Consider the following 69874-nt stretch of genomic DNA (forward strand, 5'->3'; position numbering starts at 1 on the left):
AGTTTGTTTTGTTTTCCCCCTCTTTCTTTAGTGTTTTTTTTAACGTCTTTTTATTTATTTTTTTTTGGGGGGGGGGTAAATTTCATCTTTGGTAACATTGTTTAACTAAACATTCATGCCAATGAGGCTAAATTAAATTAAATGAAACGAGAGAGAAAGAGAGAGAGCAATGACGTAATGAAGTTACAGTCTGACAGGAAACCACAATTCCCAGGATGCACTTGAAATTACCGTGGCCACTGGACGGGGGAAGGGAAGCTGAGATTGGAGGGAGAAACAGTCAGAAACTGAGGTACTTTTGAAATACTTCATATCGCATAATATAGTCGCATAGACCACAGCAGGCAATGTTTTGTAGCGTTTTTAATATGACTTAATGACAAAAGCAGATTAGTCCGTTGGGTGCTGTCGGATTTGGGCAGAGACTCTATGCCCGTTACAGTTCAATAGAGCTACAGCTAGCCCGTTAGTTAGCCTGACAGCTGGCTTTTCTTGTATTAGCTTGGTCTCAACTACTTAATTGCACTTGATATTCATGACACAAATCGTCTAGCTATTTTGGCGCATGTGTTGGGTGTTTTGCATGCAATATATGGCTGGTGTTACATTATGGGATTGAGAAGGAGCTGTAGCTGCGTCTTTGTGCCTGCGGGGTTGCTAGCTGACATATCGCTAGCTTGTTGGTTGCTAGAGATATTGTTGGCTAGCTGACGTTGGTCTGCTACTGTAGCTGTGCAGCGGCGATTTATACATTTACAGTAGACAACTGTCAGCTGACAAAGATGGACTTCATATAAATGCTGTGGTTTTGTCATGACAGTGGGGTGCTTGTGCTCTGCAGTTCTTGACTTTGACATTTCTAGTGTAATGAATTTTAGGCGTTTTGATCTGGCTGTGTTTCAGACAGTGGTGGAGGAAGTGTTCACGCTGTAAAAATACTTATTTTATATTTATTAAATGTTACGTGAAGCTACCAAAGTATAAAAAATATAAAGTACCCAGAAAAAGCTAACCCCGTGAATCCTATACTAATTGAATTATTGTGTGTAATGGGCAATTGTTTTACCATTTTATGTACTGTTGGATAGTTTAACAACTATAACAATGCATCAAACTACACAAGTTCATTATATATTATGTAAGCTAAATCTTAATTTGTAAATTAGCTAGTATAGCTGTCAAGTAAATGTAGGGGAGTAAAAAGTGAATTGTAGAAGTATAAAGTACTATGGCTCAAGTAAAGTTCATCAGACTCGTAGTTAAGTACAGCACTATATAATATGATATGATATGCAATGCAGCTAATTGTATTTTGACATGGTTAAATCTGTTTCTTATGGTCATAATTTGCTCCACATTTTTTATGTTGTGTGCATCGCCTAAGCAATATTTGATTTGTGTGTGGCTGATTGACGGACATTTATTAACTTTGCGTAGTTTAATCATTCTTTTTCTTTTAGTTTTCAGATATTGTGTACATATGACAGCCCCTCCTGAGGACTCTGGCCACACAAAAACTCTATCCATGACCCACATCTCACTGGACACCTGCACATCTAACTTTGGACATGTGCTGCTGTTTCATGTGAGGCTGAAGACCTAACACAGCTTTGGTGCAAGTAAAGTAAACTGCAGCTTGCAGACGTGCGTACTGGATTTGTCTTCAGTGCCAAAGTTATGAAGTGTCTCGGACGGGGAGAGCCCAGCCCTGAAAAGCAATGTCATTATCCAGCTTCTGTGTATTTCTGATGGGGTTGAGGAGTGAACCCACTGGCCAAGCAGATCTGTGGAGGAGAGGAAGGGGGCAGGGTTCCAGGAAACTTGTCTATTGATGGATAGCCATTTCCTCCTGTCAGCTCTTGTAGACTGATACCTGCCCATTCCCCTCAGTGTACACACTCAAGGTTAGACTTTGGAGTGGCTAATAAAACCAAGCTGCCATCACACGCACAATCATCGCTGGCAGACAGAAAAAGAGGATATGATGTGCTCAACATGGATTTCTTCTGCCAGTGACAGTTTAGTGAAATCATACTGGTGACTGTGGACGTTGCGTTCTCTGTGTATATGAGGCGAAAAGGAGAAAAGCATAGATACTTGCAGTCACTACAAATGTGCACTACAGAAACCATGGTGGTCCTTGAATCAGCTCCTCAGCCCATCTCAGTCCATGACTTTAGAAGCCTTTAGAGGCCGGGATCAGGAACACGCTCGCCAGCCCACACACTCATATGCAATGGAAGAAGACATTGATGTCACCCACACTGAGGTAATATTATTAAGTTTTTAATCATTTAATCTCATTCCAGTGTTTGCGTTTACTCAACTTAACACCATTAAAGCAGAAAGCAACACCTGCTGTGTTTGACAACAAAATGGAAGTAGGTGCTGTCTTACCGCTGTTGCCTTGCGATATTGATGTAGTCACCCTGAGGGATAAATGTTCCCTTCCTGTTCCAAACTGTTGTATAATGTTAAACAATTAAGAACTCATTTGTTTAAGCAGGTCTGTCACATGGGTTTAACATCAACAACGTTTAAGGTCAACAGTTGTCTCTCTGCTTTAGCTGTAATCTTGGTTCTGGCGTGCATTGCATGTTGCCATGCAATGCAGCTGACAGAGCATTTCTCTTATCCCCAGCTTGGTTTTCTAGCCGTAATATTACTTGTTGTTCCCTGGCCACTATCCTTGTGTATTGCTTCTTTTGTAAACACTCTTAGGCTGCAGTGTAACAGGGCAGGGACAGTTTCCCTCAAAGGAAGTGCTCTATTAAATTACCAAACTCTTAATACGCAAGTATCCTTGAAAGACAGATGAAGTGTGCAACTTCTGAGACATGTCTGACATTTTATTTGGCTTGTTGTTTTAGGGTGTATTTTTCACATGTTAGTTTTAGATATCAGAACTACCAACAAATTAGAACATAAAGCATTAAGCATACATTGATAATGAATTGCCTGTCTTAAAAGCAGTGAAAGCTGCACTACTTTTACATTGTGTATCAGAAATCAAAATTAGAATCAGAAATACTTTATTGATCCCCAAGGGGAAAAAAAAGGCCAATTCACAACCATACCAAAACTCTCAACTTGCAAGATTAGAGAGTGTAGTTTAAATTACTTATAGACCATAAATTCACACACAGGAGAAAAAACATAAAATAAAATAATAAATTCAGAAAGATGACGAACGGGAGCAACTGCAACAGGTTGCATGCGGCTGGCGCATGCGCACTAAACCCAATGTCTGCTGTCTCTGCTCTGTGTTGCTGCTCTCCTGTTAGGGCCTGAATGGTTTGTCTCTTGAATCTAAACCATTAGACGATATCACCAATGGACACTCCAACCATAAGCCTGTGAGTCCAACTCAAAATCCCTTCTCATTGATCCATTGCAATTTTTTCCTTGCAAGTTTTTTATGTAGAAATTGCCTGTTTAAACCTTTTTCTTCTCAGGTCATGAATGGACTGATAATTAGTCATAATGTCAAAGACCACACGAACGGCAGCGCACCACTCAGATCCCTGCCGGTAACTAAATTTCATACTAAGGATCGTACTTCAACCAGTATGGCCCTTAAATGTAAAGTAATCCATTATTTGGTAATTGTCCAGATTTCAGCACTGAAGCAGAATGGTCTTCTGCAGACCCTGGCAGCCGGAGGGGACCAACCTAAGCCTGCAGGTAACGCACACTCTCTCCTTTTGTCTTACATCCTCTTCCCACAGGAATTTGAGTGTATCCTAGATACCAGGCAGCCATTGCAGGTAAAACCTCCCTCAGGAGTGTAGGTTGCCTGCTTGGAAGAAGCACAGGGTCCCAGTGGCACTTTGAGTGGTGTAGGTCTGTTAGAAAGGAAGGATTTATAACTGATGAAGGAGAATGAACACCATGGGTGTCAGCCATTGCACCATAGCCCATTGGCTGAGGAGATACTCATCCACTATCAGTGCTAAAGTTTTAGTTTCATGTGCCAAACTTGGGTGTATTAGTTTTTTCTTACCTTATTTTTTTTAAATTCTACAGAGGAAAATGAGGAGTTGGAAAAGGCCAGAGAGGAGTGGGAGGCTCTGGAGAACGCCCAACCAGGTCAGATGCATGTTTGCCTCACGATGAGTTTGATGAATTTTTTTGTTGTTAATTTGCTGTTCTAACATTTTATGAAATATCCCCCAGCTCTCACTGAGGACTCAATCCCGACCCCGCTCATCTCCTTCAATGAAGCCCTGCAGTACTTCCAGACGACAGACCTCGGGGACTTGCTGGTAAGAATTCTCAAATAATTGCTGTTATTTTAATAATGGCCAACTCTGGAACTGCTGGAAGCATTTTATTGTTAAATAGATTCAGGAAGTTGAGTAAACAGCAGGCAGCAGCAAAAAACAAACTACGCAGCAAAGAAGAGCAAATCAGAAACATTTGAAATTTGAAATGAAGGCACTGGTGTCATATTGTATTATATTAAAACAAATTTTATTTGCAGCTCTTACTGTAATTTTAAAGTGGCATTGTTTTTTTTGTACACACCTCCATCTGTAGAAGAACATCCAGCCAACCATTCGCAGGACAGGTCTGGCTGCGATCACACACTTTCTCTTCGGACCTCCACGGCTGCACAGGGAACTCCTGGAGGAGAGGGATCTGGTCTTTGCCATCGCACAGTGTGAGTGTGTGTTAGCTGGGACTGTTTGTGTAATCTTGCCGCTAGGCATCAAACTCACAAGTGTTTCTAATAAATCACTGATTTTCACTGTTACTTATTTCTGTGTGTGTGTGTGTGTGTGTGTGTGTTTATAGGCCATGTGGACAACAGCCAAACAGTCCACATGCGTGTCCTCCAGACCATTTATAAGAGGCTGATTGGCAGCCGGCTGGACTGTCCTCGCTATGGGGCGCACTGGGAAAACATCGGTTTTCAGGGTAAGGCACATTTACACCTCTTCTCTATAAATACATGGTATAAAAATTTCACATCAAGATTATAATGACCAAAATGATCACGGTATCATTATGATCTCTGTATTGGTAAAATGTGCTGAAAATGTAAAAAAAAATCATCAAGTTTTCTGTAGAAAGTCACAAAATTAGCAGCACTGTGAACATTTTGTTTGCATAAACATTAAAATAATATCAGCCAGTATCTTATATGAACATATAAAACCATAATGTGCATTATGTGACCCCATGAACATTTTACATAAATACAGAGGAGTCGTGTAGGAGTCAGCAGTGTTTCTCCTGTTGAAACACTTTTACAACCAATGTCGGGTTTTATATGAATAAGATCGGTTGGATGACTAAACTAAGTAACATGTTATCATGTGCACTGAGCGAATAGTCTGCAGACACATGACGTAAACAGCAGCAGAACAACAAGTAGTGTTTTTACAAGAGTAGGTAACACTAAGAGCTTCAGTTTACAAACTGTTAGAAAGTTAGACAGACAAACCATGAAATGTTCCCTCTAGGACTGTAAATAATGATTATTTTTCAAATCGATTAATCTAACGTTTATTTTTTTGATTAGTCGATTAATCTAACGACTAAATTTGTGTATTCTAAAGAAAAAAAATGTAACATAACAATTTATCCATAATAAATATCAAAAATACGTCTAATCAATAAATCAACATTTTATTCAATCATTCTGATCAAGCACATTAGAATAATGACAACAGCAGCATCTTAAAATGAAAACAACTGAAAAGATTTACAGACACAGATTGTCTGTAATGTTACTTTCAGCTATTTTCTCGCTCATACATGGCCATTAAATAATTTTAACGGACTGTCCTCGTGCTGATAATGTGCCATGCTTGTGTGGAGACAAAAAGTAAACAGGATTTGCAGTGCTAGACAAAGTGCACCAGGATACTTTCACTTCAATGGTTCATGGACAGCAATTGCACTGCAGTGAAGTCATTTCCAATTCACAGAGAGCTCACAGAGCCGCATGTTGTTGAGTGCCTGTCTAAAATACTCCCAAACTTTAGACGGTCGAAGGCGCGGCTTTGTATCTGCAGTTTGTCCGGAGGAATCCCTGCTTGCACCGGATGCAGCAACTCTTCGACGCACGTAATGCGAATCGACGTATTTACGCTATGTCAATGAATTGCCCCAGCCCTAGTTCCCTCATTCTGAAGTCCACACATCATGCAAAAGTCAATGTAATGCGCATTATTTTAAGTATTAAATCTTTCTTTCTTTCTTTCTGCATTAATTAATTGAAAGGCCTCGTTCTAAGGCCTCTGTGTTAAAGAGTGACGCTATGATAAGTATTTTTGAAAATAATCCCAAATTATTGACATTATTCATTTCAAACAAGGAAACAATGTGACACTCTGTGTTGGTTTGTTTTCTTCACTGCAGGTACTGATCCAGCCACTGACCTTCGTGGCTCTGGTTTCTTGGGACTGATGCACACTCTGTACTTTGTGATGGACCCAGAGACTTTACCGTTGGCCAGAGACATCTACAAGTTATCACAACACCCTACCCAGGTATCACCGGGTCATAAAAGAAAATATAAAGGCATTCATGTTTTTATTTATTGGAGATGTGTTTTTTGTTTGTTTTATTTGGACACTAATACTTTAAGAGATGCTGAAGCCCCTCCCTCTCCAGGCGTGCTGCTTTGTAGCTGACCCCAACCTTTGTCCTCCCCCACAGAAGGAACTAGAGCGAAAACGATAACTTCCCCTCAGGGATCAATAAAGTGTTCTCTAAGACAAGAATGTTTCAGGACTTGCTCTTGTAGCCTTTGTAGGTATTCCTTATGGAACTAAATGTCCTTGTGTATTTTGTCTGGTTTAGAACTTTCCATTTTGTGTGATGTCAATCAACATGACCCGCATCGCTCTGCAAGTGCTCCGAGAGGAAGCCTTGTCGAAGTGAGTCTCTGGTTCCCGGTTCTTGTTTTACCGCATCTACTGTAATACGTGTCTATTCGTCACACAGTATCTCTCAACACGACTGCTCCTCTCTGTCTTCGGTCATACCAGGGAGTGCAATCGTCGCCAGCAAGTGGTTGGTGTGCTGAATGAGTTCTACGTTGCCACGTATCTTCACCTGTACCAACTGTGGAAGACCCAACAGAAGACCATCGCAGACTCTGGCTTTGTACTAAAAGGTAAAGAAAAGGACACTTTGAAATCAAGACAAAAAGAAATGTGTGGAATGAGAAAGATGATTCTGCTGTATTTATTAAAATTTTCTTTTAACAACTGTCTATGGATACAAAAATCCATTAATTTTTGTATGTTAATCAGGCTGAAAGTTAGATGAAAAGATAGATACCACTCTCATCTGTTTGTTAGATATGAAGCTTCAGTCGATACCCAGTTAGCTTAGCTTAGCACAATGGAGAAAACAGCTAGCCTGGCTCTGTCCGAAGGTAACAAAATCTGCCTAAAAAACAATAGAAATAATAGGTTCAAGTCACTCACCTATCAAAAAGGAGTCCAGTACATAAACCCTGGTAAAACCACAACCTGTCATATTAAATAGATGAGACATAACATGTTAATTAATGAGCTTTAGAGGTGCTGGTTTTTGTTACTATTTGACAGAGCTGGGCTAGCTGTTGGCTGAGCCAAGTTGAGCTAACCGGCTGCTGGCTTTGGCTTTGGCTTCATATTTTATGGAAATATGTCTTTTCTCACCTAACTCTAAGCAAGAAAGCTAATAATTGTATTTTTCAAAATGTCGAACTCTTCCTTTTAAACTGGTGTCACAGGCCTATGAGTCAAACTCAACATTCAGATTGCAGAAACGCTGTTGAACACAGATTGTCATCCCTGCATGAGTCCTACAGTTTCTATGTTTTCTAACCCTTCAGAAGTGGAGCTGTTTGCCAAAAAGAACCCCAAGCAGATGCTGCGCCGACTAGAGGTCTTCCTGAAAGAGAGGCGGGCAGGTGGAATCCCCCGTGGGACATCGCCAGACCCTCAGGCCCAACAGCCCTCGCCCAGTCTGGGGGAACGAGTGGCCAGAGCTGGGACGGGACAGGGAGGCAAGGGAAAGGAGATGCACTTCACGGGAGTGTGTGATCTACCGCCAGACATGGAGGGAGAGGCCAGACTCATCTAAGCTAGACTCTGTGTGAGTGTTTGTGTGTGTGTGTGTGCGCGCGAGCAATCCTGTTTGTGAGAAAATCTATTATGGTATGTATGTGTGAGTGGCTTACTCTGAGCTAGAATCCTACAAGACCCTGATCTAGGACCTGCTATCTGAACCCATTCAAACACTTCCACTCCTTCCACTGATGCTGGAGTGCTGCACTTTCATCAGATTAAGCTTGGGGGTCTTATAGAGTTATATTTGATTTTTCTTATTCATTTTTTATTTATTTATTTTTTAACAGAGAACATAGTCAAATATAAAGAGCTGATACAGGTCAGAAACACAAAATGTCACAAAAATAACAAGAAAGTGAATGTTTGCATGTTTCTGTGGATTTAGTAGCCAAATCAATAGCTGCCAAATTCTTGTGGATAAGCTCTACCTGCCTAGAAGTCCAAAACGTGTGTCCTTAGCATCTCTTAGTCACGGTATGTTAGTATTGTAAAGGGGGGAGCACGGCACGGAGCGTCTTTTTAAAAGGCTCGGCGTTCTCTTTCGCTCCAAGATACAGCTCCATCACACGAGCACGCTAACAGCTCATAATGCAAGCTAAGGGCAGCATTGTTAGGCCTATTGTTAAGCGCTCTGTTAACTTTATGGCGATAAGCAAACAGAAGCAGGTTTTCTCTCAACGTGAGTGGAGAGCGGCAGATTGAAAAACTGGAAGAGGTGACAGAATCTTTGGAGCGGGGAACAGAAATTAATAGGAGATGCTGTTCTCAAATATCGTACACGATATACTTTGAAGTCAGCTTGCTTTAACGGTCTGATCGCTTTGCATTGTACATTAGAGCGTGAATGAAATATACGTCATGTGAAAGATGTACAGTAATGGACACTCAGTCCAGATAGTTGCTGGTGTACTCGTGGTTTCTGTTGCAAGGGGTCTGATAGACTAGGTCCAGAGCTCCAACTTAATGTGGGGAAATATATTTTAAATAATTTAAGAAATAATTATATTAGTCTTTTCTGAAGGGACAGCTATTGTAACTTCACAGTTATGTATAAAAGCACTTCAGAAGTTTGTTATTAAACTGATGGCTAAGTGACCGTGAGAAGGATATCAACTTTTCGTGGTTAAAGCCAAGGAGACACTTCATAACAGTCTGTGCGCTTGGCTTGGTCCCAGTTAAAGTCGAAGGTCTGGTATGAGCTTTCTCTACATTCCGTTATAAAGCATGTGATTGTCTTTTTATTTCTTTTTCTTTTTTTTGACCAGTTAAGAATTGGGGTGTGTGTGTGTGTGTGTGTGTGTGTGTGTGTGTGTGTGTGTGTGTGTGTGTGTGTGTGTGTGTGTGTGTGTGTGTGTGTGAGAGAGATAAATGAAATGAATGAGCTGATATTGATGAAGGGTGCCTCTCCCAGGAGATGTATGGTACAGTATGCAATCCCAGCTCTTACTCAATGATAATCAAAACGATAGTGCTGTGTGACGATAGAAATCGTTCCTAACTTCAGGGTTTGTGCGCTTGTGCAAGCGAATGTGTTCGTATGGACTGTGTATATGTGTGTGTCGTATGACAGGAACTGACTACAGATGGGGTGCTTTCCTCTGCACACAATAAGCCAGCTTTACTAAGTACTTGATCCATCAAGCTGCAAAGACGGTACATTTGTCATTTTAAAAATGGTACATAACATTTTTGAGGACATGGTTTATCCTGAAAGGTATGCTTTTTAAAAAAAGCAGATGTTGGTTCTGGACACGGCTGGTTTCAGCAGCTCTGTAGCCTGGAATGGGTAGAGCTCCTCAGCAAAGCTGGTCCCTTCTTTGTGCTAATGTGAAACCATCTCCCATCGTTGTAGTCTCAATCTGTAGCATGTTCAGGTAGCACTAGTACTGTAGCATCCTATAGCCTCCTCCTCTTCGTAAAGCTTGTTGATGTCATGTCTCAGTTACAGTCCGTAGTGTCAATGAGTGCGCAAACTGTTACTACTATAGCACATTTATTTCATTAACTCTCCTTCAGTAGACACACATTTAGGTGGCGCTGCGTATGTTTTGGCAAGATGTCAGATAGGCTTGACATGTTATTGAGCTCAACCTTGTCTTCTTAGAAGGTCAAAAAATGGTGCCTACATTCAGTGGAGCCATATGGGGGTAGAGTGCTGGTTGGTCCTTGCTTCCTTTTTTTTGCTTGTCTTTCATTTGAGGCACTGTGCCACAGTAGACTTCCTCCACTCACGTAACGCAGTAAACAGAGTTGATGTGACCCCCTAAAATGCTCCAAGGCCTAATGGATATATACATAAAATTACACAGGCATGTACATTTTCTGTGTCAACATCTACTCACATAGTTGTACTTTGCCATCTCCCGTTTTCCACCATATGACTTCAAAAATGAGCTGATGTCGTTTAGCCAGTTGTTTGCGAGTGTTTTGATTGAACAGGAAATTTTGCACTGTTGTAGATATTTGATAGTGTGTGAGACGTATGCAAGAGGAAACGGGCCATCTTCAATAGCCATAATGTTCATTATCGCCCACCTCACTGAAACAGGCTTCGTGGATTCCGATTCCCCTCCTCGCTCTAAACTATTGCACCACGGATATGATCTCTCTCTGATTTAGTTTTATTAAATTTTAAACTGAGGAGCAGTACAGCGTATGTAAATCAGGAAGTTTGTATATAGAGAATTAATGATTGTAACTGTATGATTGTCTGTAGGGCATTATACTGAAACACATTGCTTACCTCAAGACTTGAGACAAATCTCTCCTTTCTTTCTTCTGATGTTTGGCCTTCTCAGTCAGACTCTATCTTTTTTTTTTTTTAATGTTCCCTTGTACCTAGGCCTTCTCTCATACCAATTGGACATGTTATATGATGTATATTCAACACCTGAAGCACTACATAATAGCAAACTAACACAAAAGCTGGTCAATGTTATGTGTATTCTATTTAAAGACACATTTATAGACACTATATAGGCCCACACAAGCTCTAATGCACATCTGCAAAAAAAAAAAAAATCCTTTTTAAAACAATCTATAATTGGCTGATGTTTACCATGTTTGAAATAAGCTGGTTTTGTTGTGGCTTCAGTGATAGTACAGTATAACTTTGCTGTGTTTAAGTGTTTGATGTCAGGAAAACACTCAGTCCACCAATCCAGTCTTTACAACTACAGTCAGAAACAAACCGTTCAATATATGATTGTAAAGATATAGGCTTGATTAGCAGTCATAATACGGTGTATGCTTTGACCTTGGTATATATTCAGTATCCAATCAAGGCCTGATTTATCGTCTCATATTACCAAAAGTTATATTTTCAGCAGTTGTAATTGATCATATTCTAATGCGTTGATCATTGTTTGGAATCTCCTCCATTGTGAAACCAGAACCAAGAGGAGAAAAAATAAACGGGTTCTTGCAGGATGTCGGATGCTCTGAGAGGTGTGTTATGAAGTTCTGCTTCCTGGTGCAGCAGCTCGGCAAATACAATCACTTCTCAAGACCCTGCGCTTTATATGAAGGTGTTTTACTGTTGCCGTCGTCGTCATGTCCCTGAGAGCATTTTATGACTGTACCTTGATTGTAGAAGCCCTATTTTATACTGAGAGTTATTTCAGAATACAGTATGTGCTGTTGTACATTAAATGTATTGTATGGAGAAAGCTAAATAAATGCTGTTTAAAAACAAATGTATTTTGTCTGTGGAATCACTGAATTGTATACATATACACATTTTCATAATATATTTTCCCCCTATTAGTATACAACAGATCAACAAATGTATCTTGCTGTATTTTACTAACACGAAATTATACAAAACTTCCCGGAAAGAGTTCCAAAGATTTAAAACTTGTTAGTACAGTACACTTAGAAGTCAAGGGTTTTAGTACGAATACTGACATTTGTGAGTACTTGAAAATTGCGTAGAATTGGGACACAGCTATGTTTTGTTTTGTAGTGGGCCTTCCAGCTTTTCTGTAGCTTTTCTGTAATTCAGCCACCAGAGTGCACACTTTGACAGATCCACAACTAAGAGGTCTAAAGCTGTAAGAGAACATACTAAAGTCTACAGGTGCTACATTATTCACAGGCATGTACACAAACAATCAGCAAACTACATATTACAATACACTTCCAATTAGCTGTCAGTGTCAGTCTCTGTAAACTGCTCTGAAATTTAAACCTAATCCTTATTTATTCTCCCTTTGGTTGTTTAGTTTTAAGTGAACTTCCTCTGGTGCTTCATCATTAGGGCGGAGCACAAATATTGGCAGGCTGTGTAAACACTGTTAAATGTCTCAGCCACAGTCCAAGGTATTTCAGTCTGCGCTTCACCTTTCATCAGGGAAACAAATGTCAGTGAAGCTCTATTAAACATAAGCTGTAGTAAATGTGCTTCCCTTGTGTTGCCATAATACACGGCCACTGCAGTACAATGTTGAAACATTTGCAGCCGATCAGAGTGGATTTTGGTCCTGGATCAATAAAGTTAGGATGCCTCCAAAGGAATCTTGGGGCTGCACGCTTCTACATCTGTGCTTAATCAGACTTGTGGCTCTACTCCAATGGTGCCAGATGACTTGGCTGTGGTGGACCTGCTGAATCACAGCGCACACAGGATGGAAAAACGTTTCAGCCAACCTTTTATCACTAATCTGAGTCAAAATCACAGTCCCAAAAGCCATTTTTCATATCTACTAATAATTTGCTTGTGCTTGTATTGGCATTCTTTACCATGAACGTGGCTTCAGTGGCGAGCAAAGGACAAATACAAGATACAATTTCAATTATGTCACTCAGGAGTCCATTAAATGATTAATAATCTGATACGCAGACATCAGTTACATGCCTGATGTTCTGCTAGAGGGTTTAGGTATCCACGTGCCCAGTGAAAATGAAGAGAGAAAAGAGCAGGATGGAGTTTTATAAATCTGTTTCCATTCGTACCTAGTGAGCCTGCTGGAAAACAGCACTTTTTTCTCACTCTTACTCTCCCTCGCCTTCCCTCCCCCAACTCTCTTCCTCTCTCCCTCTCTCTGATGTCATTGTTTCCTGCCCACTAGATGCTGACGCTCAGCTCAAGGCTGTGCACAGACCCTGAACTTACTTTACACTGCTCAGCTGATGTTGACCTATAGCAATTTACAGATGCAAGTAAAAGTGATGTCAGATATTTTAAAACCCAAGTTTGTAGTTTGGTTTCTGTTGTGAGTGCAAAGTGTGGCCAGAGTGAACAGTTGTCCTATGTAAGTTAATTTAAGGCCACAAGTGCTCACGATTACGGCCCATATTCCCTTTGTGATTATCATCCATGGTGTTTTTTCTGTCAGCAAAAACGTTACGCTCAGTCTTTTTGGAAGAAAGTCACCACCACTCACTCTGATATGCTGTCTGAACTGTAATCACCATTTGAGTGAATGAAAGGTCACTTTACCCTACCTTGGTATTTTATTTTGTGTTTAGTTGTAGCCTACACACTCCCATTCTTGTGTACAATGACAGAAGAAGTATTCAGATCCTTGTACCAGCAGCACCAAGCAGTAAACACACTTATACTTATATACACTTGGTGGAATGTATGTCTACTGTACTTAAGCACACATTTTTGACACTTTATACTTCTACTCCAGTACAAGTCAGATGGAAGTATTGTACTTTTTTACACCACTACATGTACAGTATGTATCTATAGTTAAACTATAAACTAGTAACAACTTTACACACATGAAATATGATCATCTTATACAATGTGAGGCCATTTTACAGATTAAACTAACAGCAGGCCTGTATAAAGTATCTGAAATTAGCTTTATCTCCACACACAATAGTAAAATGCTAACACATAAATGTGAAAAAAATCTAATAATATATATAAATGAATAATATATAACACTGACAGACTATTTGTATAGTATATTTTTCTAATACCACTACAGAACTTTTACTTTACACAGTGGCATTGCTACTTTTCCTTCAATAAAGAATCAGAATACTTCTTCCACCACTGTGTGTTATATATTATTACTGAGTTATTAAAACAAGACTGTACCATTTTACGTAATACACATTAAGGCCTCTTACTCTCTGCTATGACCAGTAGCTAATGGTGGCTAATCTTAGCTAATGTTAGGAAGCTGTAGATAGATAGGTGTTGTTGTAACTGCCATTACTGAGTCAGTTCACTGACTTTATGAACCTTCTCTTCTTGTGCTACTTTTACACTTTGCATTTACCATTATCTCACAATTGCTGTTCAGCAAAAGTTAGAATGACTTTAAAATGCTGCTAGCAACCATAGATACAAGAACAAGTAGGCTTTAGCTTAACATTCTACTACCATCCTACTTTATTTATTTTCAGTTATTTGACCTAATATTTGCTAACTCACCATATACCTCTTGGGTATTTTAATCTGTAGAAGTGTATCATATTTTTAAGAGGATCATATACAGTATGTCATGTAAAATAATCTGTAAATTAACTATTAACTATAGCTGTCAAGTAAATTAAGAGTAACCATATTATTTGCCTATGTGGTGAAGTATAAATGGCCGTAAATGGAAATACTCAAGAAATTTATGTATGTTGTTACAGCATTTGAGGAAATGTATCTAAAATACATTCCTGTACTGCTTGTGTGTAATATAAAGACTCAACCCTCCAGTTTAGGAACACAACCCCCCATCACTGGGAAAGAGATGTTGCTGCTCTGACTTTCTTCTAATCCATGTCTCATGAGTAAATAATTTAAGTGATTCACATATTGTTTTCCATGCTTTCATTTGGCTTTTATTATTGAATGCATCACCTGTACAGATTTGTCTGTATTGTGAACTAAAAAACAGAAAAGGAATTTTCCAGCTTGCTCCCCTGTGCATGTCTGTATCCTTGCCAGTTGAAAAGACCTCTGCTCAACCTTACTGTACTTTGAATTATCTGCTGCATTCTTCGCAGTCTTAGTCATATCCTCCATGATTGCATGTTGCAATACAGTTTTCTTAAAATCAAATTCTTTACTGTTTTATTCAATGTTCTTCCTATGAACCAAGTTACTTTAGCAGGTGAGTGTTTCCATGCGCTTGGGTTTTTGTGCCTCTGTATGTGTCTATGGCTTGATAAAAAGTCAGTGGATTGTACAGTGGTTTGATTACACTGCTTTTTTCTAACAGCAGGCCTTTCTGGATAATGAATTTGACTGAGCTAGTTTTTCATCAGGATCAGATGTTGTGTGGCTCCCCAACAATCATCTGGACCGGACTGATATGTTCTCATTACTCTGTGTTTCCAGCATACTGTGCCTTACCTCTGCTCTTCCAATGAGGCTGCAATTGACGATGGAGTTTTTTGGGAAACTGGGGTAAAAACTTGAGGTCAGTTTGTTGCATTTTGTAAGAATGTCTGCATATGCGAGGTAACATGCTAACGTTTATCTTATTTAATTTAGTTTTAATGCTGATGAATGTGTTTAGAATATAAAATGTGATAAAGCACAAACTTGTTGAGAATTTGGGCACTTCACTAAAAATACTAATAATTTCTGTCTAACATCTTCACCTGGAGTTACATTTCAGGCCGAATATGGATCTGCCGTCTTCCTCACTGAGAATAAACAGCTCTGGGTTTGCAGGATGACTAGAAGATATACCTTGACTAGACTGGTGTGACAAATATACTACACGTCCGGCATTTGAAGGTCCTGACTGGCTCTCTGAACAGTGAACAGGAGGAGGAGGATGGGGGGAAGGGCAAAGAAAACACCAAATCTTTAAAGGTTATACTTCTGTCATCTGCTCAAACAATTCTCCCGTCCTGTGCTTGCACTTCTCCATGGCCCCCTTGCGACTACTGTAACCTTTTCTCCAAAAAGGAGAGAGTGAGCTACGCAAAACACTGGGGAAAAAATGACTGAGCACTGCAGAGAGAGAGAGAGACAGAGAAAGCAAAATCCATTCCCAACCCAAACAAGTTCTGGACTGAAAGAAAATTTATGTTATACTCCTGTTTTCATTTTCTTTGAATTCCTCTCTCTGATGATTAGTGGTGTTTGGTTTTGTTAACACACACACACACACACACATAATCCCTATCCTCCCCCTTTTTCGCCTTTCTCCTCCTCCTCTTGTTGTGGAATTCAATGTCCTAGGAGTCACTCCTCTCTCCTGCTGCTCTCTTTTGAGTCTGCAATGTCAGAGCTCTCCACAGAGGAATTCAACAGGAGCTGCAGATGAAAAAGAGTGAACTTCTCTCTTTAACCCAGGAGGTGCCCTGTAGTCTGAGGCCTCACCCGCCCTCCCTCATCCTCCTGCCCCCGTCTCCTGTCTGAGACCTGCACCTGTTCTGACTCGTCAGGTGAAGAGGATTCTCTGGCCTTACACTGTTTTTTCAGCTGACCATAGCTTTGGGGCAATTAGGGACCCAGTCTATTCATTTGTCTAGATTGCTGCTTTGCTCTGTATCTCTCTCTCTGTCTCTCCCCTATAACCCACCTCCCTTCCCTCCCTGCCTATCCTTACCCCCCTCCCACTCCATCTCCTGTCTAGCCTAGTCTGAGCCTGCTTGACACTTTGGCTGTGGGTACGTGTGGAGCTGCAGAAATTTCCCTGCTGGAGTAAAAGTGTGGGATCACATTGCAAGAACACAAAGAATTCTTCTGGTGGATAGGCGAGGTTGGATTGAGCACTGGACGGCAGGGATAGAAAAGTAAAAACTCCAAACCAAAGGATTTTGCAGTTGGAAGAGCAGCAGGTATGATAAGCCAGACTGTGGTTGTGTCTGTGACTCTGCTGGCCCTGTGCTGCCTGCTGTTCCCCAGAGGAGGGGAGAGTGCTGGGGGGATAGTTTCTCTGCGAGACGAGTCCCTGGATGACCCAGAAAATGAGCAAGAGCTTGCAGTGGACCCACACCCACTGGGAAGCAGCAACAAGGACAAGAGAGACACAGAGGAGGCTGCACAGGCAGGTGAGTGGAAAACATTCTACTTTTAACTAAAAAAATTGTTACATGTTACAGTGACAAGACGTCAAAGCTGTGTTTGGTCTGAGCTCCAGTATGACAGGGAAGAGCAAACACAGAACCATTCAGTCTCTTGACAGCTCCAATAGGTATGAGAAAGTCCAGGTGCTCACATGTTCACTACTCCTTCTCCACAGCATGCACGCATTCATTTATTTGGCTCACACTAAGCAAGAGAAGAAGACACTGAGTCAAACATCTTGCAGGCACATTTTTATGACACTGGCCTTTTCCACTGCCTCTGCTGCTGTAACCCTGCATGATTAATGCTGTCTCTGGTTCACAGTCACGCCGGAAGAACGGATATTGAAGACTGTTTTGCGATCAACCTCTTTTCTGGAGCTCTCTAACTAAGCTTCAAATGTAATACACCTCAGTCAGTCCACACTAGCTCTTTAGTGAGTCTCACAGATGGGTTTATGCTTTAATGGTAAGATGTAGCCGAGGTGATTGTGATACATTTATTGAGTATCTGGATGGATTTCGTGTCATTAAAACTGAGCTGTGGTTAATGGAGCACAACTAATGGAAAGAGAGAGAAGTGTTTTCCATGAAAGTGACCTCAGAACTTCAGACAACCTCAGAGGGAAATACTGATGGACCTCAAACAACCACTGAAATGCGTCTGGCTGTCTGGATTTTCCCTGGCAGCATTACATTGTTTGACATTGCAGGAAACAAATAATTGCCTCCTTTAACTCCCACATCACACATAAATGATACAAACAAAAATAAAAACCAGAATTATATAAACTTTAAATTTTACGTCAGCACTCAATTTGAATATGTTTCCATTGATTAATAATTTGGCATATGATTGGTAGTTTGACCCGCTAAGAAATTGTTGGTTTTTATCATTTAAAGAAATGACAGCTGAACATTTTAAACTCAGTTCAGGAGATAGATTGGGCCGGTGATAGCGGACTTTAGAGAATTTAGAAAGAATATGATGACCTCTTTCCTCTCTTCTTTTTCTTGTCTATCTAGCTATTTTGGGCAGGGTGAGGAGAGCACCAGACGAAGGCAAAAAGAAGAAGAAGGACAAGAAGAAGAACAAAGAGCCTAAGGACCCCAATGCCACCAAAAAACCCAAAACTGACAAGAAGGCAAAGAAGAAGGACAGGCAAACAACAACCACAACTCTACCACCAACCACAACAGGTGAGGCCAGACAGAGCAGTCAGTCAAGTTGGTTCTTGAATGACTTTGACTTGAATGAATGTTGTTGACCTTGTGTCTGTCTGCCTCCTCTAGCGATCCCGACTGAACCACCCACTGAACCTGAGCCATACACAGACTATCCCTATCCTGATGTTGGTGAGTGACACACATTTTGGGACTGCATAGCAATTAATGGGGTGGGCGTGGTCTTATTTTTCAGTTTCAGAGACCCTTAACACTTAACAGCATTATTAATGTTTTACTTGGACCATTTCCTGTCATTTTAGAGAAAAAATGAAATATACTACTGGTTTGGTACAACTTTTTTCCTCCATTAATAACTACAAAGTAAGCAGAGTGCAAAGACCTTAAAGGGGAACTCCACCCATTTTAAACATCAAAGTCTGTTTACAGGTCTTGTGGAGTACTAACACATATGAGAAGATGTTGTATAAAGCTTTTTGTGTCTCCAGAGGGAGCAGCGCAAAGTCTGATAAATTGCCTCAAGTGATGTCACTTGAGGTTGGGGCTGAAGACCACAAGTTTGAAAATGATCTGGTGGTGTGGACCTCTGTAGCCCGCTCCTCAACTCTGCTCAGTGTCAGCTAGACCCCTCTTGTATGACTACTGGATTCCTTATTTTAAATAAATACTAAAAGGGAATGCGGAAATATAAATTTGAATTAATAAAATAAATAAAAAGGCCCATCTCAACTTTTCCCTGGGCAAAAAGAATAAAAACAGAACACCCCCCCCCCCTCCTTTTCTGACCTCCCCTCCCCCCTAATAATTTGTGTACAGTCCCTTAGGATTTATAGACATTGTATGGGAGGTAACGCTGGACTCCTCCAATTTCCTCTTGTGCTCACACCACCATTATCCCATCTACAGGAAACAGTATCTACAATTGAAATTAGTAGGCTTTTAAACTATAATTCAGCTGTCATATTCATACTTTCCTGAAAACCTGTATTGAAACGCAATTTTGCTCCAACAAACACATGAAAGAACAACCATATTTTATTCCTGCTTGCTTCCATCTGCTTCCAATAACAGTTGCTGTATCATATTTCTAAGAAAGTGGTACTTTGTCATTTTGCATGTTTCAGTCACACAAGCAGCATTAAATAAAAGTATCTGTAGAACTAAACAACAGAACCATACAAAATATTTTAGACATCTAAGCCCACCATCAGCCAGCCTTTCCATCTGTTTCTCTATCAGACAATGATTACTGGAAACCAGACGAGGACTACTGGGATGCCGAGCCCACACCGTCCAGGCCTCTGCCCGAAACTTTGAGCACATATATCCCATACAAATACTTGGAGCCAGAGGAGGAAGTCCCAGCTTCTCCAGTAACAGACGTCTACTATGACTACTGGAAACCAGCGGAGAAAGAGCCGTCCACTCCAGTGCCTGACATCGACGACGACTACTGGACACCAGATGAGAAAGAACCATACATTCCCGTGACTGATAACTATGATAGCAATTGGAAAGAGATGGACCCGACGCCTCCTGCCCCTGAGGTTGATGGGAAGGCTGGGACAGACGACCCTGATTACTGGGACTCCACATGTATGTCTGACACATTACAGCTTTGTTTTAATTGAGGATGTTTGTGGGATGACAGTTTATCAAACTTGAAACAAAGATGAGATGGAACTATAATGATAGTTTCTAATTATCATTGGGATTTATTGCTTTTTAAATAACGGTTGAGTCAACAGCTATTCAGTTTAGAAGCTAACAATGTTTCATAACAACTTAATTTTATGTGCTCAGCAAAAGATCAGTTGGACATTTATGGCTCCACAACTGAAAAACACAAGTTCACAGAACTTTTTCACACGTTGTAATGAATCACAACTAAAGTTGAAGTTATCATGACTCACTCACACTTGCAGAAGCAAGAGCCTGGCTTCGTTTGGTGACACAACTGAATGTTTTAGGTTAAATAGTCTGAACAAGTGGAAATTCAGAATATAGACGGACATTTTTACAGTGAAAAGAATTCAGAGTCAAGTCTCATGATGGTGAATCCACTGAAACAATATTTTGACAAAGGAACACTTAAACTAGGCAAGGATAATACAGTTTCATGTGTCTGTTACAACAGAGGAATATTCATCGACATCCAATAGCTGATATTTAATACAATATCTTCCAAATTACATACTCTTTTCAAATAAAACTGAATAACTAATTATCCTTTAAGATCTAATTTACAGACTTCATGCTGAAATCTTTCATGATCATTGCCATCTGTTCCAGCCTCTGTCCACCTGAATTCAGCAGTGACTGAACTAGTTTTTCATCAGGATCAGATGTTGTGTGGCTCCCCAACAATCATCTGGACCGGACTGATATGTTCTCATTACTCTGTGTTTCCAGCATACTGTGCCTTACCTCTGCTCTTCCAACATTTCCACTGATTCACTCACACTCGCCCCGTCCTGCCTTTTCTGTTACTTTCTAAATAATCTATCTGTTTGACCTTTTTACATTTTTTATGTGTCATTGCATGTGTTATTTTTCCACTCCTGCAGTCGAGACGCCAGATAATCTTCCATTCCCTGATGGTGAAGAGGTCAGCCCTGAAATCAGAGTAGAAACTCTACCAGGTAACGGCTGTCACTCAAACTCGTTAGAAATCCAATTAACATCCATCACTCAATATGTCCACTTTTCAATTAGGCAGTACGAATTAGTAAGAAATCTCTCTAGACTTGTGATGCACATGAAACGTCCATTCCATCTGTGCCTTTGGGTTGGGAACTGAAAAATCATGAGCAATTCAACACATGGGAATAACATTAGAGTGAGTCTGTGAGCTAACCTGCCCTACTTTTCAGACAGGAGTGGGTGGGTTTGCTTGGTTCCAGAGACAAACCTTCCCTTTGCTTTGTTGTGGACTAAACAAAAAGCCCTGTCATCAGATCACGACTCCGTTATGATTCTTGTAAATGTAAATTAAAGATTTAACAACTCAATTACATGGTAGGCGTCGCTGTGGCATGCAAGTAGAGAGCTGTTGTTGTGGTTGAGTAAATCAGGGCTGTACTAACTTGTAAAACTTTGCAGATTAAACAGATTAAACAGATTAATCTCATAAAATCTCACTTGTAATGCAGCGGTGCATCTGAGGGATTGAACAATTCGCCTGACTTGATGTTTGGTCTTTTTTTACATAGAGGAGCCCACAGCCACTCCTCCCCATGAGGGGACGTGGTATGATGATTACGACGAATACGGTAATAATGAGTATGCACACGCACGCACACGCACACACACACACACACACACACACACACACACACACACACAACTGAAACATATCCATACACAAATGTTTTATATTAGATTCAGTAGGAAAGCTGCAGTGAGATTTCCTGCCAATTTATAACTGATCCTTTATGCCCTTTTTACTGTTTATTGTTCCTGATGGCTTGCAAAAGCCCCAGAAAAACTTGTATGCACTGCTGTACATGGGGCTGGTGTATTTTTGGGTATTTCAATAAAATTACCCTTGATTTTCTTATTTTCCACAGGGAGGAAAGAAGATGAGACGGATGACAAATGGATAGAGAAGGAGAGAGAGAGAGCGGCAAAAGAAAGAGAGAGGGAAGAGAGAGGTAAGACAACCCCAGATCTGCATCTTTTTTTTTAGCTTGCATAACACCACTCTGCACAGTCATGTCAGACTACATACAACATGGCCTGTGACCTAAGTTCAAAAGTACCAACAGCTCTAAGGTGTTCAGTCCCTTGGATCACATTTCTGTTATAAGAGAATGCAAATGTGAGTTTCCACCATGCTAATGTCATCGGGCCTTTGGTACTTCCTTTAACTTGCACGGCAGCATCACGAGTTCATCCTTCCAGAACAAAATGGAGATTATCCATCTCTTCTGAGCTGGACTGAAGCAATGAGAGTGGGAGTGGGAGGTTAACTGAGAATGATCGCATGCAACAGATTAGTGTGAGTGACAAAGAAAGGAGACAACAAGGGAGAATTGGCAGGCGGAGGATGTTGTAACACAGGGCTCATCACATTCAGCTCTTTTTCGCTACGTGTCCACCGTGTGTAGAGAGGTTAGCTGGTGGTTAAGGCGAGCCTGGCGTTTTATGACATAGAACACTGCCAGGACTGGTGTCACTAGGGCACTTCCTGTGTGGACGGTTCACTGCTATCTGGGTTTAAGGTGAAAAGCATTTTCAGCTTGGCATTGGCTCAGACGTTACTGAGGCGAGAAGCACTCATCTGTAACGCAGAGGCACAAAAGCAGATGTGTGTCTGCACCTACACACATGAGTGTGTGTCAGTGGGTGCATGTGTTTGTCCGCTTGTGCATGTGTGTACGATAGATAAGTGAGCCAACAGCATGTTTCACATTCCCATTGTCAGTAAATCTTACAGCAGCCATACTACCAACTACAGTACAGTTACTACAGTCTGGGTGGCATTAGCTCAGTCCCGGTCCTGAACCCCTAACTGCTTCCCGGGCGGGGCACAATGGATGCCCACTACTCCTAATTAGGATGGGTTAAATACAGAGTAGGAATTCCGCATGCATTGTGCTGTGTGTATAAAATTGTATGTGGCTAGTAGAGTTGATAAAGTTGATTTTAAAGTATGTCAGTGTCCTACACAGTTCAGTGTGTTAAAATATGAATAATGATAGATGGGATTCAGCAGTTCTTCAACAATAAACTCTCATGGTCCAAATGATCCAAGTTTGAGCAGAGTACACTTGGACTTGGAGGGAAATCACAACATCTGGGTTGTTTTTTCACCATACTCCAGCCCTCCAGGTTCTCTTGGGGGGTTTTGGCACATAAAATGTGCAAAATAATGATCAGTTCCTAGATAATTTCTGGGCACATGGAAAGAGAGATAATATTCAGCCAAGACAGCACAATTTATTTGGCATTCAGACTGTTTTTCTGACCCCTGCCAGAGAGAGCGCAGAAGCTGAAAGAGGCAGAGGAGCGGGCCAGGAACAGACCACGCGTCTTCAAAGAGCCAAAGAGTAAGTCAACGTTTGTTCAAGTCTGGAAATCACTGCATAAACTTTGGTAATACACTTAATTTGATTTTCTCCAATGTGCGTCTTTGTTTGTGGCAGAGTGTCCTCCCCTGGGGATGGAGTCTCATAAGATCGATCCAGACCAGCTTTCAGCCTCCTCTGTGTCTCAGTATAAATTTGCACCTCAGAGGGCGCGCCTCAACATGCAGGTACACAACAATCAGAGCAGGACTGCTGTGGTCTGACAGCTTACATACACTACAGCCATTACTTACATACTGCCAGGCCTTGAAGCAAACACCAGCTACCAGGCATGTTGGAAAATACTGTTATTGTTGAGTCTGTCGCTTTCATCGTTACAGCCTTTCTAGCAGCTAAGAGATTAAGTCAGCTGATACATTTTTCTGCTTTCCACTGCTGAGTTATCACGGCATCTGAGTCAAATGACTTGCATGTCAGTGCACAATAAGCTGATATTTGCTTTGAATTTGCACACATGTAAATGTGTGAGCTCAAAATGTCCCCAAGTCCAAGGACCCAGCAGCATGTGTTCTGACCTCTGTGGTTCCCAGGGCTCAGATGATGAAGATAACATGAGAGGTGGAGCCTGGTGTGCAAACTCAGACGACAGGGTCCACTGGTTTGAGATAGATGCTCGCAGGGAGACAGAGTTCACAGGAGTCATAACACAAGGACGAGACTCCTTGAATGAGTAAGACACAAACATACCCAAACAAATACACTGCATTTTCCAATTGAAAATTCAACATTTTGCCCACATATTGTCTCGTTTCAGGAATGACTATGTGTCGTCCTACTTCCTGGCTTTCAGCAATGATAGCAGAGAATGGACCACCATCCATGATGGATACTCTGACTGGGTGAGTTCACCTAAAATCATGTCACTTCCTTAGGCGCCATGTATGGTGTGTCCTTCCTCTTTTCCCTGACTCACATTTCTCCCTTTCGTCATTCCTCCAGTTGTTCTTTGGAAACAGCGATAAGGACACTCCAGTGATGAATCAGCTGGCAGAGCCTGTGCTCGCTCGCTACATCCGAATCATCCCTCAGAGCTGGAACGGCTCTCTGTGTATGAGGCTGGAGGTCCTAGGCTGCCCCCTGCCTGGTGAGCCTCAAACATATTAACATGTACACACCCTAAAACACACAAAATGACTAATATATTTTGTTATATATTGTTTCACAGATCCAGCTGATCAGTACCGGCAAAATGAAGTGGCTCCAGTCGATTACTTGGAATTCAAACATCACAGCTACTCAGAGATGGTTGCAGTGAGTATCCTAACATGCGGCCCTCTGCATGTCAGCTGGCTTTTTGAATTCCACAGGAGATCCTCAGTTATCTTCCCAAAGACTAAAACTAAAACAATTAAACCTCGAACCAGGAGGATAACAAGACCTTTCCACACTAACGCAACGTTCATTGCTCAACAGCACCCACACTTTTCAGAACTTATAAGAGCATTATTGATAAAATTTTAGTGCTTTCTCAGTGACATAAATACATCAGACTGAGCTATTGTTAACTGAATAAGATGGAGGGATGTTTACCTGCTGTGACATGTGAAATTGTTTCATAAATAATGTGTAAATGTAATGTTGTACAATACTTTGCGCACTGACTGTTTCACGTGTCTCAGCTCATGAAGTCGGTGAACGATGAGTGTCCCAACATCATCAGCATCTACAGCCTGGGTCGCAGCTCCAAGGGACTGGAAATCATGGCCATGGTCATCTCTGGCAACCCCACAGAGCATGAAATAGGTGGGAATATTGTATTTCACTGTGCTATCAATAGCAAAATAAAACTCCTAAAAGCACGTTTTCATTCCAAAAAAATGCAAACCAGATGTTTTCTCAAAAAATGTTCCAACTGTCTGAAATAGTGCTTGGTTGAGATTAAAACCTGCCAACTCTTGGGTCTCGATGACACCAGTGATGATTGCTGTAAATCCTAATAAACACCACGTGGAAGTCAGCAGATTATGGTTAAGATACCAACAACTACAGCCTTGTCTCGTTGTCTCTGCAGGTGAGCCAGAGTTGCGCTTCACGGCAGGTCTCCATGGAAATGAAGCAGTGGGTCGGGAGATGCTCCTGCTTCTCATGCAGTACCTGTGCAAAGAGTACAAAGACAGAAACCCCAGAGTCCAGCAGCTGGTAGATGGAATACGCATCCACCTGGTGCCCTCGCTCAACCCTGACGGACACGAGAAGGCTTTTGCGGTGGTCAGTGATTACAATAATTAAACATTAAATCTTTCTACTTAACTGGAAAACAATACAGAAAAAAGAGAGATGTGAGTGATTCATGCTGTGGTGGTGTGTTAGTGGTCAGGTGTGACATGGCTCCATGTGTCACTTGTGCAAATACTCCCCCCCGCAGGGATCAGAGCTGAGTGGATGGACCACTGGACACTTCACTGAGGATGGTTTTGACATCTTCCAGAATTTCCCCGACCTGAACAATATCCTGTGGGATGCTGAAGATAGGGGAATGGTGCCCAAACTCACCCCCAATCACCATGTACCCATACCAGACAACTTAGAGTCCAACAGCTCGGTAAGGAGGATAGATCTGCTGTGTCCTACAACCAGTTAATCATATATGTTGAGGAAAACAGACCTACAGTTAAGGGTTGTTTAGGGCAACTGGTCACCAATTAACAAAAATCTAAATACACTTAATATACACTAGTTGTATCTTAATTATATCTCTGTACAATCTTAAAAAGGAGGAATTGGCCTACTTGATTCACAAAAACGAGGATTTGCTCTGCTTACATGAGTTTTCCCTCCACTATGTGTGTAATCCTGATTTTCCTGTTTTTGTTCCAGATTGCTGTGGAAACCAGGGCCATAATCACCTGGATGAAAAGCCATCCATTTGTGTTGGGTGCGAACTTCCAGGGCGGGGAGTCAATTGTGGCATATCCTTATGACAGCTTACGTCTCAACAAACCTACCGAGAGCCAGAAGCGCCACAGCCGCAAGAAGAGACAGTATGACTCGTTCTCTCCTTTTCCCCACTGTGTTCTCTAGTTGCTTTCTTGCTTTACACTCATACTTATTTCCTCAACTCTCATTTTTCCTCCTCTTTCCTCCGCGAGGAAGGCTCTCCGTGAAGCACTCACACTTACTATCAGGTTAAATAACTACAGTCATTTCTTACAGGTATGACGAAGAAGGTTTTGACGTGACAGAGTGGGGAAGGGGCTACCAAGAGGAGCCAGAGGAAGAGTGGAGAGGAAGGGGACACGCAGAGCCAGAGGAAGAGTGGAGAGGAAGGGGATACGCAGAGCCAGAGGAGGAGTGGAGGGGCCACGGCTATGACCACGGTTACGACCATGGCTACGACCATGGCTACGACCAAAGTTACAACCAAGGTTATGCACACAGAGAGGAGGAAGAGGATGATAGAGGAAGAAGCACTGGCTACCAGTACGCTGAGCCAGAGGACGAGCCTCGAGTGATAGCGGATGAGTCCCTCTTCAGGTGGCTGGCTGTCTCTTACGCCTCCACACACCTCACCATGACACACAACTACCACGGCTCTTGTCACGGAGACACTACTACAGGGGGGCATGGCCTCGTCAACCGGGCCAAATGGAAGCCAATCACAGGAAGTAAGTAGAGGCCAGTAGGTTTATCACTGGTTTAAGATTCAGTTAAGGAAATGGCTTATTGATCATCAGAGCTGTCAACATTAACCTATTACTACACATGCTCTTGACGCACACTGTTGACTTTTTTTTCCTTATGTGTGTGTCATGTTTTTACGTGATGTTTGTCTGATTGTTGTTTTGATGTGTTTAGATTGTATATTCTAATATAATAGATATTTTACTAAATGTATCTTAATTTTTTAGTGCTATGTACTATGTAATCTTTTTTAGGGTGACTCTTACCATCTGTCTAGGGACTGAAGATGAAAAATAGCCGTTAGGCTAATTCTTGCATATTGACAGAAATGTTTATGAATATGCACTGTCCCTGTAATAAATAAATAGAATAGAATAGAATCACATGTTTTGCAGTTATTTTAACTTATAACACACCCTGGTGGACAATATGTGCTGTGCAGGCTCTGAGGTTAGTGTTTGTGCATGTGCATACCCACTCTAGGTATGAATGATTTCAGCTACCTGCACACCAACTGTTTTGAGTTGTCCATATTCTTGGGGTGTGATAAGTTCCCTCATCAGAGTGAGTTGGCATATGAGTGGGAGAAGAACAGGGAAGCGATGCTCATCTTCATGGAGCAGGTCAGTCTCACACACTCATGCTCACATGTGATATACAGTATACCAGCTGCTTTAGCCTCTGTACTCTAACCCGACTGACTTTTCCTTTAGCAACACCACCAGGTAGACATTTTTTGAATTTAGTCAATTCTCTCAACAACTGTTGGATTGGTACAAACATGAATGGTCCCCAAAGGATGAATTGACTTTGGTGATCCTCTGACTTTCCATCTAGTGCCATCATCAGCTCGAAATGTTACTGTCTCCACTGCCCTGGTTTATGACTAAATACCTGCAAAACAAATGACACTCCCATCAGCCTCAGCTGTACTTTGTGTTTAGTGCCAATTAGCACATTAAACGTTAAAATGCTAACATGCTAAACTAAGGTGGTGAACATAGTTATGGTCAAACATCAACAGCAGGGATGAGCAAAGACACATCAAAATGTATTTTAAAATAAGATACCAAATACCCTAACTTTAAGTGTATCAAAATAGACAGCCATGCCATATGTCAAAATAAACTACTGTAGTTTTGTATTTCAAAAATCCTAAATACTTTTCCAAGGTATCATGAAATACATCACGCAAACATTCTCTCGGCCTATTTAATCTATCCCTTCACTAGTTCACTAGTTCTGACTTAGCTTCACTAGTTCACTGACTTAGCTGATTAAGTGGATGTTTGAGAGCAACGGCTTTTCTCTGCCTAATGCGTCATCTGGGAAATCTGACATATACAACCAGTTAACAGATCAGATACTGATATATCCCTGTGATCACTCAGATGAAGGTTAGTTTTAAAGTCACTGACAGTTTAATGTTTAAGTAACAGTTTGCTAATGACTGATAATTGTATCCTTATTTGATGTTTCCTGATGAAGGGCCTACACTGCATCATCTAAGCTACAACAAACACGAGAAGTGGAGGGTTGACAACCTGCTGTTTAATGGCACCAACGTTATTTATGACAATAAGGCAAACGTGTGCTTTTAACAAGTTAGACCATTTTGTGGCATTTTTTTCATGCACAATCCACGAAAACATAACATAGGCTGAAAGAAGGAAGCTAACGTTAACTGTCAAGGCTACTGTGAAATAGTAAGCTAGAAGATTACATAAATTGGTAAAACAATTTAGCCTAGCCTACTAAAACAAACACCAAAACATAACAGGAACTGTTAAGAATTGTAGAAATTTATGCTACAAATCGATGGAAAAGTGGTAACCTAGACTTCTCACCTTGACATTCTCCATCAGGTGTGGATCAATTTTCCGTTCTGACCTCAACATGACAAATTACTGAGTAGGCACCAATCAGAAGCAGCATTTTTATGATGTCATATCGTAGACTTCTCAGTAGTATTATTGCAGGAGCCATTTATGTTACTTTGCATTAGTATTTTGGACACTGGGTGACAGTCATTAGATGCACAAGGTTGTATATAAGTGGCATAGGTGACAGGAAGTGGGGGGCCCAGGTAGGGGGAGCACACACAGTTCTCACCAGACCACAGATTAGAACAGAACAGAATACACGCAACTGGAAACAGTAGAATGGGAAACCAACTGGTATGTTCATTTATTTGTACAACTATTTACCAAAAACAGGTACATCAAAATGGTACTCAATGGTTGTTAACAAGAGAACTTGCAACTAATTATGTTCCCCTACTCCTTAAACTATTCCCTGCTCTATCTAGGTGCATCGAGGCATCAGGGGCATTGTGAAGGACCAGCAGGGGAACCCCATTGCAAATGCCACTGTGTCTGTAGAGGGGATAAACCACGATGTCACTACAGGTCTGGTGAAAGACTTCCTCTCTTCCCCTCTTGAGTCTTATATGTTATAATTTGTTTTAACTCAGGTGCTTTGAAACAAAATATAGCACCCTCTGGACTTAAAACAAAACCTCTGCCCACTCTTTGTCATTGTAGCACCAACAGGGGACTTCTGGCGGCTCCTTAACCCAGGGGAGTACCGTGTAACAGCTCGAGCTGAGGGCTTCTCATCCGTCACCAAACTCTGTGTGGTGGGTTACCAGCCAGGAGCAACCGCCTGCAGCTTCAACCTGGCAAAGTCCAACTGGGACCGCATTAAACAGGTAAGGCACTACCATCTTGAACTGAACACGCCCTCATTACATGTCTAGTACTTAAATGCAATATTTAATTGCAATATAAATGTAATATTTATGAGGCTCTATTTACAGAAATGCAATATAATATACATTACTTTGTTTTCAGGGGTGTATAAAGACCTTACATAATGAAACGTTATGTTTTTATTACCTTAGAATCAGTCATTTCTATCTACATACACGAGGGCCGCCATGTTTCTACAGTAGCCCAGACAGACAAACTACTCTACAGAGCGTGTTTTGAGCAAGTAATGTTAGTAGTAGTCAACTGTTTTATTAGAATTAAGAAAAAAAGAGAAATTTGGACAAATGAAGGACCACATGTATTATTTAGCACAAGAGCCGACAGAGCGTGTCGGCCACCGTAGCTTCTCCTGAGCGCTTGGAAAGCAAGTGGTGAGCGGTGCATTCAAGTGTAGATGGGACATAAAGAAGTATACAGAACTTTGATTCGTGCAAAATCACATATTGCATATAAATATTTTGCAAACATGTAATTTGTAATATGGTTATAACGGTTATTTTGCTGTCCACGTAGAGTTAACTAGATGTCTGTGTTTTGTTTACATGCTCTGATAATGCTAATCCAACACATCTTTGTAGTAGCGTCCATGTTGCGTCCAAAATCAACTTAACAACTCTGTAAATGGTACCGTCCGAGGAGCACATGAATGCAACCGTGAGCTGCTGGTTGCAATTCCCAACCCTCACCACTAGATGCCACTAAACCTTTAATGAAGTGTGTTTCTCAATTTCCCTGCAGATCATGGCCCTTCACGGCAACAAGCCAATTCGACTCAGCTACAGCAACACCAGAGTACAGAACCCTGTAGTTTCTAACAGTAACAGGCGTGTGGTTGATGGCAACAATAACTATTCACATAATTCACGACTCAGAGATGAAAGACAGAAGCGCAAGTTAGACAAGTTAGCTCGTCTTTGTCGCCTTCAGCGCTTTCAACACCTTCGACAGTGTTTAAGATTTAAGACGACGACAACATTACCCCCAACAACCACAGTTCCCACAACGCTACCCCCAACAACCACAGTTCCCACAACGCCAGAGACCACCACATTCTGGTATGACTCGTGGAACATAGGGGAGGGAGAGTCGACGCCTGGCGGTTTCACAGACTCCATGCTGGATTATAACTACGAATACAAGATTGATGACTTTTGAACTAAACACACGATTCAGTAAACATGCAACCATCCTCCCATTCTTGTAGTTCTCATTGCCATGTTGTACTTTGAGCAGGTTGATAAAGAATCAAATGAAGAATCCCATCTTTGTATGGCATATATAGAATATTCACTATATTGATATAATATGTATCTATTACTTAACAAACTGACCCTGTTTGACAGTTCACCCTGCATTTTTCTGACTTGTTATAGGCTTTTTTATGAATGCTTTTTGCTTCATGAAAAGGTTTTTATTGTAGACGCACATTAACAACAGTCATGATTTTTTTTTTTTTTTTTTTTTTTTGAAAACACTTCCAACATACACCTTACTTCAGTGACTTTAAAACTAACCTTCATCTGAGTGATCACAGGGATATATCAATATCTGATCTGTTAACTGGTTGTATATGTCAGATTTCCCAGAGTTGTATTATGTACACTCGTCTCCACCCATGGCAGAAATGTTTTTACATTATGAACAGTCACTAAAGGTTTAAAATGCATTTGTTCAAAGTTGGAAACAGAGTCACAAGGAAAGAGTCTTCTGTCATGTTTCCTCAGACACAGCTGGGTTATTTTTCAAATAAAGGCTTGTTACTACACAACACTTGTCTTCTCTTTTTTTAGCACCACGGTAAACGCTGATTTCTGGTTAACAGGAGTTCATTGACCTTTACGATACTGAACAGCATCAGGGACTGTAATTCTTGGCCCAACGTTGATGTGATTAGTTTGTGGTCAGGAGAAATCAGTCTGAATATGCGTCAATAGTGTCCAAGAAGTGTCATCATGTACTGTATGTGGATATGGACCCTCAGTGGCTGATGTTCATCTCACTTTCCTCATCGTCGTCAGCGGAGAAGGCAGAGAAGCTGACTGGCTCACATTCAAGAGTACGTAAATTAACCAGGCATGCTATTTGGGTGCTGCTGAACTCTGGAATAGTAACCAAAAGGACTTCTTGGCCATCGGGACCTGGCAGGAAGAGAAGCAGAAGAAATATGTGAGCACATTAGTTAGAGGCAAAACAGTTAAAATGGAATAATATGGCCAAAATAATGTAAATGTCTCATTTATTTGGAGTCTCAAGAAAGAGCATAGCAATCATCAGTGATGTTTCTTATGTGTACATGTACACACCACACACTGACCTTTGATGAGCTTGGACTCAAAGGTTGGGGCATTGCCACTGAAGTAAACGTGGGGACACTCTTCCAAGATGAAAGGGTCTTTTTGGTAAAATGGGAAACAACCTGACACAAAATGTACACAGAACAGTAAATTATTTCAACCAATATCAGCCAGAAGGTTTGTGTTTTATTCTGCATCAACCTGTCTGACTAACCTAGAGTATCAGGTGCCGTAGGGGCCAGGTGTCGGAGTCGTAGCGTTTCCTCCAGTATTTCCAGGTGACTGTCCAAGCTGCTGTACTTCTGAATATCACAGACATTCTGGCCTGATGTGCCCAGGAACCTTGATGGAAACGCAAATACTGGACCTTAAACATCTGCAGATACAAGGCTAAATGCAAGATGGAGGACAGTGACTGTGACTGGCATTGCTTACCTCACGCCATCAATGTTAGCCATGTATGGATTGGAGGCCAACTGTAAGGTGGGGTACGCAGAGGACAAGGGGAACATACAGCGGTGGAGAGGCTGCTGTGGGAGGGTGTAGTTGGTGGGGTCATACTGGCCCGGCATTACATCTACTGGAACAGATGCCTACAACAGCAGGAGGCAATATTATTAGTTCATAATGATTTTCTATATACACTTGTGTTGAGTCATCGCCATCTTTGGTCACACGCATTAATTCATTCTAATGCTTATGATCTAGGAACTTTCTCAGTATACACTTCGTTTTCTCAACACCAATGTTATGCTACTGCTGACATGAGCAGCAGATAAATACTGTAATAGGTGTGAGTGATTAAAATCCACTCTCACTCTAAATTTAATTCTATATTGATGTATCACGACTGAGTATATTTTCTGGAAAAATCAAATAAAAAACTTTTTATGGATGTATAATCAGGCAGGAATAATAGAACCAGGGATTAAGATTAAGATTAAGAAGCCACTACAGTGTTAACATGGCATAATCTCTGGCGGTATGCAAGTATATATCAACTCATTGTATATGTTGTCATATTGCACAAAATAAAAACAAAACAAAAAGAAATAACATATGCATGCATAGAGGGGGAGGCAGACTCACCACCAGCTGAAGCAGCAACTCATCCAGCAGACGAATGGCCTCCACGCTGCCGGCCTGAGTCTTCTTGGTGAGGTACTTGGGCTTGACACACCAGGAAAGAAAAACAGGTATTTGAAAGTCTTTTACAAGTGCGCCTTTTGCTTATTTTCTCAAGGCGTAAAACAAACAAACAAACAAAAAAAAGAGATATACCCTCAGTGGCCACTTTCTTAGGTACACCTTTCTAGTACTGGGTTGGACCCCCTGTTGCCTTCAGAACTGCCTTAATTCTTTGTGGCATACTTTCAACAAGGTGTTGGAAACATTCCTCAGAGACTTTTGTCCATATTGACATGATAGCATCACGCAGTTGCTGCAGATTTGTTGGCTGCACATCCATGATGTGAATCTCCCGTTCCACCACATCCCAAAGGTGCTCTACTGGATTGAGATCTGGTGACTGTGGAGGCAACTGGTTCTAAAGCTGATGATACACAGACCAACTTTTAGAGCAATCGCGCAGGGCAACGTTGCCATCAATGGTAATGAGTAAAGATTACTACCGTAATCCCTTTCTCCCACCACCCGTCCCGCACCGCCGCTATCCGTTCAAAACATAGTCGGACTTGCCACTAGCAAGATTGCCCAACAACATTGCTCAAAAAGTTGCCCCGTGTATCATCAGCTTAAGGGGCCCAAAGCGTGCCAAGAAAGTATCCCCCACACCATTACACCACCAGGATGGATCCATGCTTTCATGTTGTTTATGCCAAATTCTGACCCTACCATCTGAATGTCGCAGCTGAAATCAAGACTCATCAGACCAGGTAACGTTTTTCCAGTCTTCTATTGTCCAGTTTTGGTGAGCCTGTGCGAATTGCAGCCTCAGTTTCCTGTTCTTAGTTGACAGGAGTGGCACCTGGTGTGGTCTTCTGCTGCTGTAGCCCATCTGCTTCAAGGTTCAACATGTTGTGCGTTCAGAGATGGTGTTCTCCATACCTTGGGAGTTTCTGTCATCTTGATCCCGTCTGCCCATTCTCCTCTCACCTCTGACATCAACGAGGCATCTTTGTCCGCACAACTGCCGCTCACTGGACATTTTCTCTTTTTCGTAACATTCTCTGTAAACCCTAGAGATGGTTGTGTGTGAAAATCCCAGTAGATCAGCAGTTTCTGAAATACTCAGACCAGCCTGTCTGGCACCAACAACAATGCCACGTTCAAAGTCACTTAAATCCCCTTTCTTCCCCATTCTGATGATCGGTTAGAACTTCAGCAAGTTGTCTTCACCACATCTACATGCCTAAATGCATTGGGTTGCTGCCATGTGATTGGCTAATTAGTTATTCATTATAACAATCAAATGAACAGGTGTACCTAATAAAGTGGCCAGTGAGTGTTTGTCAGGTTTAAACCACTTCCAGGTACCTTCGTTGATGCGTCCTTGTCCTGGGTGCTTTGGCTCAGGAGGTTTCCAGCCAGCAGGACCCTGGAAATTGTTGCTGCCCCACTCTGCTCCCTCTGGTCTCCGAGTTGACCTGTTACCATGTCAACCAGCAGCTGTAGCCCCAGCATGCTGTCGGCGTGACTACTGCCGAGACCAAGTCCCGAGGTCAGGAGCACAAACCTGGATGGCGACACACAACAGCATTAGGACCTTATCATAAAAGGCTGAAACCTAAGCTTTGTACGTTTGTTTACCTGTCAGAGCTGAGTACGGGTCTTGTTGTCTGCAGAGGAAGGTCAGCCATGCAAAACTCCTCAACTGTGAACTTCCCATCATTCCTTTCGGCTCCATATATTGCAATAACACTACCTGAAAAAGAAAGAGAAGGGACATACAAGAGACAAGCTGTAATGAGTGTAGGCATGGACCGGTTTCAAATTATGATAACTTTAAATATCACGGTTTCACAGTATTGCGTTAACAGCTCTAAAATATGTTATTTTTAAATGTCTGGGTTGTTTTCCACCCTACACACACAAGGAAGGGCCGCGGTACTCTCTACACTGCACGCAACCTGCGAGATTCCTGCACCTTCTGTCTTCTGACAACACATTAAAAACAGCTCATAGCGCAGCAATAGTATAACGTAAGATTTTAGTGGTTTTGAAACCTTGACTTTTTCATACCGCGGGATACCTTGAAACCAGTAACTGGCCCATGCCTTATTGAATAATGCAACACTGTGATTGTTTAGTGAAGTCACACTGACATCTTCTGAGTGCCTTGACATCAGGAACAAAATCTAACCTGTGACACACTTGTCTCTGTCAATTTTGCCTTCAAGTTTGATCCTCTGTAGCTCATCCTCCAGAATCAGTTCATCTGTTTCACTGATGTATTTGGCTCGTGCAGGCTGGGGCAGCAGGTTGTGCTAAAAGGAGAGAGAGAGCAAGATAGGAGACATGATTTGTGGCTTGTAGTTTCATTTTGTCTGGGATCAGCTGGTGAATTTAGCATGACTGCCTACCTCATCACTAATCTCTCTCAGGATAGATGGCTGCAAGTCCATACGCTTGAACAAGGTTCCCACAATGCAACATTGCTCCCCTGTCTGAAGATCACACAGCTTCCTGATAAGCACGTCCGATCCTGACAGAGACAGAAAAAGACAGATTTTTTTTTTAAATGCATGGACATATAAACCAGATGCTTTAGAGTCCCAGGTATAGGAAGCTTACCCCACTTCTGCTGGGCTCTCTCTGAGAGCAAGGGCCTCATCTGCATGAGTCGTGCTGCGTAAATATGAGCATACTGACGACTGAAACTCCTCTCCCCGACTTTGTAGCGCTCGGAGCAGGGACTGTAGGCCAGCAACAGTCTCTCAAACACCGGGCCCTGGTCCTCGGAGGCAGGGCGGCGGAGCAGAGAGGAGCCCTCCTTCTGGGCACTCAGGTCGGAGAACATGTCTTGTAGCAGAGGAGCGTTTACCAGAAATGTATCCACTTGGTTACATACACACTTAATGACTGCCGTGCAAGTTAACTTACATCTTATAAAGTGGGTTTAACAGGCTTGAAAGTCAAACGTTTTGAGCCTAACTTAGCGTGCAAAACACTATTGAAAAGGTCGTGAATGTAACAGATTTAACGACCTTACCTTTGAATAGGGGATGTCAAGCTTCAGCTGCTACCCGTCTTAAATCGGGTATTAAGTTATATTTTCAGATATCACTTATTTTAGTCCTTGTCAGCGAGGAAAAGAAACAATTCCCGCGAAATCACCCGCTTCTTCTTCTTCTTCGGGTTTTTTTACGGCAGCTGGCATCCATTGAGTTGCATTACTGCCACCTTCAGTTTTTATTTACCCTTTGCTTCCATTCATACTAAATCCATTTATATTTAAATATCCATTTCCTACCCTCCACACTCTCTCCATACTCCACTAAACTTTTTACTGTATTATCTATCCGTCCTATTTTTTTAACTGTGTTATCATTTCTTGTCTTTCCTGAGTAAATTTCCTGCATGTTGTCTATGAAGATTCTCAGTCATCCAGGTCATAGTTATCCAACGAAGGTTAAAATCAAGGGCAACTGGACTTGGTTGAAGTATCTTCAACCAAGTCCAGTTGGATTCCTGCATGTTATAAGAATATGTTCTGCTGTTTCAGCCTCCTGACATTGTTCACACATTCCTGTAGGATGTTTTCCTGTTATTAAAAGTGTGCTGTTAAGATTGCTATGCCCAATTCTCAGCCTACTTATTATCACCTGCTCTTTCCTCTTTGCTCCCCTACTTCTTGATATACCTACTTTACTTTGGACTCTGTGTAAATGTCTCCCTTTTATTGCATTATCCCAGCTCTGTTGCCATTGTTGATTTACACTTCTCCACACTATGCCTTTCCCCTCTGATTTTGATAATTTAATGTTGACATCCCCTTTTTTAACTGCTTCTTTTGCCACCTTATCTGCTTTCTCATTTCCCTGAATTCCCGAGTGTGCAGGGACCCATAGAAATATGACATTTTGCCCCTGCCGAGCTATTCTTGAATTCATAAATAAGACTTCATAAAGCAAGTCCAGGTGACTTCTAGTTGTGCATGTCTTCATGCTTATAAGAGCTGACACAGAGTCACTACATATTAATATTTCCTTATCACTAATTTGTTCTGTCAATTCCAACGCCATCAATATGGCAAACAGTTCTACTGCAAATACACTCAGACAATCAGATGTTCTTTTGCTAAGTTCTAACTGATACTTAGGAACAAGAACTGCAGACCCTGTTGTATCTGTTTGCATGTCCTTTGACCCATCTGTGAAAATCTGAATACTTTCCTTATACTTACATTCCCTATAGCTATAATATACACTAGTTACGTCGGCATTCTCATTATTGCGTTTAATCTCAAGTAGTTCCAAATCTACACATGGTACTTCTAATTCCCAGACAGGTCTGATAGGCCACACCACATTTGCACCAAACTTTTTATCATATAAATAATAATAATAATAATCCTTATTTGTAGAGCACTTTTCAAAAACAAGTTACAAAGTGCTTTAACAAGTGTAAAGAATAATACAAAAAAAAAGATAAGAGCATGAAAATTTAATATAAAATTAGTAAAATACAATAAAATAAAAGGGATAAAATAAAGTCAAATAAGATCGGGAAAAGCTCTCCTATAAAAGTATGTTTTAAGAAGGGACTTAAAAGAGTTCACTGACTCAGCCGACCTGATTTCCTCGGGCAGGCTGTTCCAGAGCCTCGGGGCCCTGACAGCAAACGCTCTGTCCCCTTTAGTTTTCAGTCGAGACTCTGGAACAGACAACAGACCTCTGCCCGAGGATCTCAAGGTACGTTCTGGTGCGTATGGGACTAAAAGGTCAGAAATATAATAAGGCGAGAGGCCATGAAGAGCTTTAAAAGTGATCAATAGAATTTTAAAGTCAATTCTAAAACATACTGGGAGCCAGTGTAATGAAGCTAAAATAGGAGTAATGTGGTCATATTTCTTTGTTCTGGTTAAAAGCCTGGCAGCTGAGTTCTGGACAGTCTGGAGTCGATCAGTAGATTTTTGGGTTAAACAGGTGAAAAGGCTGTTGCAATAATCCAGGCGTGATGAGATGAAGGCGTGTAAAATGGTCTCGGTGTCCTTAAAAGTTAACATAGATCGAATTTTAGCTATATTTCTAAGTTGATAAAAACATGATTGAACAAGCTTTGTGGTGTGCTGCTCGAAATTTAAATTACTATCAAACCCCTGTATCCCTTGCCATTTGCTCTCCTGTCCACCCAAAACTTGTTTTTTGTGTTGTCTGCTTCTCCCAGCACGTCTGCAGCACCCTTTTTGCTGGATGGCTCCATGCCCACTTAAATTGACCCAATAATTAGCCCCCAGCTGCTTCCTCCTCAACCACAATGGCATTTCACCTGCTTCTACTTGGGGAGCACATACTGGGGAGGTTCTAACCACTCTACACACCCTACACTCTTAAAGCCCGAGCTTGTATAACATCTAGGTCTGCTAACACAGATTTGGCTGCCGAACCATATACAATACTTCCATAGTCTAACCTTGATCTTATTAAGGCTATATATATATGTATTTCAGCGATGCTACATCCGCTCCCCACCCCAATCCTGCAAGACACCTCATGACATTTATAACTTTTTTACTCTTATCAACTACATATCTAATATGCTCCCTCCATGTTAATCTCACATCAAAATACACTCCCAAAAAACGAAAACTTTCGACTCTCTCTAAATTATTTCCATACAATTTCAAATACCATTCCCTGACTTTCTTTCTTGTGAAGAATATAACTTTTGTTTTTTCCACTGAAAACTTAAATCCCCATTTTGTTCCCCACTTTTCGACTTGATTAATTCCATCTTGCATTTTCTTAGCTACATATTCCACATTTCTCCCTCTTTTCCACAATGCTCCATCATCTGCAAACAATGATCTCCCCATATCAGTTGGAATGTTTACAAATAAATCATTTATCATAATGGAAAATAAAGTTGGACTTATTACACTCCCCTGAGGTGTCCTGTTTTCTACTATATATTGGCTAGATAGTTCTGCTCCTATCTTCACCTGAATAGTTCTTTCATTTAAAAAGTCCATAATCCAATTGAACATTCTCCCTCCAACACCCATTAAGTTTAGTTTAATTAGCAATCCTTCCTTCCATAACATATCATATGCCTTTTCCACGTCGAAAAATACTGCAACCATTGTCTCTTTATTTACTTGGGCTTTCCTTATTTCATCTTCTAGTCCCAGCACTGGATCTATGGTACTCCTTCCCTTCCTGAAACCGCTTTGGTATGATGCCACCATTTCTCTTTCCTCCAAGAAGTATGTTAACCTCTCATTCACCATACGTTCCATTAACTTACAGATATGAGACTTCAAGGCAATTGGTCTATAGCTTCCAGGTCTGCTGGCATCTTTTCCAGGTTTCCTTATTGGAATTATTATAGCCTCCTTCCAACTCCCTGGTATTATTCCATCTACCCACACTGTGTTATACAACATCAATAATTTTTCCAGATTTTCTTCACTTAGATGCTTTATCATACAATAACATATTTCATCTTTCCCTGGCGCCGTCTGTCCCGCTTTGTCTAGTGCCCTTTTTAACGCTCCTATTGTAAAGGGGACATTCAGTCCATCCCCCACACTACTTTTCCTACCTAAAGCCTCCATATTTTCAGATTTTGTTTTCTCTCTACCTCTTCTACCTTCTTCCTGCATATTATTTGAGCTATGTACCGTAACAAAGGTTTTTGCCATTAGCTCTGCCTTCTCCCTATTTGTTACTGCTGTCTCATTACCCTCAACCAGAACCGGGTAACTCCATTCCCTCCTGCTAGTTTAAATGCCTTGTTTCTATTTCTCACTGCTTCTTTGCACTCATCATTCCACCATGGTACTACTTTCTGCCTTGTCCTTTGCTTTTAGGAATTGATTCTAGTGCCGCCAATATTATACCTTGCTTTAATTTACTGTCCAGTGTTTCTATGTTCATCCCTTCATTAATCTGACTTAAATATCTATCACTTACATCAAGAAATTTCTCCCAATTAGCCTTCTCAAAGATCCATTTCCTCCCTGTGTTCTCTATGACCAGTGGTGTTGCCATATTTATCTTGCACCAAACTGGATAATGATCACTCCCTATAGTTCCTTCATGGTACACTGAACAATCACATACTGATGCCATGGAATTTGATACCAAAGTGAGATTTAACACAGATTCTTTTCCTGTATGTATACCTATCCTAGTGTTACTGCCATTATTTAAGCATACTAAATTCTATTCATCAAGTAAATCTTCTATCACCTGACCATTCGTGTCTGTTCTATCACTACCCCATAATGTGTTATGTCCATTAAAATCTCCACACCAAACAATATTACTACTATTCTGCCCTTCTATCTCTTCCAGCTTCATTAATTCTAGTTTTTTGTACGGGTTATAATAATTCACAATCGTTACTTCTTTCCTTTCCCACACTTTCACTACCACGTACTCTTGTTCTCTTCCTATCCGTAAAATCCTGTAATGAATGCCCTGCTTTATAAAAGTGACACAACCCCCCCCCCCCCCCCCCCGTCCTATCTCACCTCACCTAGAACAAAACCCAAGTTTGATTTTAACCAGGATTCTTGGATACATACAATGTCTGGTTTTTCCTCCCTATTACCTATAAACTGTTTGAAGTCTTGCCCATTAGCTATCAAGCTTCTCACGTTCCACTGAAGAATTAAAATGATTAGTATTAGGACTATCAACCCACACATGCTGTCTCTTGACTTGACTGTATACTAAGTTCATCTCTTACTTCTTCCCACCTTAATCCTATCATATCCAAATGGTGCACTGCAGCTTTTACTATGACCTGGATCCTTTCAGTTGTTGCATTTATCACTCCTGCAATGAATGTCACCAACTTCTTCTTCTCTACCCATGCCTTCTTCTCATCTTGCTGTTTCCTCCCCACCACTTGCTCTTTGCTACATCCTCCCTCCTTATGCTTCTTAATCTCTCCTGCCATCTTAACTGCCTCAGCATATGATACTTTTTCTTTACTCGAATTTGTTGCATCTGCACCTCTTGCTTCAATACCTCACATCCCCAATATGCAACGCTGTGATTACCTCCACAGTTACTACATTTGGGACTCACTCCCTCTCCACACTTTCCATATCCATGATCCCCCCCCCCCCACATCTACCACATTTCCTCTTTCCTTTGCATACTTTGGCTACATGTCCAAACTCTTGGCAGTTGAAACATCTCATAGGTTTTGGTATGTATTCCCTTACATTATATCTCACAAAGCCGCAGTAAACCTCCTTTGGAATCACCTTTTCTCCAAACTCTACCAACACAGTTTCAGTCTCAATTTTCTCTATTCCTCTTGTCATTCTTTTCACACTCTTAACTGATCCCTCCCTCACTTTCAGGTTCTCCATTAGCTCCCTCATACTGACACTTAGAGAAACTCCAGATATCACCCCTTTGCTACCATTGATTTTTTTTGTTCTCCAACTCTTATAACCTTAGACACTTTGATTTTTCCAATGATAGTCATCCTCTTTGCTTTCACCACTTGTTCTTCACTACTACACCCTATTAGCAAGTTTCCATCTCCTAATACTTTTGCATAATTTACTTCCCCCACTTGCCCTCGAATGATTTTTGTTAGTTTCAATGGATCGATTTTCTTTACTCCCCCCTCCCCCTCAAATCTTATCAATACATTAAGCGCTCCTGCCTTTGGATTCTTCTCTCTCACTTCGCTTAGACTAGTTGTATTTTTCTTTCTCTTAAACCTACATGCGTTCCTGTTCTCTCTCCTTCTTACCACGTCTTTCCACTCTTTTCCTCCCCCCTCATCTACGAAATTTCCCTCTTCCTCACTAAACTCCATACTGTTACTATCATCTGTCTCCCTCCCTGCCATTCTGTCCGAGTTTGTAAGGAACCCCGCAGGACTTCTGTTCCGGACCTACACAGGTCTATAGTCCTGCACAGTGTTCCCCACAAAACCCAATTCTACAGTTAGAAAATCGGAATATTCGCTACTTCAACTGGTATACTCAACTTCAAACTCAACGCCAAACAAACAAATTAGATTTTTCCCAATCCGAGCCCTCTGTGTTGTGTCAGCACACTCTACAATGAGCTCTGTCGCTCTGGCCCACTCGAAATCACCCGCTCAACAGAACGTGTTTTTCGAGGCGGACGCGAATTCTCGCGAGAACTAGCAAAGCAAGAGAAAACAGGATATTAGACTAATACAAAAACGTAAACCTTAACGAATATGATCTACATAGACATTTAGACAATTTGATGGGTACCGAACAATAATCCAAGATTTTTTAAAAAGCTGATACCGGTCTAACCTTTTTTTTCTAGCCTCGTCGCACAGAGTTGACGTCACGCTTAATATACATATGTCGCACTGAAATGAGGTCACAATAGCGTCGCGGCAGCACGTAGCCTCGCCATTTTCGCAGCTCTTTGTGCGCCACTGTCTGCTAAGAGTTTGCGTCTTTTTATCGAGCGATTCGTCGACTCGGGTTTTAAGTCTGTCGCAAAAACAAAAATGCAAGGAAACAGAGGCCCCCAGCAGAACCATGGCCCCAACCGCCCGGGAGACCAGAAGAAACCCGGAGGTACAAACACGAACGGCCAGCAGCCTGAGCACAGCGAGCAGACCAATCCCAATGAGGCCTTAACCCTGGACCTGCAGAGCTTCAGGAAGCCCGGGGAGAAAACCTTCACCCAGCGCAGCAGGCTGTTTGTAGGAAACCTGCCAACCGGAGTTACAGAGGAGGATCTCGAGAAGCTGTTCTCCAAGTACGGCAAGGCCAATGAGATCTTTATTAACAAGGAAAGAGGCTTCGGCTTCATCCGGCTGGAGACCAGGATCATAGCAGAGATCGCCAGAGCCGAGCTGGATGATGCTCCGTTCAGAGGCAGACCCATACGGGTGAGGTTCGCAACGCACGGTGCTGCTTTAACTGTGAAAAATTTGCCAGATTTTGTGTCCAATGAGCTGCTGGAGGAGGCCTTTGCGGTGTTTGGTCAGATAGAAAGAGCTGTGGTCATAGTGGATGACAGAGGGAGGCCCACGGGGAAGGGGATAGTGGAGTTCACCTCAAAGCCAGCTGCAAGGAAGGCTCTAGATAAGTGTGGTGACGGAGCCTATCTTCTCACAGCTTTTCCTCGACCTATTACTGTGGAACCTATGGAACAGTTTGATGAAGAGGAGGGGCTGTCAGAAAAGCTCATAAACAAAAACCAGCAGTATCACAAAGAGCGTGAGCAGCCGCCACGATTTGCTCAGCCGGGCTCCTTTGAGTACGAGTATGCCATGCGTTGGAAGGCCCTGATGGAGATGGAGAAGCAGCAGTACGACATGGTGGACCGCAACATGAAGGAGGCTCAGGAGAAGCTGGAGGCTGAGATGGAGGCGGCCAGACACGAGCATCAGGTGATGCTGATGAGGCAGGACCTGCTGAGGCGGCAGGAGGAGCTGCGCAGGATGGAGGAGCTCCACAGCCAGGAGGTGCAGAAGAGGAAACAGGCAGAGCAACGGCAGGAGGAGGAACGCCGGAGGAGAGAGGAGGAGATGAGGATGCGCAATGAGGAGATGATGAAGAGGCAGCAGGAGGGCTTCAGAGGCAACTTCTCTGAAAACAGGGAGCAAGACATAAGGATGCACATGGGCAACCACGGGATGAACAGAAACTCGCTGGGTGGCAGTTCTGGTCCTGCTGGCACTCCCGGCATGGTTGCTGAGAGCGCTCCAATGATGCCGGGACCAGGAAACAACAACATGCCCGGAGGAGGCCAGGGTGGCTTTCCCAGAGGCCTCCCAAGCCCCGGAGACTATGGACCTAATAAGCAACGTAGATTTTGAATCACATGTTGTCCCGTCCCGCCCCCCCCCCCCCCCCCCTTTTCATACTCACTGTATTTTAAAGTTCAGGTAGTCCGTGTTACTTTTTGAACTTTGAAAGCTATTGCATGTATTATTTTTTTTACTTTATTTGTATTTTTGAGTTATGTTTTAGTACTAAAATGCCGTAACTCTCCAATCGAGCCATGTGTTTTACTTTGTTTTTCACCTCTAATGTACTTTTCATAGGGATAGAAAATGTTTTTGTCCTGGACGTTGTTGACTTTTTCTGGAATAAATTCACGATTCCCTAAGAATTTTGTTTGACATTTAAGTTTTCTCTGCGTCTTTCTAAATGGAAATGTGTCACCCTTTCAGTGTGATCAGTTTTAATCACATAACTGACTAAATGAAGACGTGTTTTATCTTCATCATGCCAGCCAGCGTAGCAAACAGTAGGTCTCTTTCATATGTTATCATGACATTTATAGCAGGAAAAGCACTGTTGTAATTAATAAGAATGCTCACTGGGACGCAGTGGAACAGAGCCAAAAGTAATGTTATTGATTACTCCTATGCTTTTACTGCTATGGGACTAAGTGTGTGCCGTTTAAAAAGGCGTGTAATGCTCACCACTTCTTATTGACTGCTGAGTCCCTTGGCAGTTCACCACCTGCCGAACTAGACATATAGTGACTCATCCACTGTGTCGCCAAAGAGGAATCATACCGTGTATGCATACCTTCACAGTGATAGCAACCACAGAATAGATGAACAGAGTCCTTAAATGTAATGAGTCACTGTAACCAACTCTGATTAATGAGACATTACTTCCTCCTGCTGTCGACAGTAGGGGGAAGTATTAAGACACTGGTCCAATTATCCAACACACATTGTCTTTTTTTTGTCCCATCGTTAATAAACAGGATGAATGGTCCGTTATCAGTGATGCAGAAGTAAGTTAAAGTTGAACAGACAGCGCTGTGAATTGCTTAATTTAGTTAAAGTTTAAAGGTCAGATTTCATCGATCTCAGCTGTGTAAAACACAAGTTTTAAATGTTTTAAAATGCTGTTTCAGCGCACTCCTATTGCAGTATCAACACGTGCCATGTCAGTCATCTGTAACGTCGGCATACATCACAGTCTAGTGTTTGACTTTCATGTATTAAACCTCTCATCTAGAGACCTTTTGAGATGAAACCCAAACAGAAACACCATGCAGAAGTCTGGATTGTAAACAAGAGCTGTGTTGATGGACTGAAACTGTTTAGTCTTGCATAACAGTTTCAGAAGAGCCGGGTTATATCATCATACTTTGAGTTGTTGTGGAGGAGGATCGCAACTGCTCAGTACAAACCAGACATCTGGACTGAAAGTTTAAGAGGCAGTGGTTAATTAGAGAATTCTGAACGTCCTAAAGGTGAAAACATCCAGCTGATTTGTCGCCCTCCCTCATAAAAAGAGAGCATCTGATGGTAATTGCAGATATTTAAGGATCCTCCTATCTCCATCACGCACAGGTTTTATATCCTCTCAGAGAGTTTTCAGCTGATAACTGAAAACTCTCTGACTTTTCCGAGGAAACTTACCTTCACCCGAGTCCAAAAAGTCCAGATAATCAGCTTGCTCCACCATCCAGCACAATGAGAGCGCCATAAATAACGACTGATAAGGACTCAGACCATAAAGAGGGGAAAGTGTGATATCTTGAGGTGAGATCAGCAAAACGTATTTAGATAGTTTTTGTTTTTCAACTGTACCTTGGAGGATGAATGGCAACAGATTTTCTACACTGTGTAAGATTTGTCTTTTTATTATCAATCATGAAACAGAAGGTTGTGAGCCTGCACTCTAGACAGCCACAATGATTTGGTAGATATTTGTTACTAATTATTCCTTATATTTTAACATTCTGTATACGCATAATTTTATGTGCATAATAATTGAAAGTCTGCATGATGATAATAATTTTACATGTAAGATTAAATAAATCAGACTATTCAGCATAGTAAGTGTTTGTACCTTCAATTAGCATTTTTTACTTGTCAGGAACTTTTTGAATGAATTAGTATAATTTACATAACTTTAGGTTTGATGTTTGAATCTTTTTCATTGTCATGTTACCACGGACTTAAAATGTTACACCCATATTCATCATGTAACAAGAGAAAATGCTGAGCGGTGTCAGTGCACTTAACGTTTATTTGAGCATCTGTTTAGTACTATAGTAATTGTAGTTATTACACAGAAATATGCATTGCAATTAAAGTAAAATGTATTTTTACAAATAAAGTAATGCAGTGCTAGGATACTTATTGTGAGAAGTACTCCATTTCCCTTTCAGTGTTAAAATGCACAGACACACACACACAACTCACACAAAAACTGATATGTACTGTAATGCTGCTAGTATAGGTACTTTGAAGGTTCGTGTAGGCTAAGTAAACGAGGTATCATACAACCTATCATTTTGCTGTCAGAGCAATAGGCCTATAATGCAGGAAAAAATAGTAAAAGTAAAAAAAAAACTAACAAATTTAAACTGTATTTTAGTACTTGAGGAAGTATATGATTTTTTTTTATCATTCTTTATCAATTTATTAAGGCTCACAGCATTAACGTCCTTGGCTTTTATATAAGAACATTTTATGTTAATAAAAAATAATACTTTCGCAACAAGAGTTAAGTCAGTGTGTTTAATACTTAATTAACCCGCATATTACAACAGATAAAATATCACACGTAAGAGAACAACACAAACTGAGCATTACATTAATATTTCTCTGACATTCTCTGTAGGGGTCATGAACTGATTTATTGTAAGTTTGGAATTAATTGTATATAGGTTAATTTGGTTGCTTATTTGTTGTTGCGCATTTTTGGTAAGTCACGTGGATGTGTGTGGTGATTTCTGTAGTTAATTTAAGCACCTGTTCAACTCCAGGAGGAGATAGGGGGTGAACAAATAGGATGCTGGATTTTTTGTTGAACGCTGTAAATTTTTTATTTACAGTGATTATTTTGAATATACATTTTGCACATTATGTTAAGTTGCGTAAACATTACAGACTACATTTTTCTGAGATTCACAAATTATTTGTGCAGCGAGTCGGACAAACAGCACCACAAGGCACTACCTCAAGCCTCTTAGCGACTACTTTGTTTTGGCTTTTAAGTATAGTTGCTACATTCTCAACAGAAATTTAACAAAATCAATGATAAACATAATGGAAGTATTTATAAAATAAAATAAATGTTACATTTTTGTTGTCAGAGAAATACTGATTTTAAGTATCTGCAAGGCTATCACATTTTATGTATTAATCAAGTGTTTCTGTTAATTTTGTCCAACCTCTGAATTTACTTTGTCAGATAATTCAGGTATAAAAGGCTGTCCTTCAAAAATTCTAATTAAAAAATATTATGTATTCAATAACATATTTTGTTAATGTAATTAAACTGTGTTCTTTTTGCATGTTGCGTTGTGTAACTCTGTTTTGCAAAGCTGTTGTAATCCTTGAATATCTAATACTGTAATCTAATGTGTTTTTATACAATTATCATATACTTTTTGTAAATTTAAAACCATAATTATACAGTATGTAGGCTTTGTAGTCAAGCCCTTGCTGTTACACTGAAGTCTAAAACACAGCAATAGTCAAATCCAGCCTGTTTGTTTTGTTGTATTTTAGATGACTTAATTTCATTCAGAAATAAAGATGCTTATTGAGTTGTTTTGCTAAATTTTTTATAGATAAGATAGATAAAATAAAAACATTTATGAATGGGAAGAGTCCCTTGCACATATGGGGATAAAGTGTATTCTGGCATTCAAAGAATTGGAGCCACAACTCTGTGTTCCTCTCAAAGTAATACAAAGATGATAAAACAGAGTGGCAATAATATAATAAAGAGATAAATAGGAATAAATATTCATTTATTCACAGAAGAACAAGTTAAAACACTGTAGAAAGTAGAAAAAGTTAGGTATTTTCAGATGAATGTAACTTTAGCGCTACAAGGCCAATGTTACAGCCCTCTCTTGTAATGCAATTAACAAACAAATAAACAGATACCACTGCTGATAAATCACAACATTAACATGTGGATTTGAACACACTGTAGAGTTTGCTGGTGGCAAAATTGTGTGTCGTGACTTATCAGCATATGAAGAACAAAGAACATAACCATATCTGCCTCATTTCGTCTTGTCTTTTTTACCATCTCTGTTTATCAGAAATTGAATTGCCTATGCACCTTCGCCCTGATAGCTCTGATGCCCCAGTGGCATAACTGTGGAGCCTCGGTTGTTTTATTTCAGCTGTGACCTTGACATGTGATAACAACATTAATTACAAAGTTGATCTTAGATTCTAGGATGCGATCCAGGAACGGATCAATCAAGTTGAATTGGCAAGGCAGCCTGCTACCATCAGTCATTGGGTTTGACTTTTATGCAATAAAGTCCCTCAAAAAACCTTTTGTTAGATATAAATGTATTAGCAGAATTCTCTCTGCACCTTATAGATCGGATTTCCTGCTCACAGCAGTGTGTCCTTACATGATGGTCTAAAGGTCATGTCAGGCCTACTGTAGTGTTTGCATGTTTATGCTTTACACTGCCCTAACAACAATTTCAAAAGTCCTATATGTTGCTGGCAGTGAACAGACTGATCTAATTCAGTTCAACCAATGTCTGTATCTGTCTTCATTAGGAAGAGGAGTGTCAGTAAAAATATATGACTTAGGTGAAATACTGGGTGCGGTTGTTATTTTGTTTTCTCCTCTAGTTTCTCATCAGATTTGGATCTCTCCTGCAACTTTACCAGAATCCCTCCCATGTTAATTATCAGACAGGAGAATTGATCATACATAGCTACGATTGGCCAGCCGCAGCATCACACCAGATAAGAAATGTGTGATATCACAGGAGTGGTGACGTTTGACATGTCGTGATGTTTCCCCTTCCCCAACCCTAATCCTGTCAGACAGACAGACAGATAGGCAAAAGTAGAGAGAGGACAACTTAGGACGCACAGAGCACCTCTCACTGTCTTACTTTGTCTAATGCATCTTCCAATAGGACGGCGGTGATTAATATACACTCCATTTTACTGGACCCGAGGACCCTGACTCTCCTGTTACAGAAAGACTCTCAAGAATCATGGTCCGTGTCGCAGCCCTGATCACTTTTTTGACTTGTATGGTAAGTATGTCTGGTAGTTTTTCTTTATAAGGGTTACTAGGATATGACTTGTGACCAGGACTTAACTGTAGAATAATAAGTGAAATTTCTTTTGTAATTTAAAGACTAAATTGAATAAATCACTTACAGATAGTAAAGAAAATGTCATAATTGAACTGTAATTACTGATCCGGGTTTTGGTAATCACAAACGTACTACAGTTGAATTTGTTTAGGCAGGAACGCAACATAAATGTCAAAGCAAAAATTACATGTGAGCGCTTTCTCACATCTTTGCATCCAAAGCCAAGGTTAGAGAAGTGTTTGTACAGGCAGCAACAGATCTAGTAAATCATTTAGATTAATGCCTCCTTAGATAAATATACTTAGATAGTCGTTGTAAATTCTACTGTATGGAAAAAGTTAAATAGTAAAAATCCTATTTAAATTAAGTAATCTAATGTAAACTGGTTTCCATATTTAAACTAGTACTGTTCAAAAGTAACATGCTTAAACATGTCAGTGACTTACATCTAGATTAATGTCATTTTTCTGTTTTTGGGTTTTGGTTCATGTTATAGAGCAAAAATGAGATATAAAGTAAATCAGGCCTGCATGAATGAATGCACTTTGTCATAACTTCAAAATTAGGATTAAATAAAATAAAAAATGACATATTCCAAGAGTCTGTGTTGGCTTACACAAACTACTGTCGACCAAAGTACGTTTACATAGAAGTAAAAACAAAATCGTATGAAGGAGTAAATAGCTATGCTAACTTTCAAAAAATAAAAGTAAAACACTGGGCATTAGACGGATTTCAAAAATACCAATGGACAAATAGTGAGAGCTGAATGGATAAATAATTGTCAGTTTTACCAGTTTACAAAGTCTTGATAAATTGTAAAGTATATGGAAAGATAATTATTAAAGAAGTAATAAATGCTTAATTTGAAAATATGTATCAATTTGAAATTGATATTTGGTCATCTGTAGTAATTAACCTTGAACATTCTTCATTTTATTTGTCTTGAACTTGCATGGTGGCATTAAGCAGCTGGCATGGTAGGCCACAGTACAACACTTACAATCATTATGACACAGTTATGGTATTAATGTTTTAATGCTGTAATGAAATAAAAATAGCATCCTGAGCCTTTTATTTGTTATTGTATTTATGTTAACTAGTGTTTCATTGTAAAACATGGAGATAAATGTAAGGTAGTGCCAATAAACTATACATAATATATATCAAAATTACAATATAAGAGAGTTAATGTTGAAATGTCTTTGACTTGTGAGTGGAAACTGCATTTAAATGTTTCCTCCTCTTGTCTACATGTCACAAGTGTGCCTTCTTCTTCACTTACCTGCAACACAATGTGATTTCCCCAGCTGTGATTTTGTTTTTGACAACTTTGTCTTCCATGCAGGCGCTGTCATTAGCCCAACATGAGGAGGGCTACTGCGCTTTCTATGAGGAGTGCGGTCGTAACCCGTCACTAGGAGTCACTCTCATTCCTCCTATCGTCCCCTGTCTCAACTACAGTCGTGCCCGTCACCTCACAGGAGAGCACTACAAGAAACTCCAAGAGGTTTGTAAAACCTGCTTAGAGTTTTAGTTGAAGCAGAGAACAGGACTGAATAAAGCATGGTAGAGTAGGTATATTAATAAGTATTCTTTGTCTATACCTTTGACAAGAAGTGAGCTTGTGTTTCAGTCTGTCATTTTATAAAATAACACCTGTTCTTGCCGCAGGTGTGTCCCATTTTGGACCGTGGAGAGAACAACACATACGCCTGCTGCTCCATCAAACAGCTGACATCCCTGGAACTCAGTCTGACCCTGTCCAAGGCTGTGCTCGTCCGCTGCCCTTCCTGCACTGAAAACTTTGCTCACCTGCACTGCATCAACACCTGCAGCCCCAACCAGAGCCAGACAGTAAAAGTCACAAAGGTCATGAATGTCACTTACCTGGGCAAGAAGAAGGAAGCCGTGGTAGGTTACCAGTCATTCATCAGCAGCACCTTTGCAGACACTGCCTTCCAGTCTTGTAAAAATGTCAGGATCCCTACAACAGGGGGCTTTGCCATCGCCACCATGTGTGGTAAGTATGGCGCCAAGCTGTGCAACGCCCAGCACTGGTATGACTTCCAGGGAGACTCTAGTAATGGCCTGGCCCCACTGGACATCGATTTCAACCTGATAAAAGAGGGAGACACTGAGGGACTACCAAAGGGTGTGATTCCCTATAATGGACGCGCTCTAAAGTGTAACGAGACCACGCCATCTGGAGGTATGGTCTGCTCCTGCCAGGACTGCCAAGAGTCATGCCCAAAGATGCCGCCTCCTCCACTTCCCCCCAGCCCCTTCAGACTGTTGGGGACAGACGGCTTCCTTGTGATTTCTATCATCTTACTCTGTCTCCTGATATTTTCCTTCCTTCTCTACATCTCCGTCGCTTGCTGGGTGAAGTCTCGGAAAAGACAGGATGGAATGAAAGGGAAGAAAAAGGGGAAAGACCAGAACAGTAATAATGTAACTCAGCAGGTCATTGATCCATCAGAGGTGACATGTGCTGAAAGGAACACCATGGCTGCCCAAGCTTTCCTAAGCTTAAAGTTTTGCCAGTGGGGAACCCTCATGGCCACATATCCCCTAACGGTTAGTTTCACCAAAGGATTTTTAACTAACACAAGTAGAATAAATTATAGTAGGCATTGATACAGACAAACATTAGCACCATTAGCTATTGGTCATTCTAGAGAAAGTAAGGCTCTGAGTGAATTTCATGCATTGCATTTTATTGCTTGTGAATTTTTCATTTATGACAGAAAGAATGTGTTGTCTTCTTTCAAAACTTAACACAGCCTTGAAAGGCTTTAAAGCAACTGTGTGTAGAATTTTAAAATGTGTTGACCCTCTGTGGTAGCGTCGAACCGAGCCGTCTCAGAGACACTGAGAAGAATAGACTTAAAGCGAAGCAGAGCAGAGCACACACATTTTCACCAGGACTGTCTAATTTTCCTGCAAACAAACAAAAAGCTTGTCTGCCAATTAAGAGGATGTGTCACAGTTGTTAATGTTTTATTTTCATTCAAGGTGCTCCTGTTGTCAGCTATAGTCGTTGCTGTTTTCTCTGTTGGCCTGAAGTCCATTGAGCTCACCACTGACCCAGTCGAGCTGTGGTCTGCTCCCAACAGCCGCGCCCGCCAGGAAAAAGACTTCCACGACACATATTTTGACCCTTTCTTCAGGACGAACCAGGTGATCTTGACAGCACCCGGCAGAAAAGGCCACATTTACGACTCGTTGCTGTTTGGACCACAGAACTTTAGCGGGCTCGTATCCAAAGATCTCATCATTGAGCTGCTGGAGCTCCAAAAACGCATCACGGTAAAGAGCTCAGAATCAAAGTTGACAGTTGACGGTGTTTGCAAATGTTACCATTTGATTTTGACACACTGATGACCTCTTCCATGACTTTTTCAGAACATTGAGTTCTGGTCAGAGGATTTGAACCGCACAGCAAGTCTGAAGGATGTTTGTTTTGCACCGCTGAACCCATCCAACCCCTCCCTGACGGACTGTGCGGTCAACAGCTTGCCACAGTACTTCCAGAACAGCCTGAAAAACATTAACGCTAAGGTGAACATGACAGAGCTGGGAGTGACCAAAGAGGTGGACTGGAGAGACCACTTAATCTACTGCCTCAAGTAAGGATTCAAATGAAACCGGTAGTGGGGGGGGGACTTTTGTTTCGATCTGTAATTGCTCAGAAACATTAACATAACCTTCTCTTCTCCCATCTCTTCTCAAGCTCTCCCCTGTCCTTCAAAGACATCACTGATTTAGGTATGAGCTGCATGGCTGATTACGGAGCGCCAGTCTTCTCTTTCCTGGCTGTGGGAGGCTATGAGAGTGAGTGACCTTTTCGGCACCATCCTTTAACACATGAAATGCCTACAATAAATGCAAGAAGGCAACTCACTTGAACATTACACGTCTTGTCTTTCCCAGATGACGACTTCACCAACGCTGAGGCTTTCATCCTGACTTTCTCACTCAACAACTATGCTCGCACTCATCCCAAGTTCAAAGTGGCAATGCAGTGGGAGACAGAGTTTCTTAAAATTGTCCAGGACTACCAGAAAAACCCTGCCACTAACTTCACCTTTGCATACATGGCAGAGGTACAGTGAAATCTGCAGCTGACCTGCGGTCACAGTTTTTTCAAGGGGTTGTTGAGTGCTACTCTTTTACCATCACCTCACTTTTTAAACTCCTAAGCCAATAATTCTTTCCTTCACTCTTTCTACAGAGGTCTCTGGAGGATGAGATTAATCGGACAACAGCGGAGGACATCCCCATCTTCATGATCAGCTATGCTGTAATTTTTGTTTACATTGCTGTGGCCTTGGGGGAGTACACTTCATGGAAACGCATACTGGTAAGCCTTCAGAGAGTAATTTCTACCTTCATTATAATGCATCATTTCAGATTACAAGGCTTTTTTAGCCACTGAAGGTCGGTCCACCACTTTGGTCCAGACTAGTCAACAATTAATCAATGGATTGCCATTGATTTTTGCACAGGCGCTCATGGTCCCCAGAGGATGAATCCCTCTCACTTTGGAGATCATTCGACTTTTCCTCGAGTATTCCTGCTCCCCAGCCATACAGTTGACATTTGTGGTTTTAAATGAAATGTCTTGGCAGCTGCTGGATGGATTGTCTTTAAATTTGCTACTCACATCCACGTTCAATTCTGGATGAATTGTAATAACTTTCGTGGTCCTCTGACTTGTCATCTAGCCATCAGGTCATAATTGTACTTGTCATCATCATCAGGTCATAATTGTACTTATACATTGTCCGATACATTGGTTTATGACCAAATAGCTGCCGAGCTAATGCCTTTTCCATCAAGCTCAGCTTTACACTATGTTGAGTTCTATACATGCTACCATGCTAAACTAACATGGTAAATTATATTCCTGCTAAAGTATATCACCATGTTAACATTGTCGCTGGGAGCATGTTAGTACGTTGATATATGTATTCAGCCACTATTGTGGTTAAGAACAACCTCACAGAGCCACTAGTTGTTTTACTATAACAAATGTATACAACATGTGCCTGGGATACCACAAGCCTCCACCAAGAAAGTAAAATTGATGAAACAGTACTTATCACAGGCCTACAGGATAATGATGTGGATATGGAAACACAGCTGTGTCAGCTGTAAAGCTCTTATCTTTACAGTGATGCACATAGTTTATATTAGCCATGAAGTTAAGACATTACACAGCAAAAGATATGGAAAGAAAAAAGGAAAGGGTTCACTGAGTTGAACATACACCTGGGTGCAGATTTTCTAAAGGTTTGCGTGAGTAAAAACGTGTGCAAACCTGATAACACGGAAGCTGATCTACTAACAGTGCGCACACAGAATGATTTCTTTCAAAAGTGCAAGAAAGCACCTGTTATTCATTAAGTACTTTTGTCTTAATGAATATGCACTTTGGCGCGGTTTAAATTTTTTGTCCAAAGTAATGGGAGGGTAACATGCAAATACATTAATTTACTATACGCAATGTGATCTACCAAGCCTAAACGCAATTTCATGTGAGTACAACAGCATCTGTATTTACCCTAATGCGTTTGAAAAGAAGGTGCAAACCGCCAAGTGTTGCGCAGAGATGGCTGCTGTAATTATTGCCAGAAGGACAGGCTTAATGAAAGAAGACGTAAAGAACTTAAACATATAAATTTTAGACAATATTATTCTATATCCAATATATAGAAATACAATTTTATTTTATTTATTCGATGAACTATATGAATTGAATTGTTTTTTCAATTTTTCTTTAGATTTGGCAATACTGTTGTATTAACATTCATGCCAATAAAGAATATTTCTTTACAACTTATTTTCTCAGTGAGATATGGACTAATTTAGAAAGTTGCATGTTGCTGCAGAGATCCCCCAGCTGCAGTAGTGCATGGATTATGCGTAAAAGTTTTCCAGCCAGAGGGAACGATCACCAACTCTTCACAGCACACGCTCGTAATAGCAACGCAACGCACTGTAGGCATCGGAGAGAGGGAATGGGGACATTGGGGTGGACAGGGCCAGGGAAAGGAGATCATACCATTTCCACATACTTGGGACGCACTGAATGAAACAATTCAAGGTTTTTACACAGTGGTTGCTTTCCCTCCCGACTCTCCAAGCCGGGAACTATTAAAATACATAAAATCTTCATTTAAATACTGCCACCTCCATTGTGTTAGCTCCTGTAAGAATTCTTAGTAGCATAAATCACTCATAACAGGTACTAAAGTTGCAGGTGCAATATTTTAGAATGAACACACAATTTAGTACTCTTTATTCTGGATGTTAGTAAATCAGGCCCCTGGATTCCTATCTCTGTGCCCAGGTGGACTCCAAGTTTCTGGTGGGTCTGGGTGGGATCCTGGTGGTCGGCTGTGCTGTTCTGGCCTCCATGGGCTTCTACTCCTGGATCGGCCTTCCCTCCTCGCTGATCATTCTGCAGGTTGTGCCTTTCCTGGTGCTGGCTGTCGGAGCTGACAACATCTTTATCTTTGTTCTGGAGTACCAGGTGTGTATATTTATGTGCATCATTAATGTACAGTAATGCTGATTCTGCAAGATAGTTATTTAATTTTGTTGCAAACCCACTCTTCCTTCCTTGTAGAGAGATGTACGGAGGTCTGGAGAGAAGAGAGAGGAGCAGATTGGGCGTGTTCTTGGAAACGTGGCTCCCAGCATGCTTCTGTGCAGTCTTTCTGAGTCTGTCTGCTTCTTTCTAGGTAGGAACTTTGTCATTCTTTTTAGTCTCTTATAAAAAAAAAACCTGACGTGGTGAAAGAGTTTACTGCAATACAACTGTGCACACACAGCGAGTAAAAAGGGACCATTGAGTTTATATACAATGCATTAATCTCTGTTTCTGTTCTGCTACCCAAGGGGCCCTCTCTACAATGCCAGCAGTGAAGTCCTTTGCTCTGTATGCTGCTCTGGCCGTGCTCATGGACTTCATCCTTCAAATCACAGCCTTTGTGGCACTGCTGTCCCTAGATGCCCGACGCCAAGACAGCAACCGCTGTGAACTGCTCTGCTGTGTTAAAGTGTCAACCAAGCGGCCCCAAAAGCCAAATGAGGGCTTCCTGCTGCCCATCATGAGGAAATACTACGCCCCTGTCCTGTTGCACCGCTACACCAGGATCATAGTGGTAAAGCTACTAACCCTTTAGCCATAACATAAGACAAATTCCCAGTTATTTTCAACCTGGAGTGAAATACATATAAACACCACATGATTTGCTTATCACATACATTTTAGCATTTTAACTTGATATTTGTTGAATACATTCTGTCCTGTTTTCACCTCAGATGTTGGTTTTCATCTTCATGCTCTGTGCATCAATGTTCCTCATGTTTAACGTGACCGTGGGTCTGGATCAGGAGCTGGCTATGCCTCAGGTCAGTGAGCACTGCTATATAAATACAAATCAATGCATGCACGCTGCTTTTTCAGTGTAACCTTACAAAGATTATTCTGTTTTTGCTGCAGGGCTCTTATATGCTGGATTATTTCCAGTACCTGTACAAATACTTTGAAGTTGGAGTCCCTGTTTATTTTGTAACAAAAAGGGGCTTCAACTTCACCACTGTGGAGGGCATGAATGCAGTCTGCTCCAGTGTGGGCTGTGATCAGTTCTCGCTAACCCAGAAGATCCAGTACGCCACCAATTACCCTGAACTGTGAGTTTGTTCATTTTCATAGTGTGGACACTAGAACATATACGCTTTTAGACAAGTTGTACACTTTTAACTAGGTGTTAACAAAATGTGACTGCACGGTTAAACTCTGCATCAACCAGTTCCTCTGCTCAGAACAGTGAAAAGTGGTTTTCTGCCTGTCCTTGTCCTTCACATCATTATTTGTCACTGACAGATCCTTGAACCTACTGATATCATAGTAGCAACCTCTTACATACTGGCCAATCAGATTAGTTAATGATAAACTCAGTTACATGAACACCACTAAGTAGATAAAGGGTAACTGATCGTTCCTGGCAAAGACAGCAAACACCCAAAACATCCCTTTTAATAACTGACCAAAAAGAATCAGAGTCTGTTCTATTTAAACCATTGTGTTATTTATAATAGTAGTATAACATTTTTGCCTATTAAGTGAAGTCTCCTGCAGTATAGTATAAATCTTTCCCACCAAACAGATAGCTTGCGACGCATCAGTAAATCCCAACAATAGAGAATGACCTAATGGTTAATGTCATTATGATATATATCCTAATATGTATCCCTATGAACTACAGATGACTTTAAGAGAATTCTGGATGTTAGAGGGATTAAAAACAAGACACTTTTGTTTCCTGGAGATAAGAAGGCTTATCAAACTACTTTATTGTGAGCAATATATGTATTCCAGTATTGGCAAACAGCAAGGCTCTACTCATAAAAGGGGAATTTGCCAAAATTACAGTATTACATAGGAGTAAAAGATGTAGGCAATGATGCCACATTCAAAAATTTGTTAAATTTACCAAAAAGGCTTTAGTTTTCCAAATGCTTGCAAAAATGAGCTCACACAGTCTGTCTATACAGTACAATAATTTTAATATCACTGTCAAAAGTTAAGAAAATACTTCAACATTTGGGGAATTATGCTTTATTTGAGAATTAGAGGAAAAGATTGTGTCGACTGTACAGCTAGTTGTCTCCCCCAGTTTCCAGTCTTTCTGCTAAACTAAGCTAATCAGCTGCTGACTATAGTTTCATATTTATCATTTAGACACAAGAGTGGATACTCTTCTCATCTAACTCTCAGCAATAAAGTGTATTTCCCAAAAGGTTGAAACATTCCTTTAAAGGATGAGGCTTATTCTATATTTCATGTATTGTCACTAAATCCCTGGAAAAGACCAAACCCAACAATAACAAGAACTGTCTAGCTGAAGCATGATATAGCTTATTCCTCTGTGCCACAGAGCTCCATTGTTGTCTAAAAACTCTTAAAGACACATCACTGAGTCACACTTTTACACTCGGTGATATTTTTCTTTGTGACAATTATTGTGGGCACTGTAGTACTCAACAAATGTATGTGTGTTTTGAGTCAATCCCACATGGTGTGTCATGCTACTGTAAATACGCAGAACATCAAATGTGTGTTAATCCATGGCTGAAAATAGTCCCCAAAATTCACTATTTACTCCCATTTGAGTGAACTCTACTGCCCAGAGTTTTTAGGAAATTAGAGACTGTGTATTTGTGACCTGTTCTTAAATATTTACATCTGATTCTCAGTAAGTATTGATGGAAGGCCTATTAATGGGATTTGCGTGACTATAAGAAAAAGTATAGAATAGCTATAGTCTTATCCTTTAACACAGACTTTTGTATTCCTGCCTAACCCACTGATAATGTGATCTGTAGATCCTACTTGGCTATTCCTGCTAACTCCTGGGTAGATGATTTCATCGACTGGCTGAACCCTGGATCCAGATGTTGTCGTCTGTACACCGTCGGTCCAAATGTTGGAAAGTTCTGTCCTGCAAGTGTAACAGGTATGATCTTGCTTTATGTCATGTAAAGACATCACAGGCAGGGATCCTGTTGACTTGGTTGATTCTGGTAATAGACAAACAGTGTGTTCACTGAACTGTTCTGGAAAATGTATCTTCAATAATGATACTAGAAATATAGAAACACTCATGTTACAACACACATGCAGCTTGATTGTTGGCTAACTTAGCAAGCAACAAAGCCGAAATGCTGCTGTTTGTAGAACAGATATAGTTAATATGTAAATCTACAATTCTAAACTCCTGTAGATACAGTCAGTATAAATTCATATAATGATACAAATATGAACAAAAATGAACACTCTCTTAAAATAATCTGCATAGTGTTTTAACCATGTTCTACGCCTAGATGGGAAAGTTAGATTGGGAAGAATGTATGGTGTGTCTTTCCATTCAAGGTGCATTGTGTAAGATTTGGCCAGAATTGTGTATTGTGTTGCTTAGATATCTTCTGAAGTTAGCATGCTAACCTGAGTCTGCCCTCAGTCCAACATGAGAGTACACAGAAGGAGAGCTGCACTTATGGCTTGTCCATCAATGCTGCTGCACAAGCTGTTCCCCCTAATGCCCCCCAACCTCTCGTTCGTCCACTAGCTGTACTTTTTTTTGTCTACTGCCACAATTTCTTCACATCTTCTCTTTCTCTGACTGGGCAAACTGGGTGTGAAATCATCATTGCCGCGCCCCAAAAGCCCTGGCTGCTTCCTTTCTACGCTCATGTTAACCAATTCACAGAGTGAGCCAGTGTAGGTACAGCAGTGAGCGAATCTGGCAAGAAAACACACTGATTATCTACTATAAACACTATAAATTATATATAGAACATAAATGATCTGATTTTCATAAATGATGAAATAACAAAATCCACAATTTTATCAGCCGACACACGCAGGAAAAAAACAGTTGCAGAAGAAGCAACGCCCCGCTAATCCAGGAAGAGATAAAAAGCATAATTTATGAGGTTATTATAAAGATAAGTTCTAACATTAGCTACATGTGATTAGAAAAGAACAGAGGAGAAGAATCGCTTATAAAGCAGAAAGAGGTGAAATACTGCCGCCAATTTGTTTGGAGCATTTGGCCATATTGGTACAGGAATTGTGTTATTGTACCTTTAAAGGCAACCACACACATATTTCTGTGTGTTTTCTGTCACATAAAGTGACAGAACATACACACACACACACACACACACTGAAATATATTGCCCTTCTTGTATTAACACCCGCTCCCATGTCCCAATAGTTCCTTTTGTCTGTGGCAAGTGTATGGATAAACCTTCAGATGGCGTCCTCAGGCCCAGTATGGAACAGTTCAACCGATTCCTCCCTGACTTCCTGGGAAACAGGCCTGACCTGCAGTGCCCCAAAGGGTGTGTATGATAGCTGTACATGTGCACACATGCACACAAAAAAATGTCCAACATGAAAACAACATTCTCACTGCTTACTGTCTCTTTTAACAGTGGCCTTGGAGCCTATGACACGGCTGTGGTGAGAGATGAGAGTGGAGAAATTATAGGTAAGTCATCTCAGTTCACCTTAAAGCCATCAAATATCTTATATTCTTTTAATAGAAATTATACAGTAAGTGAACCTTTTTTCCTCTGTGTTCCCAGCTTCTCGGTTCATGGCTTACCACACACCTTTAACCAACTCTCAGGAGTTCACTGCTGCACTCCAGAAGTCCAGGGAGCTGGCCTACAACATCACCATGGGCATGAGGAAAATACCAGGCACCTCACCTGACTTTGAAGTATTTCCTTACACGTATGTACTTTGAGTTCCTGAACTACTTTATCTCATCTTCACTCCTGTACAAGAGCTATTCTTGCTTTCTTTTTTTATCATTTATATTTTTTTTACGATTGCCATTAAATCTATGCAGTCTGTCGTGTCTGACCAGTATTTTTTCCCCCTCTATTTCCAGGTTGACTAACGTATTTTACGAGCAGTACCTGACGATTGTTCCAGAGGGGCTCTTCAACATCTCCCTGTGTCTGCTGCCGACCTTCGTGGTGTGCTGTCTGCTGCTGGGTTTGGATCTGCGCTCCGGTCTGCTCAACCTAATCACCATCATCATGATCGTTGTGGATACCGTTGGTGTCATGACACTGTGGGACATTGATTATAACGCAGTGGCCCTCATCAATCTGGTCACGGTAAGACCATGAAGTTAATTTTACTCGTCGTGAGGCGTACCAATCAGTCTGTGAAGACAGTTGTATGATATCTTCTGTGGCTTTTGTGGGTAATAATCTTGATGATGTCATAGTGAGGTCATCAGGGTCATCTTCACGTGGGTTTGGAGACTTCAAATTTAGAGAAGAGAAAGCCTACATTACTGGAAGAGTGGTGTTTGAAAGACATGGGTGTTCAGCTGGCTCCTATCTGATGCTATAGAGTTGCATCATGGATGATGTAGGATTCAGTCTTTTTGGAAATTGACCCATTCTAGGGACTAAAAACCATGAAATTTTAGTCTCTTTTGAGTCCCTTATGCAAGTGCAATACTAAATTATCCCTAAAACTCAACTCCAATCCCTATACAAAAATAGGTCATTGATTTTTATGATAATTTCTTTCTTTACTGACTTTCATCCTGTGTATTGTTTGCAGGCAGTGGGAATCTCTGTGGAGTTTGTGTCCCATATGACAAGATCCTTTGCACTCAGCAGTAAGCCCACACATGTAGAAAGAGCTAAGGAGGCTACCGCCAACATGGGCAGCGCGGTAAGCATACTATAAGGCAATCTAGGGCAGCCATTGTTAATGACTTCAAGCAAATGTAATGCTTTTAGTGCCACACACAGTTAGTTGTAGAAATATCCACATGCATAATTAAATATGTTTATTTTGTGTCCTGTAGGTGTTTGCTGGTGTTGCTATGACCAACCTGCCAGGCATCCTTGTGCTGGCGTTTGCCAAAGCGCAACTCATCCAGATCTTCTTCTTTCGATTAAACCTGGTCATTACACTTTTGGGGTTGGCTCATGGACTTATATTCCTTCCTGTGCTGCTCAGCTACTTTGGTATGTAATTTATGCTTGGTGTGCAATATAACAAAGTGGTTTGAGGATTGTTAAATAGAATTAAACATCACATCTTCTTGTGTCCTTTTCTCAGGTCCTGGTGTAAATAAAGCAGTGCTGCTGCAGCTCCAGCAGGCCAAGGCAAAGGCCAGCCAGGATCTGGAAATGAGAAACAATATGAAACACGTCTATGATAACATAAACTTTGAAGATAACGAGATAAAAAAACCCTACAAAGAGGAGAGAATTGACCGTTTCTGAGCACCAACAACAAAACAATGTTTAAGCTCTGATGAGTAAATACCTCTGTAACAAACTGAACACGGATGGACACTTTAAAGGAGAGAGATAGCAAACAAGGAGTCATGTATTTGGCTCTGTATGGAAATCATTAACTGAACTATGTACCTCAATCAGAAATGGACCAGTGGGACTGAAGACAGTAAAACAATGCAACAACAACTTGCAATGCAAGAGTGGGTGATTGCAATGAGAATCAGCCTTCCTGTCTCAACATGTGAAAAACTGCATGTCTGTCTTCACAAGCACTGCAGCTGGGCACGATTTGTTGTTCAATTGTGAAATTATTTGACAGTACAGGAAGTCGACAAATGTTCTTAAATTAGTCATTTTGTATTATTTTTTTATTGAATGTAATTGTTTAGTTTTTGTTTATTGTTCACATTAGCACTGTTTAGAGTGATTTAAAGGAACACACACTCCAGAATTTCATATTAGTTTTTTTCAATAGCAGTACATTGGCATTGCTGTAAAATGTGCAATCATTGAAAAGATATTAAATATATTTAAACATTTGCCATAGGTATTTATTATACTTATATTTATTATTTATGGTACAAACAAGAACTTCTACACACTAGATTCTGCGCTACCCAAGAACAAGCCTATTACTGAAACCTTGTGCATACAATTAAATAAATGTGGATATTTTAGTGTAGTTTTTATTTGTACCATCTGTTATTGATAGCCCTTGCAGCGCCTAGCAAAGCCTTTCTGCCAGTTGAGCGGCAGACACTTTAATGCTATGATTTTAATTTATAAAATTACAAATATGGCATTCTCACATTGCAGAAATTGGACCATACATTTTATCTGTGTTTTCGATGAAATGACAGGATTAGTCTGCTCATAGACCTCCCATATGTCTTTAGAGGTTGCTTCAAGAAGAAGATTAATAGATCACTAGATCTCACTCTCTCTCAATATACCTATGTCTATGTTGGAGTCTCAACATACACGTGTGTTTTGTGTTGAATGTAGTGTTAAAATGTTCATAAAACAAGGAAATTACATATTCTTTTCTTGTTAGGGAACAGCAAGGATGGGACAACTTTTTATGAAAGTTAAATGAAAGGAGGAAACTCCAACTTGTAGTAGCCAGACTATGATAACTTGCTGCCCTTCTCTTCAGGTCATTTGACAGTGTACTTGCAATATGGAATTGTATGTGTGTACCTTTGAATTAGAGTTTAAAAATGAAATGCAGCATTCCCATATCTATTGCAGAAGTAATGCAGCTGGTTGACATGTCCATCCTAATAACTGTTCAACATCCTGACCCAACATACATGTCATAGCTTCTTCAGTGTCATAATTATACAGACATGCCCAGTGTATGAGTAAATTCAGATGTAAGTTACAAATAAAAAGAAATGAAATGAGTGTCAGACATTTTGGGTATTTCAAATTTTGTTTTATTAACAATGCATCCCTTTGATAGGATTGTATGTTTCTTTAGGTCATCAATGCCCCCCAAAACATACTGTACACATTATACAAGGGAAACCACAATTCAGACAAAACAAAAAGAAAAAAAAAAAAAACTTTTTAAATTATAATACAGTCTTGAGGAAAAAATATAAATAACTTTTTTTTCTTCTCTGGTGGAGCTCACTCTATGGTACAGACGTATAATAAATAGATCGGGTCTGACATCACTCAGCTGATCTATAAATCATCTCTCTATGAGTCCATTTGTGTAGCAGCATTATAGCAAAACAAGCCAATGGAAACAGAGATCCCCCGTTTCCCTGAACCTTTTACAAATCCTTTAGTCATCCCCCCCTGCCCCCCCTCCTCCTTCTTAGCCATTGACAGACAGTAATATTGCATTGTGGAAATAGATTCAGGGGTAATTATATTCCTAGGTTTAGAAGCAAGAAACATGTTAAGGTGATGTTACAATTTTGCCATGCTTGTTGCACATGCAGCGGAGGTTAAGCACAGAGGTAAGAAGGCCTAGAGCTGGGTGGCTGCAGGGCTTATGCAGGTTTCAGAAACGTCTGTGAGCAGAGTTTGGTACTAAATCTGTAATGATCAACGATGAATCATTCTACAAATAACTTGTGTGACCAAACATCTTTCCAAAGATCAACCCACCTCCTGAGAAGCTTACTTATAATGCAATGGCTGAAGAAAATCATTAAAAGGTCCTAAACAAGTAAAGGATGGTATTAACTAGCATTAAATGACATGCTCTTCTCCTCATGTACTGCGAAAGGGTGGCATATATAGTGCTTTAGAAAATACAATACTAGTGATGTTTGATTGTCTGAGATACAAGAAATATAAAAGTAATTGGCTGTCTGTGCTGACAAGAGGCTACAGGTTGTAGGAAGTGGCGAGGCAAGAGAAGCATAAGCACATATCTGGCTAGAACAGATCGCAGCTAGGGGTGGGACATAAACCAGGAAGGACCCAGAGATGTTCTAAAAACAGCAGGACCCTTCTGTAGTGCTTTGTTTCATAAGGATAAAATAACGCAGGATCTGAGGAATCACTGGGTAGACACAACAACATGCCTTATTCATTTCATTACAGAAATACACCACCTCTGGAAAGAGATAACAGGTTGAGAGAATCTTTTTTAAAAACACAATGTGAGTCTTTGTCTTAATGATCCAGCTTGTTCTTAAGCATTATGTTGATGTATTATTGAGGGATGCTCAAGATTGCCAACCCATCTGAAAACAGTATTTGGTTAAACTGCGCCCCCTTTTTCCTGTAAGAAAAAAAAAAAAGAGAGAGAAAGAAAGAAAAAATGTCTGAAACAGCATTAGGCGTGTTAGGTTAGATTTTGTTTCCAGATGCTGACATCCTTTGTTTCCAGCGTGTGTTTGCTAGAAGAAAGGCGAGTGATGACCACCTCCTCCTCTTCCTTGGCTGTGGTACTCTGTTTTGAGCAACAGATACATGGTAGATGCCTCCCCATTCTTCTAGCCATAACTTATATTCTCTCAGTCGTTTTTTTCCATGTTTATAGGTTGGCAGGACCAGGGCTGTGCAGGGAACGCAAGGGGGAGGATGATCAGGATTCTGCAGGAGGGGCAACATCCTCTTCAACAGGTTTTGGTAGCTTTGTAAGTATTGCCTCTGCTTCCTCGAACATCTGGAGAAGAGAAAAGAGGGATGTATTACGTGGGAGAGTAAACACAAAGATGAAGAGTCTGTAGGGGAAGTGGTAGTATAAGGACTTACTGGCATGAATTGCACGTCCTGGAAGAGTTCCTGTATGAAACGTCTTGAGGTCAGGCGAAACATACAATGGGCTAAGAGGTGAGAAACCTCGGAGTACAGGCAGATGTCGTCAAACGCATAGGGAAACTTCTCCTTTATCCTGCAGGCAAAGGAGAAATTTAACAGGACTTACATTAAACCCAACTTCTATTGTTATGCAACTGAATATGCATCTCAAAAAATGTGTGTTTAGAATCAGGAGGAGAGAGAGAGCTTTACGTCAGTAGTCCTGTTTCGTGGCCTTTGGTTCCTACAGAGGAGCTGAGGTTGATGATGAGGCGAAGCACCTCCTTTCTCAGCAAGACTCGGGAGGCGGGGCCATCTTCTGATATCGCCTTGCCACCTAAATGACACATAAATAAATATTCAATATTCACCACAAGAAATACAATTAATATAAAACAGTACCACTGAACAAATATTTTTCTTTCTTTGTTTTCTTATTTCATCTTCATTTTCTTTCTCATCATAGTGGTTTGTTCTTGTCAGCTGGGTGTCTGTGAGGCCACTGTTAAGTAGTTTAGGTGGACAGGTCAAGTCAAGGTATGTGCCTTTTCTTTTTTCCTTTGTCTACATTGTGATCTGGTTAACTGGAGTTACTTCTTTTATACTGACATCAAATATTAAGCAGCTACAGCTTTTTTTAATGCCACAAAGTTTAATTCAGATTTTTTGGCATATTTTGTGTTATCTGTCTCAGGATTGTTTGTTTTTGAGAAAAAAAAAAAGGCTTTCCAGGTTAAATAAAGTTTAAAATAAAAAAATTAAAACCAAAAAGGTGATAGTCAAGAACCAACTACGCTGAAGACAAATCTAACAGAGTTCTAATCATTCATATTTTATTGAGACATTTCAGCTCTGTGGCACCAACAGTGAAATTGATTATAATATGGTGAAAATATTAAACAAACTCATATTTTATTGTGGAACTAATCTAATATTGAAAATGTGTTTTCATAGCAAAACTACAGAGAGTAAGAATTAAACAAAGTAATGACAAAGTAATGTTTTTTGTGTGTAAAACATGATATCTTGAGAAAGTCTTGAAAACCACACATCCCTGCAGGTTGTGGTTATTCGTGGTCTTACCTATGACAATGTCACCAGGTGTGGGCGTGCTGCAGACTGAGCCTTGTGACACAGCAGCATCACTGCAGCCTGACACCCCGGAGAACTTGGACTGAGGCATCACCTCCAGACGATGGCCGCTCTGTACTCCCCATGATGGGAAGTCCACATAGTCTGGCAGGAAGAAGATCTTTTGTTATATTCTGCACTGAGGTTAAAGTATGTCCAAGTGAATGGCTGAATGTGTGTGTCGGCTCACCTGTACGAGGGTGCGTGCTGTTCATCTGTGGCTGTGTGGGGTATCCGAGGACGATGGCTCCTACACAGTAGAGGCAGTTTTCGTCAGTGTGATCCTGCAGCCCAGTCTCCTCTGAGCCCACCGTGTGGTTCTGGCTGTCACCTCGGCACACAATCAGCTCTGAGATACTGAACTGTTGCTTCAGCACGGGGACAGCAGGGCGATCACCTACAGAGGAAAAAACCCATGGTGAGCACAGACACACCCATCTGTTTCCAAATCTTTTTCTTTTCACATTTTTTGGGATTTCATTATCACTTAATCAGGCATAAAAGCTACATTTACCATCTCCATCACCAAAGAGGAAGCGTTTCCGCTCTTCGGACGGCGGGCTGATCCTCTGCTGAAAGTAGGCCGAGTCCCTGATGTGGAACATATTGTTGATGTCCATGGGCAGTGCTAGGCCAACATAGTCGTCGTTACACCCGTAGGTGGCGCTGGAGACCATTGAGCGCACTGAAGAGCAGCGGTGCAGAGTGCTTTGGTTGATGGGACTGAGTAGTTCCTCTTTATCCAGAGAGGCAAAGCTCAGAGCCTTCAGAAACCTAGGGAGGGCAAGAGGAGAGGTGCTTGAGAGGATCCGGGGGGAGAGACTGGGACAGAAAAGGAACGTGAGGAGCAAGTGAAGAAAAGTTGGATAAAAGCACAGAGAAAGAAACATAGTGAATAGAGGTTGGGGATCACAATGGGCTCTAAAGCCCGACATACAGGGCAGCAGCTACAGGTAAGCTCACAGCAGAGGACAAAGTGTGATATCGCTGCCTTAAAGAAATGATAAGTTCCCTTTGGCATAGCTTTAAAATACCAGAAAGTACCAAAGGATCTGTTTATAGTTTCATAAGTTTTTTTTAGAAAGGTCAAAATATGATTTGTATCCTTTTTCAAGTCAATCAGCAGAAAATGATTCGGCAACTACATTTCGCTAATTTATTAATTGTCCAAAAATCTCAACATTTACTAGTTCAAGCTTCTAAAATGTGAGGATTTGCTTTATATAAATGACTATCTTCTGACAAAACAAACTATTTAAAACTTGTGAAAGGCTTATTATTTACTGTTTTCTGAGGTTTTGTGGAAAAACAATACTTTAATAAATACTTTTTAAACTATTGGACAGACAAAACTATTTGACTACGTCACCATGGAATCTGGGAGATTGCTGTACATATCTTCCCAATTTTTTCCCTTTCAGTTTATGGATTAATTAAGAAATTAATTCAGATATTTTTCCCTCACAATTTGTATAAAATGTGATTTAAATTTCAGTGCAAGATTGCTGACATGTAATTTAAAATTATTACCAATGAACCATTATGAGTAAGACATCTACATTGTGGCACCCATCTCTACCTGTGTGCTGTTTATAACTCGAGGAAGGGCTCTAAGAGGAGGGAACAACCAGCAACTGACCAATCTACATGGCGCAAATTCACACTACGGGGCTACAGGAGTCAAAGCAATGTCAAAACAACTGGATGCATAGAGCTATAGTTGCTACTAAAGTAAAAGAAGCAAGGGCGCATTTGTTTGGATCGGTGCTAGACGCTACATCTCCACTACGGATGACACTGGGTAGGTCCACCCACCGCGGTACGAGTGTTCTGGACAGCCTGCGGTATGGACTTAAGACGCTGGGTTCTGGGCAGGTACCCCTCCTATCTGATATCCTGACAGACACAGCAAAAGGTGCACAAAAAAAAAAACACTCACACCTGTCATTGCCAAGGTAGACAGAAACAAGACCCTACCTCAGGCACATACCTGCCTATAGTGCTGCAACAGCACCAAAAAAAAACGAGTTTACGTTTTTCTCTCAGGAGTAAACATGCATTTTGTTCATGCAACAACAAACATATCATTCAACAAAAGTAATGAACACATTTCATGTAGACAAAGGAAAAATAGATACATTCTGTTTCAATAGTGTCAGTGTCTGCTTCCTGTCATATTGTCCTTGTAGCGATGGCTGATTTACCTGCGAGGTGTTAATCTGGAGTCCAGGCTGCCGGTCTTCATAGTGATGGTGTCGGTGAACAGCACGTCTTTGGCTGGTGAAGCCAGCGCTTCGCTGTGAGACAAAGACGGGTGTATCCTCTGCTGCTGCAGCCTCTTCAGTGTAGCGTAGCCTAGCGCATCTCGTGGGCTAGTGTACATGAAGCTACAGTCAGCCAGGCTCTTGATTGTGGTTACTGACGGAGACTTGAGAGACTGAGCTCGGCGGGGAAGAGTGTGCGAGGAGCCCGGCGGTACCAGAGAGACAGCGGACTTAGACGTGGGCACGTGGTTGGTCTGAGCCTGGGGGGTGAGGGAAGAGAGCGTTTTGACAGTCTTGGCTGACACCACTGTGTTGAGGCTCACACAGTCAGAAGAGTCTGGTTCTGGATCGGGATGCTCAGGGTTTCCAACGGTCTCCCTGGAGGGACTGGAGCTCATGGAGCTGATGCCGCTGGTTGTGGTGTCCGTGTTAAAGCTCTGACTGCGGCTTTTAAACTGAGTACCTCCCCCGCCCCCTCCCACATTGCCTCCACTAGACGAGGAGCCCCCGTCTCCTGCTAGACGCTCTCGGCTGCTCTGCTCCCTCTCCCGGCTGGGGTGCTCCACGGCACCATGGCCTCCTAAACCACTGAGTCCGAGGCCTGAGCCTCCTCCCCTGGCCAACCTGCCGTCCACAAGCTGCTCCTCAGAGCCCCCCCTGGTCCCAACAAAGGATGTTTCTAGGCTGACTGTGGGACTCTTGGGCATTCCTCTGCCATTAAACACAGAGGTGAAGACATCCCCCTGGTTTGGACTGTAGACAGAGGGTTCTGTCAATGTCCTGATCCTCCCCATCTTGATTTCAGTAGGTGTGCGGGAGCCTGATGGGGTCTTGGGGTCGCTGGTGGAGCGCAGCTTCTTGCTGGGGAGGGACAGGGAGTTGAGGAAGCGCGTGCGAACGAAGCGTGTGGAGGCCAGGATTGTGAAGGGGCTGCGGTCCTTGACTGGTTTGGAGTGTAGATAGAAAGAGGGCTCATCCTGGTCCAGAACATCGCACTTGTCATCGTCTAGGATGTACATGTCTGAGAGCACAAAGGGTGAATTAAGAACGCAATAGGAGCAAAAAAAAAAACAAAACAAACATAATCATCAAAAATACCTGATGGAACATTATCAATACAACT

The 69874-nt window shown here is 41.1% G+C and overlaps 6 protein-coding genes across 9 annotated transcripts in view; 4 read left to right on the forward strand and 2 right to left on the reverse strand.

Annotated features, from left to right (window-relative positions):
* Positions 1-216: 216 nt before the first annotated feature.
* Positions 217-11770, forward strand: elmod3 (ELMO/CED-12 domain containing 3). The gene is made up of 13 exons (XM_038702461.1): positions 217-292; positions 1461-2269; positions 3285-3356; positions 3456-3530; positions 3615-3684; positions 4027-4089; positions 4177-4265; positions 4540-4663; positions 4798-4920; positions 6370-6500; positions 6814-6890; positions 7002-7129; positions 7838-11770. Exons 2-13 carry the CDS (start codon positions 2171-2173, stop codon positions 8086-8088), a joined length of 1302 nt encoding a protein of 433 aa, XP_038558389.1. The 5' UTR covers positions 217-292; positions 1461-2170; the 3' UTR covers positions 8089-11770.
* A 3621-nt stretch (positions 11771-15391) lies between these two features.
* Positions 15392-31489, forward strand: aebp1b (AE binding protein 1b). Of its 2 annotated transcripts, XM_038702463.1 has the most exons (23): positions 15392-15451; positions 15653-17039; positions 18081-18254; positions 18348-18410; positions 19479-19835; positions 20807-20881; positions 21452-21511; positions 21809-21892; positions 23219-23290; positions 23387-23496; positions 23860-23999; positions 24084-24168; positions 24269-24413; positions 24495-24580; positions 24949-25072; positions 25341-25537; positions 25695-25871; positions 26147-26310; positions 26483-26934; positions 27434-27573; positions 29259-29358; positions 29494-29660; positions 30460-31489. In XM_038702463.1, exons 2-23 carry the CDS (start codon positions 16829-16831, stop codon positions 30874-30876), a joined length of 3600 nt encoding a protein of 1199 aa, XP_038558391.1. In that variant the 5' UTR covers positions 15392-15451; positions 15653-16828; the 3' UTR covers positions 30877-31489. The 2 variants fall into 2 exon arrangements, with proteins under 2 accessions (XP_038558391.1, XP_038558390.1); XM_038702462.1 differs by having other exon boundaries at positions 15438-17039.
* On the reverse strand, positions 31165-36342 carry pold2 (polymerase (DNA directed), delta 2, regulatory subunit). Of its 2 annotated transcripts, XM_038702464.1 has the most exons (11): positions 36187-36342; positions 35769-35996; positions 35558-35679; positions 35338-35461; positions 34785-34899; positions 34512-34710; positions 33105-33185; positions 32451-32608; positions 32230-32357; positions 32036-32137; positions 31165-31859 (listed from the first exon to the last, which is right to left on the reverse strand). In XM_038702464.1, exons 2-11 carry the CDS (start codon positions 35992-35994, stop codon positions 31699-31701), a joined length of 1416 nt encoding a protein of 471 aa, XP_038558392.1. In that variant the 5' UTR covers positions 35995-35996; positions 36187-36342; the 3' UTR covers positions 31165-31698. The 2 variants fall into 2 exon arrangements, with proteins under 2 accessions (XP_038558392.1, XP_038558393.1); XM_038702465.1 differs by lacking the exon at positions 36187-36342 and having other exon boundaries at positions 35769-36162.
* Positions 36343-42522: 6180 nt separating this feature from the next.
* Positions 42523-44295, forward strand: nono (non-POU domain containing, octamer-binding). Its single transcript, XM_038702466.1, has one exon. The coding sequence runs from the start codon at positions 42663-42665 to the stop codon at positions 43980-43982; it is 1320 nt and encodes a 439-aa protein (XP_038558394.1). The 5' UTR covers positions 42523-42662; the 3' UTR covers positions 43983-44295.
* A 4641-nt stretch (positions 44296-48936) lies between these two features.
* Positions 48937-62629, forward strand: npc1l1 (NPC1-like 1). The gene is made up of 21 exons (XM_038702470.1): positions 48937-49168; positions 50580-50741; positions 50906-51811; positions 52250-52543; positions 52640-52863; positions 52968-53068; positions 53168-53340; positions 53469-53597; positions 55590-55772; positions 55869-55983; positions 56141-56406; positions 56567-56656; positions 56748-56938; positions 58634-58764; positions 60028-60154; positions 60248-60303; positions 60401-60551; positions 60712-60943; positions 61401-61514; positions 61651-61813; positions 61908-62629. The coding sequence occupies exons 1-21, from the start codon at positions 49127-49129 to the stop codon at positions 62072-62074; spliced, it is 4017 nt and encodes a 1338-aa protein (XP_038558398.1). The 5' UTR covers positions 48937-49126; the 3' UTR covers positions 62075-62629.
* Positions 62630-63599: 970 nt separating this feature from the next.
* LOC119891129 (rapamycin-insensitive companion of mTOR-like) overlaps positions 63600-69874 on the reverse strand; it is a 21925-nt gene continuing 15650 nt past the window's right edge. The window contains exons 31-37 of one of the 2 annotated variants that reach the window (XM_038702468.1): positions 68692-69772; positions 67002-67261; positions 66678-66884; positions 66440-66592; positions 65570-65693; positions 65312-65450; positions 63600-65222 (exon numbers count right to left, since the gene is read on the reverse strand). In XM_038702468.1, the coding sequence (XP_038558396.1) occupies positions 65142-65222; positions 65312-65450; positions 65570-65693; positions 66440-66592; positions 66678-66884; positions 67002-67261; positions 68692-69772 (2045 nt within the window). In that variant the 3' untranslated portion in view covers positions 63600-65141. Of the gene's footprint in view, positions 65223-65311; positions 65451-65569; positions 65694-66439; positions 66593-66677; positions 66885-67001; positions 67310-68691; positions 69773-69874 lie in introns of both variants that reach the window. The other variant, XM_038702467.1, reaches the window with a different exon arrangement.

The sequence above is a fragment of the Micropterus salmoides genome, unplaced genomic scaffold, assembly GCF_014851395.1.
Source record: "Micropterus salmoides isolate LMB-PRFRI ecotype aquatic unplaced genomic scaffold, ASM1485139v1 Ms_hic_scaffold_7, whole genome shotgun sequence".
Taxonomy (NCBI): domain Eukaryota; kingdom Metazoa; phylum Chordata; class Actinopteri; order Centrarchiformes; family Centrarchidae; genus Micropterus; species Micropterus salmoides.

What these genes read in the sequence shown, in the direction of transcription:
- elmod3 (XM_038702461.1), top strand. Translation starts at nt 2,171, where the DNA reads ATGACTTTAGAAGCCTTTAGAGGCCGGGATCAGGAACACGCTCGCCAG. An exon ending in CGAGAGGAAGCCTTGTCGAA is followed by an intron (nt 6,891 to 7,001) that starts GTGAGTCTCTGG and finishes CGGTCATACCAG; the next exon opens with GGAGTGCAATCGTCGCCAGC. An exon ending in CTCTGGCTTTGTACTAAAAG is followed by an intron (nt 7,130 to 7,837) that starts GTAAAGAAAAGG and finishes CTAACCCTTCAG; the next exon opens with AAGTGGAGCTGTTTGCCAAA.
- aebp1b (XM_038702463.1), top strand. Translation starts at nt 16,829, where the DNA reads ATGATAAGCCAGACTGTGGTTGTGTCTGTGACTCTGCTGGCCCTGTGC. An exon ending in CCCCACAGAGCATGAAATAG is followed by an intron (nt 25,073 to 25,340) that starts GTGGGAATATTG and finishes TTGTCTCTGCAG; the next exon opens with GTGAGCCAGAGTTGCGCTTC. An exon ending in AAACCACGATGTCACTACAG is followed by an intron (nt 29,359 to 29,493) that starts GTCTGGTGAAAG and finishes TTGTCATTGTAG; the next exon opens with CACCAACAGGGGACTTCTGG.
- pold2 (XM_038702464.1), bottom strand. Translation starts at nt 35,994, where the DNA reads ATGTTCTCCGACCTGAGTGCCCAGAAGGAGGGCTCCTCTCTGCTCCGC. An exon ending in GAGAGCCCAGCAGAAGTGGG is followed by an intron (nt 35,680 to 35,768) that starts GTAAGCTTCCTA and finishes TGTCTCTGTCAG; the next exon opens with GATCGGACGTGCTTATCAGG. An exon ending in AGTTGCTGCTTCAGCTGGTG is followed by an intron (nt 32,609 to 33,104) that starts GTGAGTCTGCCT and finishes CTGCTGTTGTAG; the next exon opens with GCATCTGTTCCAGTAGATGT.
- nono (XM_038702466.1), top strand. Translation starts at nt 42,663, where the DNA reads ATGCAAGGAAACAGAGGCCCCCAGCAGAACCATGGCCCCAACCGCCCG.
- npc1l1 (XM_038702470.1), top strand. Translation starts at nt 49,127, where the DNA reads ATGGTCCGTGTCGCAGCCCTGATCACTTTTTTGACTTGTATG. An exon ending in TCACTTTTTTGACTTGTATG is followed by an intron (nt 49,169 to 50,579) that starts GTAAGTATGTCT and finishes TCTTCCATGCAG; the next exon opens with GCGCTGTCATTAGCCCAACA. An exon ending in CACTTAATCTACTGCCTCAA is followed by an intron (nt 52,864 to 52,967) that starts GTAAGGATTCAA and finishes TCTCTTCTCAAG; the next exon opens with CTCTCCCCTGTCCTTCAAAG.